Here is a 72,089-nt window from a genome sequence, read left to right as displayed (position 1 = left end):
GAAGTAAAGAACCTGATTCCAATTAGATCACTTCAGGGTTTTAGGAATGAGTTACACTGTTGCCAAATTCCCGTTAATCTGGCTCGAATCATCTTGGAGCTAAGGCTTAGCTGTTGTTTATACAGTGGACGGTTCCTGTTCTGAAACACGGAGTCTCAAATCTCCAAACGACTTTCATTTATAAAATGAACACGGAAAAATTGGGAAATTAGGATTTCGAACCCAAAACCAGAACAGTCGTCAACAAAGGCAAATCATGCAACCCAATTTGTAAAGAAATTCTGCAATTCTCATCTCTAGATACAAAGCTCTAACTAATCCTTACATTTATGGGACATCAAATGGAAAGGATACATAAAATACATCTTGAAACTTTACCTAAGATTTTCTAAACGCGGCTTATTAGAAGCTTGGCGATAAATTAATCGCTATCGCCATTATCTGCAAAAGAAGGAAACAACACATCAGTATAACAGCTGACCAGGGCACATGTAGTGATGGTAAATTAATAAAGAATTACTACTTGTGTAGCTATTTCATCCATCAAAGAAGTAAAAGTAAGACTATGGCAACATGACATCGACATGAGATTATTGGAGTATTGTACAATAATATTAGTTCTATCCTGCATGTTAGGAGTTAGGAGAACAAATACCTAATAAATCTCAAGATATCACAAATATGACAAGAATCTAGTGTCGATTCAGTAAAACATTAGCTATCCATATACCGGGACATATTCAAGTGACGACTGAGAACAATGTTAAAGTACAGCCTATGCAGGATTACAGGGACATATTCAAGTGATGACTCTGCATGGCTGAATTTTCAGATACAAGGACTCTGTCCATAAATCAGGACACGGTATTCAAGGACAGACTTCCAGAAATCAAAGAGAAAAATGCAATGAAGTTGAAATATTTTGTGTTTTGAAAGTGAGATATATAAATGTTAGAGAAATAAGCCTTAAAATCAATTAAGTTACGACGGAGAATAAATTACCTTGATCTGATTCCTCACTTGCACTACCATCGTCGCCATTCTCTTGATCTTCACCCACCGCCTCTTCATCCTCTGCACCCTCATCCTCTCCATCCTCGTCTGCTACATCCTCATCCTCATCGTCGTCGTCGTCCTCATCATCGTTGTCACTGTCTTCAGATTCACTTTCACTTAATTCTGGTATTTTTGGCTTAGGTGGTGGCACATAACTGGCAGCAGATCGCCGTCGAGAACTCACTACAATATTACTCAGGTCTATGCCTTCAAGTTCTTTTGCTTTCTCCTTCCTCTTCTTTACTTCCTTGATGTCTGCTTAAAACGAAATTAGTATCACATCGTCAAGCAACCACAAAATATATATGGTTAGGCTGCAACTTTTTCAATAGCTATACAGTATACAGCATAGAAAGAAACATTAATTGCAGAAATCAGCAAGTGATTAACTATACAGCAACTAATACGAGACCATAAAAAATGCACATCTTAAGAAAGAAGATATAATTGAAAATTTGAAATGGGTATAACGACTTGAAATTATAAATGAAAGATGAACACATCGTGCTCAGTTGTCAGTCCTCAGACATAAGATTAATTGTCCAACATAACTACAATATCAGTTCCTGCCTAGGCGAACAAAAGGCTAGGATGCAAGCTCCTTAGCACTGTTATCATATAGAGATTGCACCAAGGACACTACAATAAACAATATGATAAGAGTGATCTACTACTTCACATTCCAGTAATAAGTTGACACTTCATGAATATATGATTTAGTCACCGCTGACTCAGCAGTGAACAAAAGCCAAAGATTAAAAAAATTTCCCACTTTCTCTGATAAAAAGTACGGAAACAGTATGTAACTGGTACCACAGAAGCAGCAATATCGCTGAGCTAATGAGATCACTTATTATAAGCAGATCCCATCAAACACAAGTAAGCAGAATTCTAGCACAGAATCATCGCAATTCCCAAGAACAACTAACAGTGCAAATATACCTACCTTAATAGCAGTTTACATTGTCACTATGTCTAAGTTATGGGCTTAGAAGTCATTCAATTATCTTTTTTGATGAGCTCATGGATGTTTAATAATGAGTATTTAAGATGATAAGACAGCAGGAGTGGCACCACTAGAAAATCATAATAACTAGGTAGTTCTTGGTATGTTTTGCAGGCAAAGATAATAGTCATTCATGGTCACGGATTTTAGCAATGAATGCTTAATACTTTCATTCATGAATGCAATTTGCTAAAAAATTGCAATGTAGAACTCTATATAAACTCCAATTAGCACACATCGATCTATATCCACATCCACTAAACAGAAACAAATACAGCAAGTATATGACTAAATAAACTCCATACGCACCTTTCTCGGATGGATCGGTTGATAAACCCTCATTTGATAGTATTTTTTCTAGCTCCTTTATCAAACAGGCTTCACGCTTGTTTTCTGGTACCTCTTTGACTTTCTTATAAATTACTGGAGGGATACTGTGTTAAAACAAAGGCCGGTCAGCAACCTTGAACATTGCCTACAAAAACAGGTATATGATAACGAATGTTTCAAAATATGAAATCTGAACCTCAATCCACAAGATTTGATTACTGATTTCAAACGCTCCACTTGTTTCCCATAGGAAGGTTTGGGAACCTCTTTCTTCTGCATGATAAATTGAAGATGGATTATTAGGTATAAAATTCAAAAAAAAATCATCAACATACGAGAATGGTGTAAAGAGACATCTCACTCTTACCTTCACAGGCTTCTCGGCAGATGATTCAGAGTTATCATCTCCAGAAACACCGCCGTCATTTTCTTCGTCACTTGCCTCTGAAATGGGTTTTGAAGCCTTAGGTTTCTTTCCTTTTGGGCCTCTTGTGTCCTCTTCAGCTCTCTTACGTTTTGTAACTGGTGCTGATTTTTTTAACTTCGAGCTCGGAGCAGTTTTCTTCCTAACGTTTACTTCCTCTTCTGAACCATCGTCAGTTTCTTCACCAGAAGTTGTAGGCGCTTCCTCTTTCTTAGATTTAGACGAGGCTTTTACATGAGAATCTTTCTTAACAACTTTTTTCTTGTCAATCGCCTTCTTTGGAGGGCTTTCGGGTGAATTTATCACCTGAACAACGATGATAAAAGCTCCTCAATAAGTAGACAGCTGATCATATCAACCTTTTGGTCATATCGAATTTACATATACTCACCTCATCCACTTGCTGGCTAATAAATTTCTTGAAAGAATCCAAGGTATGCTTCTCAAGTACAAGATCTTCTTCCAAAAGTCGACGTAGCCCAACCAAAGTCATAGTTCTGCAGCACAACATATGAGATTGTAAGAGTATGAGCCACACTTTGGAAATAAGATGGGAAGAAGATTAAACTGGCAAAAGAGAAGGATGATCCATAGAAGTCGGATAGTGAAGGCATACTGAGAATTCTCTCTGATATACGACGCTCTTTCCCAGAGGGCCTTTTTAATTCTAGCTTCACTTGGAGCAGCATCACTTTTTGACTCTTTGACTCCATTGGAAGTCTCTTTTCCCGTTTTGTGCCCTGTCAAAAGACCCATAACAGGAGAGTCTTCCTCTTCGATCGTCTCTCCACCGTCAGAGACAGAGCCTTCTTTCTTTGCATCAGCCTTATTCACTGATTCTCTTTCAGCTGCTGAAACAGCACTATCCCCAGTGGTACCTTCACTCTTGGGCAATTTTTCAGGGGAGGGAGATTCTATGCACTAACGTTCAATAAGAAATAAAAAAAATCCATCAGCAATAACGACTATGGAAGATACGAGCTTAAAAATAGGTCAATCCTCAAGACAACTTCATAAATAACTAACATGAGAACCTATAAATACATGCAATTGCAAGATAATGTTATTCTGTCTTTTCCTTCACTTTCCCTTTCGAGGAATGCAGGCCGCGGGGGAAAAAAACCAGGAGCAAAATTAACCATAAAGTTTTAAGAATGATTATTGAGACAAACACTATCATGTACTCCCTCCATCCCAATTTTATTGTCCCCTTTTCTCTTAAGATTTATCCCAAAATAATTGTCCCCTTTCAACATTTAGTAAGGAAAAACTTTGAATTTCGAATATTGTCCCTAGATTATTAGCCATTCCCTCCTTGCTGCAATATTATTGTCTCAACTCTCAATAATTCCTGGGGTAGAGTAGTTAGTTCACCCATTTTCCCTAAATCCTTCCAAATAGAATGGAGCACAATAAGTATGGGATGGAGGAGTTTGTGAATATCAATGCTCACTCTGTTAAATTTTACTATTCCAGGACTTGAACGAAGAATAAATAGACTACGTTGATAATAATTATAGCACATTGAAATACAACAGTAAGAGTTTCCTCCACCATCTTACAAACTCAATAGAAGATTATAACATTACTTGAAAGTTATAGGCAGCAGTAGAAGATTAGAACAATACGAGAACAACAATGAGATTGATGACAGGATGAGAACTACTTCTCACTCGCTTTAGTTGTAGCAAAATAACTGTATCGAATAAGCAGTAGATTATTTCCTTCTAACATGAGAAACACGCAATTTGAAAATGTTATGGATCATATTTTAACTGAAAGTTTAAACTTCAAATTTGGGTTTTGCCACAGGTGGTGGTACAAAAATACATCCCGTTAACTATACAAATGATCTGGTGAGGTAAGCATAGCAACAAACCATTGAGTAAAAATCTCAAGCTTTTGTTTTCAAGACCTTTACCCTTGTGGCCTTATGTTTGGATACAAAGGATTTTGCTACCTAAACAAACAGAATTGTCTCCCACTCTCCCCCAAATCTCTCCCCTCCCTTTCCATCCAAATTCCCGTATCCAAACAAAGCCTACATGTGAACCAATGGCAACACTGAAATTCCGTAAACAAACTCGAGTTTAGAGTAGGCCAATCTCAAAGGTACTTAACAAATTGTCAATTCAAAGTACCTCCTGAGACATCTATCAGGGTTACCGTATACCATCTCACATGATAAGCATCAAAAACACTTCAAGTACATCTGATGACACAAAACTCACACCATCAAATCTTATGTAACATACACTCGAGTGCTAAGCTTAGTTCAAAATATGATTACAAGTTAAAAAAAAAAAAGTAAAACTTAATTTGTCATGTGCTAAGCAGTAAAGAACAAAATTAAACTACCTTTAACTAGACAAATCGGGCATCGTCTCCGAATCAAATGTATTAAATATTGAAGCTCTAGATGAATATACCTTAATCTTATCATAAACATTACATCAAACAACAACAACAACATGACTAGAATCATCCTTTGAAACCGTTCATAATTGATTGCATCGAAAACAACAATTCAATGTCAATTCTTCACTAAGAATAATGAAAAACGCGAAAGAGAGAACGAAATCGTTACGTTTTGAAGCCACTGCTTGACGAACCGTTTATGCGAATCCAAAGCGTGAACTTCTAACCCTAAATCCTTCTCTAACAACCTCCTCACACCTTCAAACGTCAACGAACTGCACAAAAAACACACAAATCACCATAAATCACATACAGAACTCAAATTAAATCCAAAAACAAGCGTAAAACCCTAGAAAAAACGATAATCAATTCAAATTAGCACAAAACGAATAGTAAGAGTATGAGAAAGTACTCGGCTTGGTCTTTGAAGTAGGTAGTTCGCGTAACAATGGCGGATTTGATTAACGACTCGATATCTTGCGCGGCTTTTTCGCTATCGTGCGCGTTTTCTTCCGCCATTTTTGCGGGAGTGTTTGTGTTTGTGTTTGTGGTTTCTCTCTCTTACCTCGGTGGTGCACTAGTGCGGGTGAGTGTGTAGTGTTTCGCAATTTTGTCGCCAAGTATGATTGATTTTATTTAGTACGAGTCAATGTGATCGATTGCGGTGTTTGTCGGGTTTAATTAGGGTTCTATTTTGATTGAAATTCTAGGAAGGTTTTTTTTGAACTTAAAACCATTTAATTTCGTTGAGACTATAAAATCTCCCCTACTACTAAGAGAATAAAATTCTCTTAGTATTTTCCCGCCAAAGTCTTTCCTACTTTAATGAAACAACTTTATGGATGAAAACACCATAATCACATTCTATGTTGAGCCCACTATTTAAAAATAATCTTTGACTTTTCTAATTAACAATCCTATATGAAAACAAATTGATTTTCCATTGACTTTTCTAACGTATAACCAAAAAAATTCTGACGTTGATAATTAACAATCCTATATGGAAACAAATGGATTTCCCTTTGATTTGGCAGATCTTATTACTAACAATTCTAACGTTAGAAACAAATTGATTTCCCTTTGAATTTTAAATCGTCTCTTTAAACGTCTTTTTATAATGATAATAGATCTTTTTAATTATAATTTACATCTAACTTAATTTCATAAATTAGTTCCCCTTAATGATTTAACATTATCGTATTATTATTAATAGTTTGAACAAGACTAACTTAGTTTCAACTATACTTTTACAGTAATAAACTTTATTTTTTTCCTCCTTGCTAATATTATATCTACTATATTATAACATTAACTTAAAAGTATCATATATTTTTTCCTCAAAAAAGTATCATATATTTTATGCCAAAAACAATTTTATTGAATTCTCCTCTTTATAAACCTAATCTTAAAAATGCCGTGCTGTAGCACGGGTCCTATACTAGTTTCTATTCAGTTCAGTTCAGTTCAGTTCAGTTTAAATTTATAAATTCAGTTCAGATCTTATAAATTCAAAGTCAGATTCAGTTCAAATCATATAGGTTCAGTTCAGTTAAGTTCAGATCCTATAAGTTCAGTTCAGATTAGATCAGTTTCAGTCCAAAAGAACATGGCCTTATCATATCAAATTACTCTCGATTTTTTTGTCCTGCCTTCATATTTCATCTGTGTCAACTAGATTTGGTCGGGTCGCCCTTATCATACATTCATACCTGGCCTATGACTTATCCATGGAGAAAGATGGGCCAGGTTGGATTGCGCCGGTCCTAGCTGTCGTGAGCTAGGTAGGCTGCGTGGTGGGAAAATGGGACCCGTAAATGGCTTGAGTGTGGGTTTGGGCCAAGTTAGGGACGGGTCATAGGGCCTAGAATAATTAGCCCATAGAGCTGGGTTGAGCTAGCCCGCCCAAATGGAATAAAAAAAAAAGAAGTTTCATTATTCTACTATGTGCTTCATTTGTGTCAACTAGACCTTGGCCATCGGTCGTGCTAAGCTCATCTGACTTACGATCGACTCCTGGGAGGACGTGGGCAAGGCCCAGTTGCTCCTTGCACGCAAGCTGAACCAAAACCTACGCTTAGCTAGGCCGGCCTGGGCCAAAATTACTTTATACTGTATTTCTTTTTTTGCTCTTTGGCTAACCGGGAAGTTGAAAAACTTTTATAGAAAGTGACGATGTTAATAAAATGCCGATGGTGCATATCACGCCTCGAAAACAATTACCATTTACCGTACAAAACAGAGTTAAAAAATTTAGCAGTACAGGATGAGTTTACAGGACAAAATAGTGATACAAAGTTCGATTAACCAATCGTCCAAAAACTAGCAAATTGCTAAAACTAAGTCACATAAATACATCAAATAAGTAAAAAGGTCGATTGAGCATCAGACACCATGGCCGGTGATAATGCAGATAACAAGAGCTCCAAATACAACGGCGAGGTGATAAGCAGTACATGGGTTCAGTGCCGAGGAACCAGAAGAGGCAATCCCGGAAGAGAGAGTAGCGGGACCACCAGCAGGGAACGATCCCAAAGGAGGAAGTGCACCTGTTGATCCAGGCACTACAGCTCCTCTTGAACCTCCAGCTTGGGAAGGTGCTGGCGCAGGTGCGTAAATTGACTCCCTGCTGGCGGTGGTTGGTGGTGGAGTGACTGTCGGAAATTGTGGAGCACCTGCAACATATTCAGATTCAAATAAACCCGTCATTAAAATAAAGATGTCATATCATAGTGAAAAATCATCTGAAAATTTAGCAGTCACTGATAACCTGACGAGAATTGGAACAGAAGCTCACATTTAACACTGGTATCAGAATTCACATGCATGATTACCAGGACCGCATTCAATATGCACTACCTATACTATTACAATCCGTCTCGTTATAAACGGCCACTATCCGTCTATAGCTATAGACGGATAGTGGCCCTCTCACAAAATTAAAGTGGGAGGGCAAGTGGGGGTATCCATTTCCCACCCACTTGCACTACCGACTTTCATTTGTGAGAGGGACACTATCCGTATATCCGTTTATAGCTATAGACGGATAGTGTCCGTCTATAATGAGAATTTGTGAAACTATTACGTTATTCGACATTGTAGCACTAGTACTATATTTACCTGGGCAACGAGGCTGGAGAGATGCAGACAACCTGAAACAAAAGAGAAATACATTTCGTCAACAAAAATGATCTAGCACAGTAAAGCCCTTGAAGACAGTAAAACATTGAGACGTGATGGAGAAACTTACGTAGTGATAATTGTGCCATTAGCGTAACCATCATAACTACAAGAGGTAACATTACAACCAGCACTACTCTGCTGTACAGTTACATTACCCAGCATAAGGTTACTTCCACGACATTGCATGCTCGAACAAGATACTGCCAGTGTCGCTGGCGTGCAGTACAAACTGCAAAGTACTTGGTTAGATGTTGAAACAAGTCGATACACAAGCGACAAAGAAAAACGTCTTTAACGCTTTGTTTTGATTAAATTATTTGAAGGGGAAAGGAGGGGTTAAAGGCTCTGATGTTGTTGTTGTTGTTGGGAAAGAAGGGGAGCGTTTTCCCGTTTGGATAATAAGTAATGTTGAAGAGAAACGTACAAGAGAAATACAGGGATGCATTTTACTTCTCAGAAGGCAAATGAAAACCTTTACAAATTCAGACACGCGAACGTTTTGAAGTAAAAGTAAAAACAGTGCTCCATTTTCCCTCCCTTCCTACTTTCGACAAAAACAAACCCTCAAGTGGAGGATTCACGAAAGTGCTAAGTACAAGGGATAAAAAATACTAACCTGCGACCAGCTGCGGCACAACTGCATTGGACACAGTGACTAGCTGAGATAGCATAACTTCCATTTGGCACAATTAAGCCATAATCAGAAGCGTATTGTGGAAAATTTGAGGCACAGGCTGCAAATCAAAGCAATAAACTCAGACAATATGCACACTAACCATAAATTGACTTTTTACTATCCATTACATTGAGATAGGCGTGTTGAAAGGATCTTAATTCTTAAAAGGATACTATAATCAGCATTTCCATTCTAGGCAATTCATATTTAATATTCCACACAACATTATTTAATGTGTATCAATCAAACTCTAACTTGCCTCTTATATATAGACTTAAGTTGACTTAGGCATTATTAGAATAGGGCATTATGAGGTGGGGGGGAGGGAAGGCAGGGGAGTGGAGGAAGGACGCTTTCCTTCCAAATCTTACCTATATTGTTAGGATTTTAGGAATTTGATTCGCACTATAAAAGGGAAAATGATCCCCTCCGACCCTACATTCCTTCAAATCCCTCCATCCAAATAAGGTATTACCCTTGACTTAAAGGCATTAACGTAAACTAAACCCCGAAACTATACTCCTCGAGTCTCATGTCTTAACAATCATTATGCAAAGCTACTAATCCACATAACAACACACTAACACATTATCAGTAAATAGGCTCTACTCCACTCACAATACACATTCAAACATTTCATTAACCAACTACATTGTACTCTTAACTACAAAGCAATACAACAACATTACCAGAGTGCCTCGTACTCTTAACTACACAATACAACCAACATTGCCCTAGTGCCAACTACTCTTAAGGGTGTGTTTGGATTGACTGATTTGGAGGGAAAAGAAATGGAGGGGGACTAGGGGATTTAAACTCCCTTGTTTGGATAGGAAATGAGGGTGGAGGGATATGGAGGGGGAGAGATTTGGAGGGATCCATTTTCCCTCCTCGAAGCCTAATCAAAATCTCTCCACAATAGGCAAGATTTGGAGGGAAATTATATCCAAACACCCACACCCCATTCCCCCTCCCCTTCCCTTCTTTCCCTTTCCCTTCCCTCCTTCCCCCTCCCCTCCTTTTCCATCCACTTTTGCTATAGGGTGTGTTTGGATAGCAAAAGTAAAGGAAAAGGAAGGGGAGGGGGAAGGAGGGAAGAGAAAGGGAGGTAAGGGAAGGGGAGGGCAAATGAAATATGGGTGTTTGGATACAATTTTTTTCCAAATCTTGCCTATTGTGGAGAGATTATGATTTGCCTTGGAGGAGGGAAAATGGAACCCTCTAAATCTCTCCCCCTCCATTTCCCTCCACCCTTATTTGCTATCCAAACAAAGGATTTTCAATCCCCTACTCTCCCTCCCTTTCTTTTCCCTCCAAATCACTCAATCCAAACACACCCTTAAGTCTTAGCTACACAGTAATACTATAACAACATTACCCTAGTGCCTCGTACTCTTAACTACACAGCAATACAACAACATCAACAACAGTACCCGAGTGCCTCAAAGGCACCCCAAAATTACATAAACAAGACATAATAAGTGACTTACAAAACTTGCTAACTTACCAGAGAGTGGCACAGAAAGAATATCCCCAGGTGAAATAGCAGTACTACCCATAACATTAACATTCATCAAATCAGTAAGAGTAGTCTGATACCGCGTCGCGATACCAGGCAATGTATCAACATTCTGAACAACATAAGACAAATAAATAGCAGGCAAATTATTATCAGAATTATTAAAACAAGTACAAGGCAATGGCACAACCAAATTCATCCCAACATCTAGAACATTAGGATCATTAATCGAATTCGCTTCTTGAAGCTGATCAGCAGACACTAAACCCCCATAAATCGATTCAGAAATTGTTGAAAGTGTATCAGAAGGTCTAGACTTATAATGTGTAGACACAGATTTCCTAATTCCATCAACACATGAACAACTTATTGGCACTTTAAGGAATAATTGGGATGGTAATATATGATTTTCGACATCTGGGTACGAAATGTCTATTGAATTTGCTGTAAGGAGAGCAATTGGATCAATTCCAAAGAGGGATGCAACTTCTGAAACCTTCAGTTCTGTGTATAATGTGTAACCCACCATTGCATTGCAGGAATTTGAGTTTGCACATGGTTCAATGGTGGATTTGGAGCTTACATTTGATGAAATTAAGAAGATTATTAGTGAAAATAGAGAAATTTTGATAAATGGCATCATTTTTGAAGTGGGTTTTAGGTTTTGCATCTTGGGTTTGCTTTATTTTCACTAAAAACACACTAAAAAGTTGAAAAAATGTGGAAAAGATTGAATTTTTTTTTGTTTTTCTTGGTTGTTTTTGCATTCAAGTGGGTTTTAGGTTTTGCATCTTTTTTTCACTTCAAACACAAGTAAAACACACTAAAATAGTGAAAAAGATTGAATCTTTTTGGGTTTTTATGGTTGTTTTTGCATTCAAGTGGGTGAATAAGATTAAAAGTTCAAATCTTTGAGTGATTTTTTTAATTGGGTTTCCTTTTTTTCACTTCAAACACACTAAAATAGTGGAAAAAATGGAAAAGATTGAATCTTTTTGGGGTTTTTTGGTTGTTTTTGCATTCAAGAGGGTAAATGAGGTGAAAAGTTTGAATCTTTGGGTGATTTTGGGTTTATGGTGAATGATTAACGGCTATAAACTTGAAATAAGAACAAAGATTGAAACTTTTGAAGGTTTTAATGGAAATGGTAAAATGGGGGAAGCTTGAAAAGTTGAGAAGTGTGAGTGTGGGAGAGAAAAAGGGGAAGAGAGAAGACAAGAAAACAGAAATGGTGGGAGACAGTGATTTGGAAGACAGAGGTGTGTTGGAATTCGAGACAAGCTCATAGAGACAGGACAAGTATTATTTCTATTTTACTAAATTGCCCTTGGAATAATGGGTGGTTTATTGAATCAGCTACGAGGGCAGATTTGTCTTTTTAAAAGTAAATTTGATTTTTGAATGTATGTTGGATCAAATTCTCATACGGAATGACTTTTTCACATACGGATTTTGTCATTAACTTTTCATTTAATACCGGTCTAACCTTAAACCTAATTAAATTAATTCTTATCTCTACCTTTTACCTAAAACCTAATTTAATTACTCTAGAGATTTAGGGGGCGTTTGGTACGGGAAAAGGAAAGAGAATGGAAATAAGAAAGAGAAATGGGGGGAAAGGTATGGGTTACCCTTAGATTACATTAGTTGTTTGGAAACAACAAAGGGAAATTGAGCTTCCACCGTATCCACCACCTCCACTACCACCACCACCACAAACCACCTTATCCTACGCCACCACCACCACCAGACAATTCGTCGCCGCCACCCAGTAGCCGCCTCACCGTCGTATTGCCGACCCCAGCGTCCCACACCGTCATACACCCCTTAATCCAAACCCGAAACCAACCTAAAAACAACCTCCACCACGCATGAAACTCCCTCCCTCATCGTAGTAAACACCAGACTAGTGTTTTAGAAGGTGGGGAAGGAGGTTTCGTGGGTGGGGGAGGGATTTTATTAGGTGTAAGTGGAGGTCTTGGCATGATGGAAATGGCGTTCAAAGGTGGTCGAGATAGAGAAGGATAGTCGTTCCGACGCCGACGATGGAGAGAGGGAACGCCGGCAACGATGCCGGTGGTGGTATCGACGTAATGGGTTGCAGTGGGTGTCGACGGTAGTAGTTGGTTGGTGGTATAGGTTGTAACACCCCACGGTAATTGAAGAGATCCAGTGATAGGCTTAAATGACTAGTGCTTAAAGGGATTGGAAGTACTACTCATATCAACAAAGTGCACTTTCTTTTATGGTCATCCATGTGAAAGAACTCCAAAAGTTAAGCGTGCTTGGCTGGAAGTAGTCTTAGGATGGCTGACCTCCTGGGAAGGTTTCCAGGATGCGCATGAGTGAGGACAAAATGCGCTGTAAAAGACCCGTGTTGATCTGTGGGCCATGTACACAGCCTGGTGAGCTATTACAAGTAACCGCTCCCGACCCGGTTTGGGCCGGGGTGTTACATAGGTGGTGAAGTGGTTGTGTATGGAGAGAGAAAGGAAATGGTATGGGTTACCGGATGAGGGGTGAGGTTTGGATGTGGATGGCTTTTGGGGTAAGGGAGGGTTATGGTTACCCTTTGATTGACAAAAAAAAAAAAAGGAATCACCCATTTTTATTCCCTTACCCTTTCTTATAACCCCAAACCAAACGCCCTGTTAATCTTAACTCATTAATCAAGAAAAATAAGAGAGAAGGCTAGAGAGAGACCGACTTTTTTTTTCCCTTTCCTAACCCCTAAGTTTCCTTCCCTACAACCGCCTCTGTCCCCTCCACCCACACCTGCTCCCCTCCGGCCCCGCTAGAGATGTGACCGCTCTTAGGCTGATCTACGGCGGTTTCGTCTGCTTAATCATGGGATAGTTATCCGCCCTCCGTCCTGTTTCTGTCTTGGTGTGCTGACCAAAGTTGTGGCACTTACGTCTCGTCGCTCCTCCTTTATTGATATTTGAGGTTTTTATCCATAATCTCTTTGTGTCCTTTCTTTATTATCTTTTTTTGGACGATTTCAGATCTTTAATTGTTTAAAGTTGGTTCAATTTGTTTATTTCCATATAAACCTATGATTTCAGATCTTCAATTATTTAAGGTTGCTTCAATTTGTTTTTTTTTTTTTTTTTCATATGCACCTTTTGTTTTTTAGGTATAAATCAGGTATGCTGCTCTTTAAAATTGAAGCTTCTGACTTCTCAAATTCATAAGTGTTGCTGGTCTTTCCTTTTCATGATGAATTTATAAGTTGTTCTGTTCCACTCGTCTAATTAAGGATTTGTGACCTTGATTTTATGCTGTTTTTTTATCGATGGTCGGAGGTGTTGTTGTCAGTTCTTGTTTTTTATGGTTTCTTCTCCCATGATTAAGTTCCTTTACCGGTGGCTTGCTTGTGTCGGTGGTACGGGGATGGGTTGGTTGTAGTTTTTTCTCTTCTCTTCATGAATTACCAATTTATCCTTTTTAGTCTTTGTGATATAGTTGTTGTGAATGGTAATGACGTTGCTGATGATGTTCTTGCTAAGTGTATTTTGGAAATAGGGGAGCCATCTATCTCGGCTGTTAATTTTTTGAAGGATAGGGGTAATGTTCTTTTCAAGGATGGTAATCTATCTTTAGCTCGCCTTCACTACATGGCAGCTCTAAAGTTTCTATGTCTTTTCTGAACAACATATTGCTTTCTCCCTTATCTTTTCCCTCATTCTAAATTTAGCCTTTTGTAAATTAAAGCGCTCTAATTATTCTAAGGTTGTGTTATACTGCAATTTTGTCTTGAACTTTGAACCTCGTAACGCTAAAACTCTATCGTCGGGGCTTAGCTTTCAAGAATTTGAATTTTCTACCTGAAGCTCTTGAAGACTTCGAGTCTGCTTTGCCAATTGACCCGAGCAATAAGGGTGTCAACCATGAGCTCCACTCTTTAGTTGATCATTTAGCCCTCACTCTACATTTCGGCCCTTTGGCCATTAACAAGAAAGGTAAGAGTCGTGTATCTAGTCCTCTTTATTGTCCTGAAGTTCCTGAAAACCGTGTTCCTTCTTGTGAGGTGGGGGATTATTTTGGCACCGTGGGTGAGTCAGTTACTACAGATCTAGATGGCGATCAGGTTGGTGTTGGCTGCCACGTGACGGACAACATGTATATGTAGACTACCCGTCATTTACAGTTGCGGCTGAATATGTGTCTATGGAATCTGAGAAAAGTCGGGCGCGCGACGAAACCTTGAATGATACAATTCACTGTCATTCGTTCTCCTCAACCAACACAAAATATCCTCAATTCAATTTCACCAACAAGAAACGACCTCAAAATAAACTAAATCTATCATCCGAGGACTATGAGAATTTGCTCCGCGTCAAAAATTTGGGATTCTACCACCCATGGTTTATCTCTTTCTTGAGGGTCCCCACCCTCACCTCTAAAGCTATCCAGACGGGAACTCCCCATGAAGAAAATTCAAGAACAGCAGAAGTTCCCACATTTTCTCCTATACCGGAGAATTTTTTAAAAGCCATTGATGTCGAACAAATTGAAATTGTTCAGTTTGTTCAAGGGGAGGTTGTCTTCCAAGTTGATTAGAAGGTTCGTCACACTTTAGATTTTTCCTCTGTTAGCAAGGCCTTACTAGTCCAGTTTAACTTTGCTGCGGTTAGGGAACATAGAGAACATTTGCACAGTAATTGGGAACGCAATGTCCGTAGTTCCAACGGTAAAAGTCGAATGGGTCGATCCACTGTTAGTTCAAAAAAACGGTCTTCCGTTCCTATCACTCAGTCTATCTCCATGGCTACGAGGACAAAGAGAAACGAGGTTTAGTCAATCGAATTTGATGCTCTCTACCACCCTCCTTTTAAGAAATATCATATTTTCTCTTCAACTTTGCCTACCTTTTCTTACTTCTTTCAAGTATCCAGTAGTTCAGAGGATGTTAATGCCCCTATGTAAGCTATGTTTGTAATGTAATGAACTTTGTGTAGTTTATTTTCTTTATCTATATCAGTTTATTGTTGTAAAAAAAACTCATTAATCAATAAAACAATTTAACTATTTATTGAATACTATAATACTAATATCATTCGTTCTATTTTCAATCATTTAGTATTAAAAACTGTTTAATGTAATTTAATTCTCTAATGATGTTGAAAATCACCAAATCACCAATTTGGGGTTGTTCCCCTGGATCCCACTAGTAAGCCTTGCATTTTATCTGGGAACATAATCTCGCAAATTGCAATAGATGATTCAAGTAAGAAATCATGGGCATATAAGATGCAACGACTACTCCATTTCTTACTTAAATGGTCCGCCTTTTGTTAGTCTCCTATGAAGCTATATATCTTGCGTCTTTTTTTAGGCTTAACTACAGGATCGATCGGGAAGACGGGGCCGGGGGACGGAGGTATCGGGTGAGGGCGGGGGTGGAGGGGCGATGGGTAATAGGAGTTGTAATTGTATTAGGTTGAGGGAGAAAGACGAGAAAAAAGGACAACGATAAATTTGTAAATATTGTATGTGAAATAGTGAAGTTCGTAAGTGAAAAAACATAACCCAAAAGTTAATCCCTCCTATAGTCATATTCATAATACCTTCTGCATTTCTTAAAGCGGAAAATTCACAAAGATCGTTCATTTTCCATATTTGTCTATTATTTGTGGTTAATATAACATGTAGCCTCACATTCTCTATTCTACCTTCATTTTCCTCCGCATATTACCACTCCAATAAATATTAGTTCAAAATAATTGTGGAAGATCATCTAGAATATGGGGGAGTAACGTTCATTTATCACTTAATTTAAGTTCAGTTCAGATCCTATAAGTTCAGTTCAAATCCTATAAGTTCAATTCAGTTCAGACCCTATAAATTCAGTTCAGATCTTATAAGTTCAGTCCAGTTCAAATCCTATAATTCACTTAATTTAAGTTCATTTTTGATCATATAAGTTCAATTTAGTTCAGTTAAGATCCTATAAGTTCAGTTCAGATCCTATAATTTCAGTTCAGTTCAGCTCAGATCCTATAAGTTCTGTTCCGGGTGTAATTTCGGAGCAGTTATTGTGACCACGTGAGCTTGTAGAATGATGTCTTTACTCGTCTCTTCCTTTGATTCTCTCCTGTAAAGATGAACAAACTGAGGGCTCGGCTTGGGGCCGAACGTACTCACTCCGACGCTCAAGTCAGTAAACTTAGATAAGTTGTATGTTAACTTGGCAAAGTATATTGTAGAGAGATAAGGGAGTTTATACCAGATTATTGGATTATGAGATTATTAGATGATATTCGGATCATTTTCTCAATGAGAGAAGTGGAGTATTTATAGACTTTCACCTTTTGTCACGTAGTGGCCAAGTGGCATAGCAGGTGGAAAGACTGTCTTACCCTCGGCCGAGGGACCCATGACAGACCGGCAGGCCTGGTTGACTCCATGCCGAGGGGACTGGATGTGAGTACGCGGATATGTCTCTCGGCCGGCTAGTTACCGAGCCGAGACCCAAGTGACAGGCCGACAGGCTCTGTCGGTTAGCCCGTTCTTCTGTTGACTTGTTGTCTTTTAATTAGCTTTGACCTTGGTCAAGATGTTGACTCGGTCAGCGGGTGCAGAATATGCCCCATCAAGTTCATTTCAGATCAGATCAGTTTCATTTCTAAAGAAGAGGGCCTTATTGTTTAAAAACGACAAGAAATGTCTCTTAAAAAAATGGTTTCTCAATAAAGTTATTGAGAGACCGATTATAAATGGATGAAAAAATGGTATAAAAGGTAATAAAATACATGACAAAATAAATACAACTGTTATGAAAACATGTACCAAATAAAATCGACATTTTGAGTAATAAAAAGTACGAAAATTACTTAAAGGGGTACGATAAATGATGTAAAACCGGGTACCAATTGGGTGTGAATTTTAGACACAAAGGGGCCTGATTTGGTGAAGTGTTTTGAGTGATATTTTTGTGTTTTTAGAGTTTAGTTTGCAGCGGAAAATGTTAAGTAAAATGGATATGGATTAGCTAAGAAATCTCGCAAGATAACTCAACTAAAACTGAAATCTCCAACCAAGACCACATAGGAACAAGGAGGGAAACAAAGGATATTTCAACCAAGAACACACAGTAAACAAGGATGAAATAAGGCGCCAACCTCGCAAGGAAGACAAGAACACTCGCGAGCGTTCAAAGTTTAAGAAAAGTTCTCAACACTTGGGTTTATATTTCTGAAATTGGATGATTTACAAATGGGGTATTTCGGCCCTTATATAGCAAAAGATGTGCTTAGGCTCCAAGGCAACATTAAATGCTAGGGGCAATTTCCTAAGTGTGCTTGGCCTCCAAGACAATATTTAAGACTTTGTAGAAAAAGATGCTAGATTTTGTAAAAACTGAGTGAGGAAAACTAGGTGAGGAAGACTAGATTTATCCTCTCCTTGAGCGGCACTCTTTTTGGACGGCACTTATTGGACGACACTTCTCGGACCAGCTAGAGCTCGACGTCCAACTTATCATTGTGACATAGCTTGCATTTCTTTTAGCGCCAAAATAAGGATTCGGACCAGCGTTAAGTAAGAGTGCGCTAGAGCTCGACATTGCTCCTGCATCAATAAAATGATTTCTCATTAGCTTAGTAAGAGACTCATTTGTGACGGCATATCCGTCGCTAGGGCTGAGCAAAAAATCCGATTATCCAAACCGATCCGATATCCAATCTAAATCCGATTCGATTTTTTGGATATCTGATCCGAAAGTCAAGTTTGGTTTGAATATCCGATCTGAAATCTTTGGTTTTCGTTTGGATATGGATATTAGAATTAAAACATTTGTATATCCGATCCGTTCCGAAACTATAGTTTTCTATTGTAATTTCGAGAAAATACAATTTTATTTGATACAACTACTTAATTAATATTTAAAATATTAGAGAAATATGTAAGTGATACTTAAATTTTATGTCGAGAACATTGGAGTAAGAATACTAAAGAAAAACACGTAAGACGATGAATAAAATCGTGTTTCAAACTTAATTTTAAAGTAAATTCAAAAGTATGGATATCCGCATCCGATCCGGTTATTTTGGATACCCGAACATTGGATTTCCGAAGCATTTGGTTTGGATATTGGATATCTAACTTTAGGATTTCTAATATGGATATCCGATTCGAACTAGCACTTTTAAACGGATATCCGATCCGTGCTCTGCCCTATCCGTCGCAGCTGTTCAAGTACTACCCATATGTAGGGGTGTTCATTGGTCCGGGACCGGACCGGACCGGACCAAACTCTCTGGACCGAAGACCAAATAAGGGTTAAGAGGTGGACCGAGGACCGGACCATATTAATATTGGTTCGGTCCGGTCTGGACCATAAAAACACGTGGACCGGAGCGGACCAAATATTATTATCATTGACATGTTTTACCATATAAAACTAGAACTCGAGAAGTTCGTAATGGTCAAAATAAACAACATTATATTCTTACGAGATTTAACTACATAATTACACATCTTATAATACGTGTAAACAAAGTAGGAAATAAAATCAATAATATTACACATTTAAAAATTCTTTTATTACATAACTTCGGTCCATGGTCCGGTCCGCGGTCCATTCGGGTTGGTCTAGGACCGGACCGAAGACCAAAGTAGAGTAAATAGGTGGACTGTGGACCGGACCAAACAAAATTCGGTCCGGTCTGGTCCGGACCAAATGGTCCGGTCCGGTCCGGTCTGGTCTTTGGTCCGGACCACTGAGTGAACACCCCTACCCATATGAGTAGATAGAACAAAAAAAATAGAGTGTCTAGAAAGTAGGAATTTATCTTACTTCATCTAACTACATAAATACTAGTTAACCTGTTACAAGTTTGTGATGAAAATGTCCGTCACAAGGAAGTCTTGCCAGATGAAGCTAAAAACTTGGAAAGGAGCATTAAAATCCATCAAATATCGAACATCGATCCGGCAAAAAGGAATTAGGTTGGACCTTCTTTCAAATGAGTTGGGCCTTATTTAGCATTGGAATTGAGGGACAGTTTAGTTAAGTTGGGCCTCGTTAACGATAATTGTTGGCCCATATCAATTGGCATTCTTACCATAGAGCCATAAGCCTATAACACAATGCATATACATAACATCAACATTGTATATGTACATTTAAGATGGTCCAAAACGGATACGGACACGGCATCTTATGAAATTTAGTACACGGGAGACGTTATATATATTTAATAAAATATATATTTTATCGTTATATATATATATATGTGTGATATTTTATTTTTGAAAAATTATTTGATGTTAAATTCAAATAAGTGAAGATAAAATTTGACGTTGATTATATAATTCATTCTCATTTCTAAAACCAAAACCCAACTTATAAGCAATCTATTTCGACATCTCATTACTCGTGTAGAAAACATCAACCATAAAGCAATCAACACCGTTTACCTTAAATTCAACTTAATTTTGTTTGAAGGTGTGTCCAAAATATGTCTCAATGCCATGGACACGTGGCCAAATCAAAGAGGAAAGTTAGACACGGCTTTATAGGTGTCCCATGTCCGACACGAAAAGGCCGATTAGGAGGAGTGTCCGTGCTACCTAGGTGAGTTCACTGGGTTGTGTATATGTGACCGTGTTATGCTATTTTATCAACACGTTTTGCTTAATCACGAGTCCGTATATATTTTTCCTAATTACCACACCGGTGTGCCACCTTTCGAGGTATCCCATTGAACCACCCTCTATAAACTGAGTATTGTGTGTTAAATCGCACACGGGCTAGGGCCGCCTTGTCGAGAAGGAGAGAATAATACTTTACTTTCAACATACTAAAACCAATTAATAATGGGTAAAGTAGATTACATAGATCTTTTTATCCAACACTAAAACTTGGGAGAGACTGTCTCTCATTAAGTTATTAAAAGACCAATTTTTCGTACCCTTTTATTTGTATTTCGTACCTCTTTTATTGTTAATCGTAACATAGTAATTTCGTACCTATTTACATAATAAATGTATCCATTTTATCATTAATCATGATTTATACCCATTTTATTACCTTTAGTACCATTTTTTTTTTAAAATTGTACTCTTTATCCAATACACCTAACATGTGTTTTTTTACCGTGTTATTTATTTACCTGATTTCTTTTCCCGTTACTAGTTTTTTTGATTTTCACCCTCATTTTGATTCATCTGAAATTCTTAATGGCATTCGAGTAGAATGTTAAAAAAAAAATAAAAAAAATAAAAAAAAATCAAAAGCATATGCAGAAGATAATGAGCCAAACCCTTGGATCCATCCTTCCTTTTCACTTTTTAATTCCCACAATTATAAAATCTGGGTAATCATGATTACCTGATTTTGATGATTTAAACAGGCAATTTAGAAAATCAATTGGGTTTGAAGGAAACAGAAGACGAGCAATTCAATTTCGGGTAATGATGATCGACGAGGTTGATCTAAACGACGCCGTTGAATCCAGGGAAAATTATGAGTAAGGAAGATCGTCGAGGTTGATCGAAACGAGGTTAGACGGTATGGTTCATTGTCTCTCTCTCTTTTTTTTTTTTTTTGGAAGTTGATTCGTTTAACGAGGATTAGTTTAAATTGTCTAGATCATGATGAATTTAGTTTAAGAAAACTGTCTAAAAATTTCTTCCAAGCAATTTCTTTTTTACTATTAACATTGATGTGAGAACACACTTAATGACAAATTGACAGTTCAAATTTTTGAGCTAAAGACTAGGACCCAACAAAGACAACTTTCCAGCTATAGACTAAGACCCATGACTACTGCAACTCTCACTTTTGAGGGTCATATCGGTTATAAGCTTGAGACGAGTCAAGTACTATCCATATTACCGCCATATTACATGTCAGAAATGAGAATGTGTGCTTAATCTAAAAATGAAGAAAGAAATTCCACAGATTCTTATTTGTGACGAGCATATCCGTCACAACTTATAACGAGTGAAATATTACCGACGGGCGAGACAACGATAACTCATTTGTCAGTCACTAGACACTCTTTTTTGTGAAGCAAATTTCCAGCTATAGACTAGGACCCATGACTACTGCAAGTCTCACTTTTGAGGGCCATATCGGTTATAAGCTTGAGACGAGTCAAGTACTACTCATATTACTGTCGCAAGCTTGTGACAGATATATACATGTCACAAATGAGAATGTGTGCTTAAACTAAACACAAAATCTCATTGAAGACGGCATATCCGTCACAAGCCATTTCCTCTTACAAAATACCCATGAGAGGTGAGTGGGGAAGCACATGGGGGTGCCCCACCTTGTCCCCTCTCCCTTTTTGTGAGAGGTTTTCAGCTTGTGACGGGATTAGCCCGTCACAAACAAGACGCTTTGTAAACTAAAAATGAAGAAAGAAATTCCACAAATTCTTATTTGTGACGAGCATATCCGTCACAACTTATGACGAGTGAAAATTTACCGACGGGCGAGACAACGATAACTCATTTGTCACTCACTAGACACTCTTTTTTGTGAAGCAAATTGAATGTCAGACTTTTATTCATTGATCTTTTACATTTAACATGGTTTTTAAAGAATTGTCAAGATTCCTAAATTTGGTCTCATTCCAAACTTTAGTGTGTTTAGAGGCTTACAGTAGACAATTGCAAGCTCATTGATGTTGAAGTTGATACCAACTTGTTACCGGCTTGCTCGTACAAATTTTATGTCGGCACACAGCAAAGATTTTAGGAGTCATATTTCTAAATTTTGTCTTAGACCACCTATATACACCTTTTATCGTCACAAGCTTATGACAGATCAAATATTATAAGGAGCAACCGAGGAGTATTAAACTAATTATGTTGGTTTTTTTATGACATTTTGTACCGTACTATCATTATTTAGTCAGACTACAAATATCTCTTTATGTGTAGATCTAATTGTTTATGTTCACAAGTGTATATTTATACTTTTGGAGTATTTATTTATAAATTATCGGCTTTGGAAGTGTAATTTTTCTTTATTGATTGCAACTCATTATTTGAGGTGTTTTTCCTATAAGAAATGCCTCAAAATGTAATTTTTTTTAATTAAAAAAAACCTATTAACATCGGTTTTAATTAATAAATGATGTAAGAAATACTTATTAACATCGGTTTTAGTTAATAAGTGATGTAAATAAGGTGATGTAAATGAGATGCTATTAACATCGTTAAGGTTAAAAATACTATATATCGCCACAAAACCGATGTAAATGGAGCAAAATAACCGATGTCAATGAGACTTTTTCTACTAGTGAATGTGCCGCCCGAGTAATGAGGAAGCTCGCATTTCTACGGTTGCCATCCGCGGAATAGGAGTGAGAGGGTTAATTAAGGCAGTTCATTCAATTTGTTGATGATTGGAAGTAATGTGTCTACGATAAGAACTTTTCTCTTTTCTGTCCATATAGCCATCACCTTTTTTTTTTTTTTTTTTTTTTTTTTTTTTTTTTTTGTCGTTGTTGATGAGGGAATCATAGCCGCTATCTTTGGTGCGCACTGGATAAACCCTCGGACATACGTGATAGCGTGATAGTCTACAAAACACGTATATGAGGTAAGCCACCAGAGGGTGAAAGACTCGAAGTCTAAAATGTATGAACTCAGGTCGAGAATGCTCCATAAGGTCGCTCTTGGGGAGGCTTCAAACAGGACAGGGGGGTCTTTTCTTTTTTACTACTTTATTTACTATTCTTTTTTTATTCTATTCCAAATCCATCCCACAAAGCACAAACACCAAAACTTTAGTAATCCGTAATTTCAAGTTTGGTATCAAATCCCACTTTTTCTGTCCATATAACCATCTCTTTTTATTCTATTTTCCCACAAACCATCCAAATTGAAAATCTTGTGTTCACCAAAAACTCTATTATCCATAATTTCAAGTTGGGTTGCTAAATATCACCTTGCCTATACACTTTGATGGCTGAAGCGGCGGCGATCAGCTTGGCCACTGATGCTGCTAAGGCCATGGGTCAGCTGTTAATGGATCGAACCATAGACGAGATGAAGCTGATGTGGGGTCTCAAAGATGAGCTTGAAAAGCTTAAGAGCAAATTCTCGAACCTGCAGCTGTTTCTCAAGGACATAGGGAGTGCAAAGCATGCTGACAAGAGAGGTCAGGTCAACGATTGGGTTCTGAAAGTCAAGGATGCGGTTTATGTTGCAGATGATATCATGGATGATTACGACTATGAAATCATCCGAAGGGAACGCGAGCAGAAAAAGCAATTCCGAGGCTTTTTCAGTCGTAACAACAATCCCATCGTATTTCGCATTAGGATGTCTCATAGGGTTAGGGATGCCCTAGCCATGTTTGATGAACTCGACAAGAATGCCCAAAACATGGGTCTCAAACAGGTGGAAATCACAAAAGATGGGATTACAGGGATGTCTTCAAACAATGAGGAAGGTAGCGACAGATTGAGTCAAGCTCGACAACATGCAGCTGCTAATCCTAATGAATTTGTGGGAAGGAAGGATGAGATGAAGAAATTGCTAGAGATTATGTGCAGCCCAAGTAATGAGGAAGCTCACATTTCTACGGTTGCCATCCTCGGACTTGGAGGTAATTCCTAATCTTACTTTCTGATTTTAGATTTCAATTATTTATTTGTACTGTCTTCCATTTTTGTATGCTAAATCATGCCTGTATTAATGTGGGTGGGCTTGGACCGGGCCTGGTAGCTGAACCCGGACTGTTGGAATTATGATCCGAAATAATGTTCAGACTATTATATTATTTTACCGTTGCTTAATTAGTAGATGTGAAACGTTTCCATTAATCCTCTATCTACTAAAATAATTTTTAGTATAGGTGAGTATACAAATTTTTCCTCCAAAAAGTAACTTTTTAAATAAGGAAGTTACTAGTGTTCAAGCCCGGGCAACGCCCGGGTCATACCATTATAGGATAATAAGGACATACCTTATGCAAAAACGCTAAATGCTCATTACCATGTTGTTGCATCTCCGGCTGCTACTAAAATCCCGGAATATGTCCATGCCCCGAATCTCAAGTCTCATAATGATGCCAAATTAGAACCTAGAGAATATGTCGTCTTTTTGTGTAATGTATGATGTGCGTATCACTACACATGCCTTTTCTCTTGCTAGTAATATATCCACATAGGGAGTTACAAAGTGTGATTTATGAGCATGTTAATAGAGCTATTAAATTCTATTATAAGACTCTCGTACATGCGATGAGGAAAAAGTGACAATTGATGTTTTGTATTTGGCTTTTTCACGATACATAAGTATCATTGAAGATTTCCGTGTTTAAGTTTGAGAATAATGTAATTTAGCGGTATTTATTAGATTACGCATCTACAACCATGGCACCCTTACAATTTAGGGTATTGTGCTTGTTTCCAAACACACACAAATTGACACCATTGTTTATCTCAGTGTGTAATCAACATCACATGATCACATCTGTAATACTTGTTTGAGAGTTGGTATATATCACTCTGTAATCGACAAAACATATCAAAGTACAAATATGTCTCCATATAATGAAAAAATCACAAATTCTAATTTAAGACGTATTGAGAGTTAATTTTGGGGAGTTGGTATATATCCGAGTGTAATCGACAAAACGTATCAAAATACAAATATGTATCAATATAATGAAAAGATAAAAGATAATTTTTTAGAGTTACTCGTAGTATTTATTTTGGTACTTTGTTTGACTAACTATTTTGTTTGATCCTATACGTGGTAATAGGTCTTGGCAAGACAACCTTTGCAAGATGCATATATGACAGTAGGGATATTGATGCTCATTTTGAGAAAAAGCTTTGGATAAGTGTGTCTGATAATTTCAACATCCCGAGAATCCTGAATGAGATGCTTGAATATGTTACATCAAAGAAAGGAGACTTGTCCAACATAGATGCAATCATAAACAAACTTCAAGAAAAATTGAAGAATAAAAAGTATTTGCTTGTCCTTGATGATGTATGGTGCAAAGATCAAGAGTTGTGGAGTTCCCTGAAAAATGCATTGCAGAGGATCGGGGGACTTCCAGGATGTCTGATTTTAATCACCACTCGTCTCATAGAAGTCACAACGAGATCTCGAGCTGTATACACACACTTGTTGAGAGAACTATCAGAAGAGGAAGGTTGGGCTCTTTTAAAGCAGAGAGTGTCGGTAGGTGGGACTTCTCCAAATTTTTCAATTTTAGAGGAAATTGGGAAAAAGATTGTTGAGAAGTGTAAAGGTGTCCCTTTAGCCATAAAAGCAATCGGAGGTATACTTCAATCGAAGCAGCTTCCACATGAATGGGAATTAATAGAAAAAAGTGAGATATGGGATTTGCCACAAAATGATGAAAACCAGATCCTCCCATCACTAAGGTTAACCTTCGACCATTTGCCTTCTCCCTCTCTAAAGCAATGCTTTGCTTACTGTGCTGCTTTCTGTCCTAGAGGTTACACGATGGAAAAGGATGAGTTGGTGGCTATCTGGTTGGCTCAGGGTTTCCTTCATGGATCTGAAATAAAAAACTTGACAATGGAGGAAATTGGCGAGAAGTATCTAATGGTTTTGCTGAATTATTCATTGCTAGATGAAGTAAAGGGTAAAGAACCGGGATATAAGATGCACGATTTAGTTTACGATCTTGCTGTGGATGTTTCCGGGAAAGATTTGTTGTTGTGGAAACCAAAAGATAATCAGAAAATTGACAGGTGTCGCCATTTAGTTATGAGTAATAAGAAAGATGTTGAAGCTCTATCCAACATTCCTATAACAAAGACACTAATAAAGCTGAGAACAATTTCTTATGGACTGCCACACAATGTGTTAATCCATGCAAAGTACCTGCGTACTCTATCAGTCGATGCATGTGACATAAAAGAGCTACCTTCTTCTATTGGTTTGCTTAAACATCTTAGATTCCTCAGTGTTTCATATAATCCAATTCAAACATTGCCAGACTCAATCGGGAAACTCTACCTGCTAGAAACCCTCAGACTTCTTGGCTGTTATGATATGGAGGTCCTCCCAGCAATATTGTATAGGTTGACCAACTTAATTCACATCCCAACAACTACTCTCATGCTCGCATCTCGAGGATTAGTAGAGTTAACTAACCTCCACACCTTACCTTGTCTTGCTTTGGGTGATGATGAAGATGGATGGTCTATTGACGAACTCGGGGGTCTGCATAAGCTTATGGGCGAGATCCATATCTCTGGTCTAGAACGTGTGAAAACTAAGGAGAATGCAAGGAAAGCTGACCTTGCTGGAAAAGCTAAGGTTTCAAATATAACCCTAGCTTGGGCCTCGCGAAGAGATGAAATTAGCGGTGGGAGCAATGATGAAGATGTTCTGGATGGCCTTCAACCTCACCCAAACATAACATCTCTGGAATTAAAAAACTTCTTTGGTCTGACGTTACCTTCTTGGATGCTGAGGATGGCAGTTGTGTCCGAGGGTGGAAGTTCCCCCTCGCTGCTTAAAAATCTCACATCTTTGAAGCTAGTGAATTGCAGAAGATGTCGGGTGCTCCCTACACTAGGACATCTACCTTGTCTGAAATATCTGTTTTTGAGTGAACTCAAAGTGGAAATCATAGGTAGCGATTTCTACGTTGTTCCTCTGAGCGAGAACAGTAACAAGGTTAATCGTGTGTCATTCCCATCACTGACAGAGCTTGAGATATCCGAATTCGATTCACTGAAGACATGGGTCTTGCCCTCCACAGGAGAAGAGACGATTGTATTTCCTCTTCTTGATGTTATTAAACTTACAAATTGTCCTGAGCTAGAAAATTTTCCCGCCTTGGATTATTTCCAATCCCTTAAAACACTACAACTTTATAAAGTTGGCGTCCAATCGTTGGAGATTACGAAACAAAATCCCTCGTCTATGTTGTCACCTGAAGTGAACTTGAAGCTTGAGACACTGAAGATAGATAACTGTGAGAAGCTTGTGTCTATACCCAGGGAGCTGCAGTTCGATGCACCTCTCAAGACAATGATTGTGAAAAGTTGCCCTGCCCTTACTTCCGTGAGCAACCTCTTTACTGGTAGAGGTGAAAAACGCGCGTCTTTAGCAACGTTCACGATAGAGGGTCGAACACCAGATTTCAGCAATAGCAGTGTCAATCATGTATCATTTCCATCTCTGATAGAGCTTCAGATTACTGGTTGCAAAGCGTTGAAGACATGTGTCCTGCCACCCTCAGCAGATGCAACAAATGTTTTTCCTCGTCTTGAGGTTCTTCAAGTTGTAAATTGTCCTGAGCTGGAAACATTGCCTACATTGAATTCCCAATCCCTCAAGAAAGTAGAGATAAAGAATCTTGGCATCCGATCCTTTTCAATAGCGTCACCAACTGCGAACATGAAACTTGAGATTCTTGAGATAAGTGACTGTGAGAAGCTTGTGTCTTTACCCAGTGAGCTGCAGTTCGCTGCATCTCTCAAGACAATGAAAGTGACTGGTTGTCCTGCTCTTACTTCTTTTCCAAATGATCTTTTCCAGGGACTCGTTTCTCTGAGCGAGCTCTCTATTTACAGATGTGAAAAGCTTGTGTCTTTGCCCAGTTCGCTGCAGTTCGCTGCATCTCTCAAGACAATGAAAGTGACTGATTGTCCTGCTCTTACTTCTTTTCCAAATGATCTTTTCCAGGGACTCGTTTCTCTGAGCGAGCTCTCTATTTACAGATGTCAACAGCTTGTGTCTTTACCCAGTGAGCTGCAGTTCGTTGCATCTCTCAAGACAGTAGAAGTCACTAACTGTCCTGCTCTTACGTCTCTTCCAAATGATCTTTTCAACGGACTCACTTCCCTAAGCCAGCTCACCATTGAGAGATGTGAAGCACTAAGTAATATCCCTACCAGCTTGGAAAAATGCGTGTCTTTGGCGAAGCTCACAATACTTGACTGTCATGCTCTTACTTCTCTTCCAAATGAACTTTTCAACGGACTCGCTTCCCTAAGCGACCTCCGTATTGATAGTTGTAAAGCACTAAGTAATATCCCTACCAGCTTGGAAGAATGCGTGTCTTTGGCGACGCTCGCGATAGAGGACTGTCCATCTATAAATGGTCCAACGCCAGATTTCAGCAAGTTGAAGGGTCTACAACAGCTACATAAAAGGGGAAATCCCATAGAGTTGATGATTTCCATGTTGAAGGCGATTGAACATCTTCCTGAACTAACGACTTTGAGAACCGGTGGATTCAGTGATGAAGAGGAACAAGAATTATACTTCTCTGATGTGTCTCCCATTCTACAAAATCAATCTCTCCGTGAATTATATTTGTATGGAAGCCCAAATATCAAGTCTCTACCTGAACAACTTCAACTTCTCACTCAGATTAAATCTTTGTGGATATGGGACTTTGATGACGTGGAAGAACTACCAGAATGGGTGGGTCGTCTTTCATCTCTTGAGGAATTAGAGTTGGCACTTTGCGAGAAATTGAAAGAGATACCATCAAAGGAGGTTTTCTTACAGATGACACGATTAAGGAAACTGCGTATTCTGTGTTGTCCAATCCTTGGTGAAAGTTGTGTCAAAGATGTTGGCTCTGATTGGACCAAGATCTCGCATATCCCCTCTATTTATATGGATGGTAGGGAAATTCAAAACATGGAGTGAACCGTAACTTGGCAAGGGGTGAGGATTTACTATGGGTTTGTGTTGTAATTGAGTTGCTGCATTTTGTCGAGTTTGACTTAATATAACCTTATCCGACCACTTTTTTTTTTTTTTTTTTTTTTTTTTTTTTTTTTTTTTTTTTTTTTTTTTTTTTTGTGAAGGATTGTGAAGTTTTATTGAGTCAGTTTTGAAAATATCAATGACGTGTTTTGTGAAGGAAACACGCCATTAGCAGTCACGTGTGTTTACAACAATTTTTTTTTCAACTAACAGAAATTTAAAAAAATAAAAATACATAACCCCGCCATAGGGAATGGCGTGTTTCCGCTGCGAAACCCGCCATTCTCAATGGCGTGTTTTAGGTCCAGAAATCCCGAGCCTACGTGGACACCATTTTGACAAATATTTTCAAAACCGACCCAAAACGACAAATATTTTATTTTTGAGCATTATTTCAAAAATGGATCAGTTTTATTTAGAGTAAGTTAAAATATAAAACGGTTTTACAATAAACAATGTAAAAACCATTTATATGAGACTTTTATACCCCTATTAAGGAAAAAGGTGGCTGATATAAGTTATTTGAAGAGGGTTCATGAAATAAATTAAATTATTACCATCAAAAAGAATAATCAATAATATGAGATTCGCTTCAAGAAATTGAGAGAGAAAAACTGATCTTACCATTCCTAATATCATCAAAACCAAACGATTTATTAAAATTAATTTATATCCCGGTAAGTCAAATTAAAAACTCTCTATCTTCCCTCGCTCTAAAAAACCCTAACCTTCATCAATCAAATTAGGGACTTCCATCGACTATCAATTGATGCTAAGTCCCCAAAAAGCTTTATTTATCAATTTTTAGTATGAAACTTTATGAATTAATTAATAAAAGTCTCCCTTTTGGTGAGATCCGTTTGTCTGTCTCTATTTTCGGAGTTTTTTCAGTCCTTGTTTTTCTAGGTTCTAGTTCAATTGGAAATATAGAGAAGAGCGCTTTGGTCGTTCTTCATATAGTGAATATGCGGAAGATCAGTTTCGTAATAGATCGTTATATGGTATTACATATGTTGTCAATTTGTTGGTTGAACTCAATTTGGTCAGATGAAATAGTCTCTCGTCAAGGCTCAAGATCCTATGATCCTCTTGTGAAAAGCTAGCTATTTGCGGCGATATGATAAAGGACATATGTTTTGCAGCAATTCAAGTTTACAAATCTTTCTTTGAACAAGATTTTATTTTATTTGGGTCTAATCGAGTTGTATCCGTTTAAATTTGTCACATGTTGTAGATGTCGTATGACTATTTATTAATGAATTAATCATTTCTTTCAAAAAAAAAATAAACCAAATGATTTATCTAGAATTAGACTTCCGAGAGCTATAATAGCACAATTAAATTACTACTTCTAAAGACGAAGATGATAATGATTGATGAATAAAGAGAGAATTAGTAAAAGCAGTGATTCAAGGTACGGTGAACGATGCCGGAGATGGTGACTGGTGACCTACAGGTGTGACGACGGCAAAAAAGGTGTTTCGGCGGTGGTGAACTTGGTGCGCATTGGTCGAGTTCCGTTTCTTGTTCTCTGTTTTTTTTTAAGCGACAATTACTTTCTAGACTTGTCTACTTGTGTGTAGAGGTGTGCAAGAACCGGAACCTGTTGGATCGGGATCGGAATTAAAAATTTAAAACTAACTCTGGTTCAACATTTTTTAAGATTATGGTTTTTGGTCCGCGACTGGTTTTCCCGGTCCGAATCTGTTTGGACAGTAATTATTGTAATTGGATTTCTTTTCTTAAAATTATATTTTAATTCGGTTCAATGGATCATAATCGAAAAAAGTGGACATATAATGACAAATTCTGTTCCAACCGGTCTGGTATGGTCTCCGGTCCTGGTCCGAAATTTTTGTTGATTCCGGTCCGGTGCGCAGCCCTAGTTGTGTGAGACAGCCATAATGTTGAATCCGTGTAACACCCCGTAAATTTAAAGACCTTTATTATATTTTAAAAGTAATATTTTAATCTATTTTAATTTAATATTAATTTATTTGAAATAAAATTTATTTGATAAAATATAATCTTATTTTATTTTGAAAAAATGTAATTATTTTTGATAGTTTAGAAATGTTTAAAAAGTGATTTAAACTATATTTAAACCTTTTCCTTTGATAAAATAGATTTCGGATAAAAGTCGTAAAACTGGGATTTTCCCATTTCTTACGGTCGTTGGGTAAACGAGTTTGGATATTGGGCATATGAGTACTTAATCTTTTAGTAAAATCGTGTTTAAGAACTTTAATATTCTCGGAAATCGCGTTCGACGAATATTTCTAATTATCGTCGAAACAAACCCAAAACGTAAACAATTGACCCAACCTCCCCTCCATTTGACCGGCCACCTACCCTCCATTGTCCCCTCTTTCAATTCTTTTTTCCTCCATAATTCACTCTCTCTCTCTCTCTTCCTTTCACCAAACACCAAATTCATCTCAAAAATCCTCCTTACAATCCTTAAATCCACCATAAATTCTTCATTTCTCCACCAAATCTCATAAAAATTATATATTTGGAATCCTCTCTTCAATCCTCATCTCCTAGTAAGCTTTATTTTCATTTCCCCCAATTTTGTTTTAAGACTCATCTTTTTAGGGTTTCGAATTTAGGACTAATTTATGTGTTTTTGTTGTTCTTATAGAAAAAGAATATGAAGATGAGTTAGGAGACTCATATATTGTAGAATATGATGAGTGATTTCGGTTTCTAGGGCTCTTTCTCAAGTGTTATTGTTCTCTTTTTCTAGCTTAAGGTAACTATTCTGAGCCACTCGACGAATTAATGTCACATTAGTAGTTGTATTTGTTGTTTGTTGTTGTTTGTTGTCGTTTGTTGTTGTTTGTTGTTGTTTGTTGTTGTTTGAGACGATCTCGTTGATAAATGAATGAATGGAGTAAGATGAGTATGCTTATGTTTAATTTATGTTACCCATTTGTATATTATTGTTTGGAACAAATTTGGATGGGGAATTATGTGTTGTGACAAGTCCGTGTTTTGTTTGAACGCGTCGACAAGACGGACCGAGACGGTTTCCAATGTTTCCAAAAATATGACAGATTGAACGCATCGAAAAATTAGGTTGTTTAGCCACTTGAATCACTCAATTCGGAGTCCGTATGAGTAAATGGCGTCGTTTTATCGATTAAAATTTATAGAAAAGTTTACCCTTGTGTGAGACGGTTATTTATGCTATTTTATTATGCGAGAATTTTGTGGAATTAGTTATTTTGTAAGTTGGAATGTTTTCTTTATATTGATAGTGTTCACATGATAGAAATTGGAATATTGCATGAGAATGATATTGTAATGAATGTTGTGATTTGGGCCAAAGTAGGCCAAGACTCTGAGCTGGGCCAGATTGACCGAACGAGTTTGGTCAAACTAGGTTTAAACCGGTCAGCCTCGATTTGACCGATGACCCGTCGCGGGACTCGGGTCGAGGGTTTGTCTTTAAGGTGAGATTGGTTGTTATTGGATGTTTTATGTTGATGCCTTGATATTTGTGATTATCATTTCACATGTTGGTTGTTGGATGATTTGGATGCCTTATGCTTGAGTCTTGTTGCCTCTTTGCCATTTTAACTTGTTCTCATGGATTATAGTACTGTTGGTTAGCTGAAATTTGGATTATTATTGATATTGGAGATATTGTTGGATTGTCAGCTGAATATGCTCTTGTGTAGCCTTTCATATGCTAGGGTGTGTATGATCATTTGTGTGTGCAAGTTTGGACTATTTGCCCCTCTTATGGTTAATTGGGTGTCCTAATTGTCTTGTGTGGCGTGGGCTAAAGTATTCAAGTTGGGACTAGGTCCTAGGTGAGTATTTCGGCCTTCGTCATAGATAGGCCATTATAGTCTTTGACGAGTGTATGTTTGCGGCTTAATAGCCTTTGTGTCTTAGCTTGGTGGGTTTATATCCAAGTTAGGGCATGACCTCCTGACGTACTCTTAGAAGTATGTGGTCAGCTTAAGTACTAGCCAACCCTTTGGTGGACTCCTTAGGGGTACTCATGTGTTGTTATCATGGGTCTTGGATGCGGTAGTTTTTCGCATGTCACTAGGTCTGCGCAGGTTTAGGACTAGGGTGTTTACCTTACCTCGTGGTATAGACTTGAGTTACAGAGTGACTATTGACCGTCCTAAGAACTTATGCCTGTCTCTATATATATTGTCCTTTCTTGTTTGATGATTCTATGAATCATAGAAGGTGAGATGCAAGCCGGCTATGGTTGATAGAGTTTGGATTCCTGGATGTTATGTGATTCACATGATAGTGTAGTATGAGCCAGTCTAGTATTCACATGCTAGGACTATGTGTTGTTTATATTCTTGTTCGCATGATAAGCATGATTGTCTTGCATTTGTATGCTAAGGCTATGGGTTATTCATATTCATATTCTTATGTTTACATGTTATATTAATTATGACATCTCGTGGCTGCGAGAACTCGGAGTTACTCTCCACTGGCTGTGGCTTTCGTATTTGTATAAAATGCGATTGACAGGTAGGTGATGCATATATGGGGTACATGGACGAGCTAGCGAGCAAAGTAACCTTGGGACCTAGAATTATGTGTTTACTTTTCCGCAATGAATGAGGGTGTCACAATCCGCGCCTGATGTTTTTTTTTTTTGTCTCATGGAGCGGGTATTTAGTCACATTATCGGTTTGTATAGCCATTTTTTTTGCTACCTTATGGTATAGTTAAATGTTTATAATATATTTACCTCACTATTGTTAATGTTAATTCCTTAATAAAATAACGTGCGAATTATAGTATTGTTATGAGACAATACTCTCTTTATTGTGTCATTAGTTATCAATTTATCAATTGTTTGATATCTCACATGTTTCAAACAATATAATGATAAATACTACTCCCTCCTATTCCGAATAAGTGTCCCATTTGGACAATGGCACGAAAATTAAGGAATATAGTTAAAATAATGAAAATTATTGTATAGGGGTAAGAATATACGAGTTAAATAGTGAAAAGTATTGAATATGATGGGTTAGGGGTGGTTGGGGTGGTAAATAAAGAAAAGAGTCAAGGGTAGGAAAGTAAAAAAAACCATGTCCAAATATGGCAAATGGGACAGTTATTCAGAATAGGAGGGAGTATATGTGTATAGGTTCAAGCTAAGTTGCCAACTCTGGTCCGGTCCAAGTGACCCGACCCAATGACGAATCGTAATCTGACATAATTTGATGATCTGACCCAAACCCTATAATCCGATCCGTTACTAATTGATTAAATTGATGACCCAACAATTATTAAGCTTAATAAGAATAAAAATGAAAGCGATTTAATGTCTAACTAGTTTTGTACACGCGAAAACACGGGCTTGTTCTATTTGTCTCATTTATTTGCTTTTGTTGACGTCCATCTTTAACTAAAATATAAAATATTTTTTTTTATCACGAATAACTATAAACCAATTATTTGTAAATATTTACTTCTTTTATATTATTTTTCATGATCATAGTAATATAGATAGAAGTTTTAATTTGAATTTTATTTCCATATATTTTAATACATGTTAATATTATTCATGAATATTTTGTAGTCAACAATTTAATGTAGCTAATTTTATAACTATAAATGTTGGTTTAAATTTGATAAGTGCATTTTCTATACATTTTAACCTCTTATATTAGTTTGATTTTACATATCATTTTAGCAGTTATCAAAGTGTTTTTAAGCTAATATTGTGTTTCTAGTGCAATTGTGTGTTCAAGTGTGTTTTGTAGGAAAATGAGCTAAATGAGCTAAAGTACTATAAAATGTGCTAACACTAGAAGTAAGGCTAAGTATGAGAGCAAGATTGGACTAAGTGTTGGAAGTGCATGGATTTTGCATGAAGAAAGTGTTGGATCAAAATGAAAATGCAAGCAAAGTCAATGTGCAAGTCAAAGCCCAAGAATTCAAGTCCAAAATGTGGTGGAAAATTTGGATGCTAAAGAAGAGTTTAGGATGCCGAAATACTTAAGATGCCCTCCTTAATGCTCTTAACCACACTCATAAACAAGGCATTAAAGCACCAACTTTGGATACCTTGAGTATTAAACCAAGAATTGAAGAGAAAATTAAGAGTGTGCTTAAGATGCCATTTTGGATTCTTCTACAAACTTTGCTCTTTTATTTCCTATATAAGGGGTGCTAATAACACACCTTTAGACACCACCATTCACATACACAATTTCTCATAATTCTCTCTAAATTTAGTAGTTAGTTTAGATTAGCTCTTAGTTTAGTTTAGTTTAGATTTTATTTATGTTATTTACATTTCCCATTTACATTTCAAGTTATAAAACAATTCACATTTATAAGTTTATATTACAATTGTTGATCTTCCATTTCCATTTCCAATTCCAATTCCATATTGCAAGGTAATTTCTATTTACATTTCCATTATGTTTTTCATTTTATTTGTCATTAGTTTAGTTTGCATTTACATTATGTTAGAGTAGGTTACTTTGTCTAGGGAATGAAGGGAGTCATGCATAAAAAGTATTTGTAACATGATAAACTAGGGTGATATAGTTTTGTCTAATTGTTTCTATCACATGTTTGCACCATAATGTTTAATCTTTGTTTAAGGCCTTATTAATCGATTAAGTTTGTTCATTCGTTCTAAAAGTCGAGAGAAATGGAATTGAATTAAACTAAGCATGTGTAGTAGGACGACCTAGTCATGGACGAGAGTTTCTCTAGAACCCGGTCTATGGTTGACACTAATATCGTAAGGTGGGTGTCTCTAAGCCTAAACAATTAACGTTTTATCAACTCCTATGTTTAATTTAAGCATTTACATAATTTGCATGTGTGACCCGACTTCCCTAGACTCCTTTTATCATTTAGTTTATTATTTTCTAATCATTAAACCAATCAACAAACCAATTCAAACGATAACCGACCTTAAGGTAAAATTCACTCCATAACAACTACTGTAATTAACAACTCCCGTCTCTCTGTGGTTCGACCCTTACGTACTACATTAATTTGTTATCTAGGGTATAAATATTATTTTTTGCATAGGTGTGCGATAGCCTATCAAAATTTTTTACAAATTTGTTATTTTTATGTATTTATGATATACGTCATAAATTAAGCTAAAAACGATTGCGTCGTTAGGTCGATAAACAAAGCACTTCAAGATCGCAGTTACATATCTGATAGGTTTTTTTTTAGAAAGTTAAGTAGATACTATTAATTTAACTTTTCCTCAAAATCTATACTTTTTATCAAAAGTATACATGTAAAATAGAGAATCTCGCCGATGATAAATGGTGATGCTTTGTAAGCCAACTAAAAGAGTAAAAAATATGTTTTCGTTTTTCACATTTAGATCCAAACATGTAATCTCCACTTTTTAATAGCCTCCTCACAATCAATAATCTGCAAATTGAGATAGTTAAAATTAAAATTAAATAAGCATCATCTTAATTACAAAACTAACTATACAACTTATTAAACGTTTAAAATTTTAAAATCTTAAAAGATAGAAATATGGAGTACTTTTAAGAAGACTATGAACGTTTGAATCACATGCACATATACACCTTATTTTTCACTTTTTCGCAAGTGTGCTAATTACAATATTTAAAATGGTTTTAAAATAAATCAAAAGTAACAATATAAGAAATTGTGAAGCTTTATAATCCAAGTTATTGGATTTTTCATTTACCACATATAAGACCTTTTAACTACTATCTTTATTACTAATGAGGAATTATATGAATAAATTTTACGATTTAAATTTTAAACTAGTTTTGTGACCCGTGAGAATCACGGGTTTGATTGTTTTTGTTCTTTTATTTTTGCGGTATCGTTCATGAATGCGTTATTCGACTTGTTTGACTTCTTGCTTATTATTTTGGAGATATGTTGGTAGGATACCTAAGCAAGACAATAAAGAGGGTCTTGTCTCAGTTCATGAGGGTGAGATATATTATAGCACCAAAACCCATGAATCTCTCATTTTGAAGAACATATGAATGTCCATTATCTGATTTCGAAAACTGGTATTGCATATAAATTAAATGGGAAATTGTATTGCCTTGTGTTTCATTAGATCACTTTAAACAACTTATCTCAAAGCCTATAAGCACAGTCAACACAAATCATGGGAAACGTAAAATTGCATTCAAACAATGGAATATTAACTTTGAAAACTACTCTTATTTTGCTACGGTCCTCACTGTCTTTGTCCTTTTACTGAATGTTGTCTTGTTGTGTTAATTATTGTTAGTCCCTTTCTGTTTTTGTTCAGTGCTTTTCTTTTTACGGTGTTTAGATTGTCTCTGGATTTCGAGGGCGCTTGGCTTTGTCATGGTGGTTATTCGGTTCACTCAACATTGACGGCTTTTGGCATTCTAGTACTTGATAAATTGTTTTTAGTGTTGTTTTGGTGCGTTCGGAGAACCTTGGTCCTATTTTTATCCGACAAAGAAACAAAATGTTGGACACTTGGACACCTAATTCTATTCCTTATTACCTAAGGTATTCTAATGAAAAAATAAATGTAAAATAAAGTAAATATGTAAAATAAATAAATGAATGGATGGTAATGATATTTTATAACTGAATTTTACATATTGCCTTTAGTCAATTAGAGACGATATGAATAATGCGCAGAAAGCGCTATGTTAAAATACAACTTATGTTTATCTTACTAATTAGGCTAAAATTACAAGTTTATTTTCTTAAATGCAATGGGGTTTGTTAAACTTTTAAAAAATAATACATTTATAATTCTTGTCAGCTCGTCGGTCTTGCAACATTTGACTTGATAACGAAGTAACTAAACTAAATAATGGTCGAAAACTAAACTTAATGGTAACTCATTTGACCCGAATGACCCTTCCCGATACCATTAAATAATCAAACCCAATATAACTTGACTTAACCCGATCCAAATTAGACCCGCCTTGCCCAATTGTCACTTCTAGATGCAAGGTTTTGTGAGGTGGGGGTTGTATTTGAGGGGGGTCCCAACCTTATTTAACTCAAATTTAACTCTCGAACCAAACTCAAAACCAAATGACCCAAATCACAATAAGGCCCTGTTCTTTTGGACTTAAAGTCACTTAATTTAAGTTAACTTCAGATCCTATAAGTTCAGTTCAGTTCAGTTCAGTTCAAATCCTATAAGTTCAGTTCAGATCATATAAGTTCGATTCGATTCGAGATCCTATAATTTCGATTCGATTCGAGATCCTATAAGTTGATTCGAGATCCTATAAGTTCAGTTCAGATCCTATACTCACTTAATTTAAGTTCAGTTCAGATCCTATAAGTTCAGTTCAGATCCTATAAGTTTAGTTAAGTTCAGATCCTATAAGTTTAGTTAAGTTCAAATCCTATAAGTTCAGTTCAGTTCAGTTCTGTTTAGATCTTATAAGTTCAGTTCAGTTCAGATCCTATAAGTTTCAGTCCAAAAGAACAGGGCCTAAGCCAATTTATTACAATTTTACCTTCCAATAGTTCAACTTCAATTATTCATTCAAAAATATATTATATCAACTATTTAAGCATTTAAAATTTATTCCGTTAGTCTTATTTATATCAGTCTTAATATTAAAACAGGGACAAATCTTTTAGTTTTGCAATGCATTTTGTTGTTGTCTTATTTATCCCACGTGAGTTTATGTGACTCGTTTTGTGAAATGTAAATATTATTTGAACTTTTTGTAGAATTTAATTTATTTTATCAGAAATAGTTAATCAATCATACCTGCAAATTGAGGTGTATTAATGCAATGTACATATAGTAATAATAATACTGAAGTTGGACTTGTAAAGGACAATATTTGTATGTACATTGATGAGGTGGGGATTCAATTACTTAATTACTTAACAAATCGTTGTATAAGAATGTCTTGCATACATAAGCAAAACAATTTTTATTACTAATTGTTTTAAATCTATATTTCTTGTAAGTATTGAATGTCAGTTGAGGTTAATCTCTGTCTTTGGAGAAAAAATTTAAACCAAAATCACTCGATAGAAATGACCGATAAATTAATTACTTCGTTTGTACTCTGTGTTTTACATCTTCCATGTTATGATTTATATATTATTAAGTACTCTTATTATCTTATTACCGACACCAATAAGTCAATTGCAATTTCTATAACGATTTATGTATTATTAAGTACTCTTATTATCGACCACAATAAGTCAATTCCAATTTCAGTAACAAGGAATTACTTAAGGAGAGCTCCATTTCATCTCTCAAAGCTATTTTAATTATATTTTTGTTAACCATTTTAAGTAAGCTTTGTTTTTTCATAACAATATAAAATCATACAATCATTCTATAATAAAATCCGAGTCGTTGATAAGAAACGGACATACATACTTTCCAAGAAGCCAAGAAAATGAGAAATAAATGGAGAGAATGAATAGTAGTTGCACACTACATGCACGGTGCAACCATGGTTAATTTACCTTTCAGCATTCATGATGATAAGGGAAATGGATCCTCTCCATTTCCTTTCTCTCCATTTCCTCTCACAATCTTCTTAAACAATAATTTCCTCTTTTAATCTCATTTTTCTTTATTTTTATGCGTAAATTTAGAACCGTTAGATGTTGTCAATAAGCGATCCGGACCATTAATAAGTACTTGCCTCTCCATTTCTTTTGAGGAAATGGAGAGAAAATGGCCTCGATGATAAGATGCTAGAAAAATGAACAAAAAGGGATAAGAATAACCAGCAAGTTTGCCTTGTGCCGAGTATTTCAGAAGCTTGCGACGAGTCAAGTATTATTCATGTGAATAGATAAGACAAAACAAATTGTTGCTACCTAAGTATTCTGTTTTTATCTTATATACTCACATGAGTAGTACTTAGGCCATGTTCTTTTGGACTGAAACTTATAGGATCTGAACTGAACTGAACTTATAAGATCTGAACTAAACTAAACTAAACTTATAAGATCTGAACTGAACTTATAGGATCTGAACTTAACTGAACTTATAGGATCTGAACTTAACTAAACTTATAGGATCTGAACTGAACTTAAATTAAGTGAGTATAGGATCTGAACTGAACTTAGGCCCTGTTCTTTTGGACTTCAAGTCACTTAATTTAAGTTAACTTCAGATCCTATAAGTTGATTCATTCGATTCAGATCCTATAAGTTCGATTCGAGATCATATAAGTTCGATTCGATTCGAGATCCTATAATTTCGATTCGATTCGAGATCCTATAAGTTGATCGGGGAGATCCTATAAGTTGATTCGATTCGATTCGAGATCATATATACTCACTTAATTTAAGTTCGATTCGAGATCCTATAAGTTCGATTCGATTGAGATCCTATAAGTTTAGTTCGATCCTATAAGTTCGATTAAGTTCGAGATCCTATAAGTTCGATTAAGTTCGAGATCCTATAAGTTCGATTCGAGATCTTATAAGTTCGATTCGATTGATTCGAGATCTTATAAGTTCGATTCAATTCGAGATCCTATAAGTTTCGGTCCAAAAGAACAGGGCCTTATAGGATCGAATCGAATCGAATCGAACTTATAGGATCGAATCGAATCGAAATTATAAGATCTCGAATCGAACTTATATGATCTCGAATCGAACTTATAGGATCGAATCGAATCGAATCGAACTTATAGGATCTCGAAGTTAACTTAAATTAAGTGACTTGAAGTCCAAAAGAACAGGGCCTTAGGTCCTGTTCTTTTGACCGAAACTTATAGGATCTCGAATCGAATCGAACTTATAAGATCGAATCGAATCGAATTGAACTTATAGGATCTCGAATCGAACTTATAGGATCTCGAACTTAATCGAACTTATAGGATCTCGAACTTAATCGAACTTATAGGATCGAACTAAACTTATAAGATCGAATCGAATCGAACTTATAGGATCTCGAATCGAATTTAAATTAAGTGAGTATATGATCGAATCGAACTTAGAGGATCTCGAATCGAATCGAATCGAACTTATAGGATCTCGAATCGAATCGAATCGAACTTATAGGATCTCGAATCGAATCGAAATTATAGGATCTCGAATCGAATCGAACTTATATGATCTGAACTGAACTTATAGGATCTGAACTGAACTAAACTGAACTTATAGGATCTGAAGTTAACTTAAATTAAGTGACTTTAAGTCCAAAAGAACATGAACTTAATCCCTCATAAGTTTGCGACAAATATAGCTTAAGAACAAGTTGCATAAGCCAAGTAATGATATCATTTCATCTTATATTGTGATATTTGAAGCCTACTAGACAAAAGCAACATACATGCCTACAACTTTAATTTACATGTCTACATGTACATGCATGCTTTGCAATTGCAGTAGAGCGAATCAATGATTTCATCACCAATTGGTCTCCCTTGTGACGGGTTACCATTTGTGAGTTGTGACGGATATTTTGTGAGTTAAAATGGTAACAAAATAAGTTAGTGGAGAAAGGGGACCACATGAATAGTATTACAGAGAGAGAAAAAGTGGGTACTTTGTGAGGTAAAATGGTATCCGTCACTCAAGAGTGACGGATATGTGCCGTCACAAACCAGAATTAGTGTTTCATCACAACCTCACGGACTACAATTACATACATACTTACATTGCAATTTTATTTGTTGCGTCCGTTTTTTTTTTTTTTTTTTTTTTTTTTTGATTAGGTAAGAAAACTAGGTTGATTCTCTAGGGTAGGACCAACCTATCTCATCCTTTCGAATGAGGGAGGTAAGTTGAAGCCACCGACTATCAAACCACCTCGAAAGAGTTGGACATGAATGTCCAACAGAAGCCATGAAGTCAGCAACCTTGTTGGCTTCACGAAAGCTATTTTTAATTATCACTTCATCGAAAAAATGAAGGTCTAATTTCACATCCTTGATAATACTAGAAATTTCCCACGGGATTTGCCAAGTACCTCGAATCGAGTTAATAACACATAAGTTATCACCCTCCACAATTAACTTTGAGATTCCTAAGTATTTAGCTGCTAAAATACCTTTTTTTAAAGCAAGTGCTTCCGCAACGAGGATACTATTGGATCCGCACTTTTTTTGCTCCCAACAAAACGACTTTACCATTGAGATCTCTTATAGAATATCCTAAAGCAGCTTTATTACCTTCTATTCTCGTATTTGTTGCGTCCGTTGATGACAACTTTGACACAGTAACGTACCAACGTCTGCCAATTTAATTTAAAGAAAGGAAATTGGGTGATTGATAGTTACTTAGCATGCATCTTGTTCGTACAATTTTTATGTCAGCTCATACGGCAATGATATCATATATTCCAAGATTTGATTTCTCAACTATGGGCTACGAGTTGTATTTCGTTATTCAGAAAATTGAACCAATATGATAACTTTGACCCGAAATCTGAAATCGACGCATTTTGAATATTAACTTGTTTGAGAGATCTAGGAATAGCATTAAGCATTTGCATTTTAAGTACCAGCCTCGGGAGCTTTAAACTAATGGTTGAAGTTCCATAATTGATTTTTATGTTTGTGAGACTTTGGATGTTTTCTTAGCTAATTGAATCATGTTTGTGTTTTATTATGTTAATTTTCGATTTCATTAACTAGTGCACTCGGAATAATATAAGCACTTTCAAGTTTCAAGATGAGTCTGGAATCTGGATCATCTCCAGTAATTGGAGTCTAGAGGGTCCAATACTCCTTTAACAAAGGAGGAAAAGGATAAATGGATGGTGTAAATACCACCTTACCCTCTCCTCTTGGGTTAAAAGAGGTACCGACTCCCCAGTTACTGTAAATGATCCAAATACCTTTCGAAATTGCCTCTCTATTGACACTATGGTTACGAAAAAAAAAATCTCATTTGAGACCTCCAACTTTCCAAGCTTAAGATAACCTCTTTTTATACGGAGTAGTTCATTTAATATTAGCTAAAATGATGATATCCTAAATTAACACGATCTTAAACCTGAGTAACGCTTACCTAAATTAACTTGTTGAAAAACACTGCGAAAATATGAATTGTCAATCAATCACCTAAAACACCATCATAAATAATCCTAATAATGGATTTGAAAGGACATGAAGAAACTGAAGCAAACCAGACTAATAAACCAGCAATGCTAAAGAAACAAGCAAAGTAACCAAAAAACCTGACCAGAGTATAGTACAGTATCAGTATCACACATTATTATTTTACTTTCAAGTATAAATATAATCATTACCATAAAACAAGAACAGTAATTGTTTCACAAGAAGAAGATGAAAGGGTAAATTAATACTACTACAGTAAATTAATTAAAAGGCACATAAGTACATAACAATATAACATTGCATCTTTTGGCAGGGATTCTCGTGAACTTTATACATACAGTTAATATGCTTGCTGCTTGATGCCCTCTGAAAAGTTACATTATTGTTATCATTCGTTTCATGTCCGTCCTTATTTCCACCACCATCATCATTCACTTCTACCTCCTCTTTTATGATTGAGTTTACTGGTCAAGATTAACTTTTAGACTACAAGAACAACCACCTCATTTCGATATCTCAGTGGCTCTCGTAAATTCCGAGGTAGGAAGGTTCGTATATTAAGTACACAGCCTTATCCTTGTGTTAGGCACACAAATAGACTGTTTCTGAATGACCTAAGGTAGTGTTTGGAAAAACGGAATTGATTTCATTTTCAGGATTTCAATTGTAGAAATTGAAATGTTGGAATTCAATTCCAAATCCAATTCCAAAATTGCGTTTGGGAAACCCGTGGAATTGGAATTGGAATTGAATTTGGGCGAGACGGATATGGGTCGAGACCATTGGATGTTTTATATTTGAAAAAATTAAATATTGCCTCGAAAAATATTTGCGATCGGAAAAAATATCATAAATAAAAATATTATGACAAAATTTGCGTCACGAAATAAAACGTAAGAAGTCATGGAATTGAAATGACTAGTATATGGTAGGTATTTGAAAACCCCAAATTTTAACTAGCTTGGAATTGATAAGGAATTGAGTCAATTCCAATTCCAAATTCTATGAGTTGCCAAACACTTGAAATGTCTCAATTACGGAATTCAATTCCAATTCAAAGTTCCCAAACACACCATAAGATGAAAATGCTTCGAGCCTAATGTCGCAAAGATGCTTGATATGAAATATCATGATAAGTTTTTATTTATCGATCCAATATCTATAACTATAAAACCATTGTACAATGTACATAACTTTATAGTAACTTCGCTTTCACTTCTTATTTAACAATAAATAGAGTGCATAAACTATTAAAAGGCCGTAGTGCACAATAATCTAATTTTAAAAGTGTATTAACTACTAATCTAACTCGTCAAGTAAAAGCATTCCAAATGCATCGAGTTTGTACAAGCTAGCCTTAACCAAAACCCAACCTAAATTACTTCAATAGATCGTAACAACTTAACGAAATCTGCTTATTTTTCAAGTGAGTCAGCTTTGCCGAGTTTATGATATAATCACCAATCTCATTCTCAATTTCACCCATCATCGAACTTGTCTTTCTCTAGACCTCTCATGTCCTACCAACATTATAATACGGCATAACCCGGAATAGATCGTAACAATTTAACAAAATCCGCTAATTTATCAGGTCGAGTCAACTTTGCCGAGCTCACCAATCTCATTCTCAATTTCTCACCCATCATCAAACTTGTCTTTCTCTATTCATTTTGCTGTCCTAGTCCTACACCTCCTAGTGTCCTACCAAACATTATAATATGACATAAACCTGCAACACAATACACATTTACACACTCCATTTAAGTACACTTACTTAACCTATCTGCAAGTGCACCTTCCCCAACCATTCACATTACCTACTACCTTCCCCAAGTTCCTCTCAAAAACCCCACTTCATAACACCTTCCAAATCTTCAAAACTCAACTTTTCTTCATTGAGGCATTTCATCAAACACCTTCTGTGCATTCAAAACCCACCATTTCCACACATTATTTCCAAAATCTAAAAGATACCCATTTCAAGATATACCTTAAAATAGCTAAGTATGAAACAAGGGTGGAAATCAAGCTCAAAAAGATGGGGAAATGGAGGTTTAGGGTTTAACAATGGAAGGTACTCTAATGGTGGTGGAGCTTGTTGGAAACAAATGGATGGTATGAACATGTATGGTTATGGTCATGGCTATGGTGGTCATAGTCATGGTGATGGTAATGGTGATTATGGTAGTATGAAGAAGAGAGTTATGGTGGTTGTTGATGATAGTTCAAGATCTAAGCATGCTATGATGTGGGCATTAACTCATGTTACTAATAAGGGTGATTGGTTGACTTTACTTCACATTATCAATGATTTTGACTCTCCATCTATTTCTCCTAATCTTGCTACCTCTCTTGGGTCTCTTTGCAAGGCTTGTAAGCCTGAGGTATATTCATTTTCCGGCACCTCGTCTCAATTATTTATTTACCTTTTCTAGTGAGCGATAACATAAACAAATGGTTAACATGGAGTGTTTACATATATGTCCTTGGTTGCTTAGTTGAAAACTTGCATTGATTATTTCCAAGGCTTGTAAGCCTGAGGTATACGATTTTTCAACGATAGAGTTGGTAGAGTTTACTATGGATGATATGGAGGACGATTATTATTTAGCACAAAAAATTGCTTGACTGGGAACATGTATGACGACATTCTGAAAATGTTGTCCTATTAATGTAATAATTTTTAGCAATTGAAATTTTCTTTGAGCTAAGCTGGCGTAGATAACGTGAGTGTCATTACTGTCATTATGCCGTTTGACATACTTAAAAAACAAAACATTTTTAGTTTTTAATTCGAATTGAGAGGATCTTAGTAAATTGTTTTTTTTTTATAACTCGGTTTTTGTATAAAAAATAAATACAATATAGTTAAAATGCTACTTAAAACATCTAATTTTAATTCACATGTCATTTTTATATTGGTTAATATTAAGGCTACATGTCTGCATCAGACTTATTTATTAAAATTCTTCATAAGATTTACTAATATTTTTTTATGGAAATCATAATACCGATCATGATTTAAATTATAAAAATTAATTAACAATTTACTCTCATCATTTAAATAGTACAATTTGTCTATCTAACTCTTCATTAACCATAGAGAATTAAAGATAGTAGTTAAATGGTCTTATATAGTTATATGTAGTAAATAAAAAGTCTAATAATTTGGATTATAAAGCTACTAATAATATTTTTTAGTGAAAACCATAAGATCATGGACTAAAAAAAAAAGGGACTTGCTAAATCCCGCGCATTAGTTTACTGAATCCCGCGCATTTTACCTCTGACATTCCGTAATTGCCCTTTTTCTTAAAAGAAAATTTAAAAACTTCACTCCCTTCTCTTTTCTCAAAACGTAACCATTCGTTAATATATCGACAATAATGGATCGTAATTCGCGCATATTATATGTAATTTTTCCGTTTTATCAACAACTCCTCTAATACAGTGTTTTAATCGATTTAATTAATATATTTTTTCAATTAAAAAAAGTTTATTTTAAAATTAGGGTTTAGATTAAGATCGATTACAATAAGTCGGGTTGTTGAAGGGTGGTTGTGGGGTTGTCGAACAGGCCGGAGTAGGGTGGTCGAAGGCGCGTTATGGATGGTCGGAGGGTGCGGTTGTTGCGGTGGTCGGAGAGTGCAGTTGTCAGTTTCTGCAATTTTCGTGAGCAAGGAGGAGTTTGGGTGGTCGGCGCTGCGGTGGGATGTCGACGCCGGTATGGGGCGGGTAAGGGTGGCTGCCGGTAGGATGGGGGTGGGGGAGGGGGTTGGTGGTGTTGGGTGTTTAGGGAAATCGTTGTATACAGAAGCTTGTTTCCTTTTTTTTTTCTTTTTTTTTTCTCTCTCTTCTTTTCTCTTGGTGGGTGGAAATGAGAGGGGCATACTCGGAATAAAGGGTAAAAATGCGCGGGATTGAGTAAATTGATGCGCGGGATTTAGCAATTACGAAAAAAAAAAATTAAGAATTTACTCTCAAGTGTATTCCCTCACATTTACATTAATTAATGTTACACACTATGACTCGATTTCTTGGGCAACAATACTTCAAACACTTCTTGATTAATTCTTATTAAGAAGATCATAATTTTCCGGAATTTATAAACTAAAAAACACATACTCCTATTAAATGGGTATTATTATCATCATCAATATACAATCCCAGCAATCCAGATTTGAGACCGACAATGAAGGTCAGTGTGACAATCACAGCCTGAAATTTAGGTGATTATTAATGCGTAGATCAGTTCTTGTAGCCAATCTGGTACTAATAACGTGCGTGTCATCGCTCATTACGGGAATTGTTTGACCGCGAACATGTATGACAGACATTAGTCCTATTAATATAATACTGTCTTCCGTCTCGGTCAATTGTTGTCCTTTGGTTTTGACACAAAGATCAGGAAAGAGAAAGGAATCAATTACTAAATGATAAGTGGAACAAATTGAGTGTGAATGATCAAATTACGCATCAAATTAAATTCATTCCTGAAATAGAAAGGACAACAATTGACTGAGACAAAAAAAGAACAGGACAAAAGAGTAATTTTTAGCAATTGAAATTTTCTTTGAGCTAAGCTGGCGTAGATAACGTAAGTGTCAGTACTGTCATTATGCTTCTTTACATATTTAAAAAATTGCCAAATTTAGAAGACTTTATTTAAAAATTGCTGCAGGCCATAAAAAAAAAATGGAGACGTCAGACATCCAAATGCTGAGGTCAGCTAGCATGCTACGAGGGTTCTATAAAAATCTCCATCTGATATTCATTCACTTGTCAAAAGTCAAAACACAGACAATATCCCTTCTTTTAGCCCAAAAAACACACAAACCACTTTCTTCTTATCCCCTTGCCTATACATTGTGATGGCTGAAGCAGCGGCCCTCAGCTTGGCCACTGATGCCGCTATGGCAATGGGGCAGCTGTTAATGGGTCGAACCATTGACGAGTTGAAGCTGGTGTGGGGTCTCAAGGATGATCTTGAAAAGCTTCAGAGCAAATTCTCGATCATCCAGTTCTTTCTTAAAGACATAGGAAGAGCAAAGCATGCCGACAAAAGAGATCAGGTCAACGATTGGGTTCTGAAAGTCAAGGATGCGGCTTATGTTGCTGATGATATCATTGATGATTACGACTATGAAATCATCCGCAGGGAACACGAGCAGAAAGAGCGAATTGTGAAACAGTTCAAAGACTTTTTCACTCGTAACAACTCCATCGTATTTCGCATTAGGATGTCTCGCAGGGTTCGTGATGCCCTAGCCATGTTTGATGAACTCGACAAGAACGCCCAAAGCATGGGTCTCAAACAGGTGGAAATCACAAAAGATGGGATTGCAGGGACGTCTTCACACTATGATGAAGGTAGCGACAGATTGAGTGAAGCTCGACAACATGCATCTGCTAATGCTGCTCAATTTGTGGGGAGAGAGGATGATATGAAGAAATTGCTAGAAATAATGTGCCGCCCAAGTAATCAAGAAGGTGACATTTCTACGGTCGCCATCCGCGGAATAGGAGGTAAACTTACTTCAATTATTTGTACTGTCTTCCATTGTATGCCAAATCATGTCGTATTAGTCATCTGTCATTACATGACCAGTCAAGTTATCAAAAGAGTTCTTGGAACCAGAGCCCATATAACATAAAAGGATCTCAAAATGCACCATCTCTATTATTAATATCTTACCGTATAAAAGAATGAAATTAATACATTGTTATATGCTTAATAAATAAAGTTCATTGCATTGTTTCATTTAACTGTAATCATTGCTAGAATTTAGAAGTGCATACGTTTGTTCGTTTAATTTGATGGAAAATCGAGGTTTACGTACAGTTAGTTTTTGGTCTTTGGTCTTGACGTTGAGGTTGAGCCTACCACTAATGCAATGGCCTATCAAGAAATTGTAGACGGGTATGCAAAAATTCAACAAAAATGAAGGATTCCTTTTGTTGCCCTTTGTTTAACACAATCAAAGGGAATCGGATCCCCTCCTTTACCCCCAACCTCCCCTAACTTGATACCCCCACCCCCCTCTAGGGTAACCCCATACCCTTTCCTTCTTACTCCCTATTTCCACTACTACATCCGTACACACACTGGCCACCAACACCAGTCACCAACCACACCCTCCCACACCGACACAACCACCACCAGCGACGCAAACAGTCCCTCATTCCGGCCCACTCACCGGCGTATTGGTTGGCTGGCGCCAGCCCACGCCACGCCGCCCTTGCTTTCCATTCGGACCCCAAAGCCCCAACCACTAAACACCATACCAAAACCTTCAATAACTCTCCCCCCAGCGAAACTCCCTCCCTCGCCGGTAACCTCTCTTCCCGACAGCCCCACCAGTGTCGAAGCATCCCCAACCACAATAACCAGAAGATCTAGTGTTTACTACGGTGAGGGAGGGAGTTTCGTGGTTGTTTTTAGGTTGGTTTCGGGTTTGGGTTAAGGGGTGTATAGCGGTGTGGGATGCTGGGGTCGGCACTACGACGATGAGGCGGCTACTGGGCGGCGACGACGAATTGCCTGGTGGTGGTGGTGGCGTAGGATAAGGTGGTTTGTAGTGTTGGTGGTGGTGGAGGTGGTGGATATGGTGAAAGTTGGCGTAGGATAAAATATGAACCAAACAACTAATATAATCTAAGGCGTAAGGGTAACCCATACGTTTCCCCTCATTTCCCTTTCTTATTTCCATTCACTTTCCTTTTTCCGTACCAAACGTCCCCTAAATGTACTTAACTCCACACATTTATGACCATAGTAGATTAACGGCCAAAAATGAAAAAATAATTAATCCATATTGACTACAATTAACGGTATTACTCTTTCACATACGCATTTTACTCTTTCACATACACAAATTACCTTTTTACCCCTTACATTTTCCAACTTTCACTCATCACACATCTCTCATACTACATGTTAATACGGAGTTATAATTAATAAAGCCAACCACCCCATTACCACCACCTCTATTTCCGCACCTAACCACCATTAACAACCCACCAGCGAGTTGGCGACCACAGTCGCTTTCCCTAATCGACGACTGGCCAGAGACACCGGTCGTTTCCCCAATTGCTCCAGTCGCATCGCACATCGCCCATCTTTTAATTGGAAAAAAAATGAGAAGACAATCAAGTATTAAAGGAATGATAATTTGATTGAGATATCAAAATATCAAATTGATAACAATGTCATTTCCTATGCAATGAATTGCAAGATGAAAAAATTGTGTACTATAAAACAAAACAATCAAGTACTATGGGCAATAATTTGTCGCACGAAGCTGTGGGAGAAAATTTTGTTTTTGATTTAATAAATGAATATACAAGACAATAATCAAGTTGCACAATGTAATTTTGTGTAAAATAAAGCAAATTAATGTAATTTGTACTTGTTTGGTATGAGAATTAAGATCCATTATTGAAGTATTTCAGTGAAATGTAATTAGGTTTTAGGAAGAAGAGTAAGAATAAAATTAAGGTTTTCTAGTAGAAGAAAGGGTAGTGTTTGGAAATATTATGATAAAATGTATGTGAAGGAGTAAAAGTCGTATGTGAAAGAGCAACACTCATAATTAATGCATTTATAATTGCATGATTGAACCCTAACCTTTGGAAGAAAAAAAATTAAGTTGCCAACCACTAAGATGCAATTTTCAACAACCTGAATGATATATAACAATTGGTCTCCCTTGTGACGGGTTACCATTTGTGGCGGATATTTTGTGAGTTAAAATGGTAACAAAATGGGTTAGTGGAGAAAGGGGACCACATGAATAGTGTTGTAGAGAGAGAAAAAGTGGGTACTTTGTGAGGTAAAATGGTATCCGTCACTCAAGAGTGACGGATAGGTGCCGTCACAAACAAGAATTTGTGGATATATAAAGGGAGTAATATGTATATGTTCCTAATATAATGGGGATGTAGGCGCGCCCATTACATCTCCGTAGATACGCCCCTACCACTAAGCACTAAAGTGTATATGTATATATATATGTATATGTATATGTATATGTATATGTATATGTTCCTAATATAATGGGGTATGCAGGCCGTAGATACGCCTCTGCCACTAAGCACTAAAGTGTGTACAATCATAGGAGGTTTAGCATCACACTAAAGCTTATAATCAGCTACTCCACCATATCATTAAATTTGGACCACATAAATACACTATCCATCATATAATTAAGGGTGTGTTTGGCCTAATTTTCAAAATGTTTTTGGGCTTAAAAATACTTTTTGGTCCTACACATCATATATCTAAAAGTTAATAATAAATTCTCAAAAGCTAAAATGCCTTCTTTTTACCCATAGAAATTGAAGCATCAATTTGCTTCTTGAAAACTACTTTTAAAAAATTAAACGGAAAAAACAGAAACTCATTGTTTTCAAACTAGGCCAAACATGCTCTAAATTTGGACCACTCAAACACTTCCCAAAAACAGAAATAGGGAAGATATTGTGAATAGACGGAAAAGAATATATGAAGGGTTATTTAGAAGGGAGTATATAAGATTATGTTAAGTGTTTTATGCATTTATTCTTGAAGTTTTTTTCTATTTGATGTTATTTACGAAACTATTTAAAAAAAATAGTGTTCGTTTTAAATTAATTGCACTCAATGTGTCCACATCAACGTTTTTGTAATTGTTCGGTCCGGACCGGAAATCGGAATCTTAAAAAATGTTGGACCGCGGACTGTACCTCAATATTTAACTTCGGTTCTGATCTAGTAGATTCCAGTCCGGACCGAATTTTGCACACCCTACCTACCGATTGTAAATGTCTTTTTAGTTAACTTTTGGAAACTAGATACACTTTTATTTTTGACATGTCTAACATGAGACATTGTGCAAAACTACGGTTCAAAGAACAATTAACACCCCACTCTTTTATACTCCCTCATATTCTATGAGGGGCGTTTGGTTAGAGAAAGAGAAAGTGAAAAAAAATCAGAAAGGATAAGAGAGGGAACGGTAAGGGATTACCTAAAACTTAATTAGTTGTTTGGTTACATCAAGAAAGGAAAATAATGGTCCACCCACTCTCATTCCTACCACTAACACACACCACAACAAACAACCACTTATCTACTAAAAAATGGCTGTAGTCACCGTCTCCCTACCCTATGCTGAGACCCCACCTCGTCGCCCCACCTCGTCGACCCACCTGAGACTGTCGCCCACTTGCCGTCGTCGCCCCACCCCACCCTAACACCATAGCCATCATTCTTCACCCTAAAAAAACCCCACCCTCGAAATCCGCTTCCCCAACCCCAAAAACACTAGGATCCTGTGGTGTTATGGCAGTTTGGAGCAGTGGGGTGGACATTGGGCTGCCGATGATCTGGGGGTACTTAGGGAGAAGATTGGTGGTTTAGGTGAGGTTGTTGTGGTGGTGGTGGTGGCGGCGGCGGCTAGTGTGGTGGTAGTCGCAAGTGTGATGGTAGGTGAATAAGGTGGTTGAAGGGTAACCAGGGTAATAAAATTTCATACCTTGGGGGTGAGGTGTAAGGAATTAGATGGATTGGGGGGTAAGAAAGAGAATTTCATTCTCTTTGTTTGTGTCAAACAAACACCAACAAAGGAAATCAAAAACTTTGTTTCCCTTTCCCTTTCTTATAGACACCCAACCAAACGCCCCCTAAATTCTTTCCCAACAATTAAAATTTTTACTAACACCCAAGAACAATTAAATTTTTTTCCCTTTCCTTTTTACACTGGAAATAAGAAAGTGAATTTGTACCGCACAAAAACACTACCCCACATGCTGTTGAATCTTGGCCACACAAATCATCCCAAAAACGAAAATAGGGAAGAAAATATAAAATAGGAAGGAGTATTACACAATTTTTTAATTAAGATGGGTATATCCGTCTTAAGCTTAAGACGGGTCAAGTAGTTAGAATAAAACAAAAGTAGAATGATAGGGAAAATGAACAGATTTGTACGAGTATTATATGCACAACTGAGATGATATTTGACCCATTTCAATGTTAAAACGGATACATCCGTCTTAAAAGAGACTAATGGTTTATATTTAGCATACAAAGTGACCTGGGCTTGAAATCTAGTACTCCGTAGCATATATTTTGGTACTTTGTTTGACTGCCTATTTTGGTACTTTGTTTGACTGACTATTTGGTTTGATCCTATACGCGCTAATAGGTCTTGGCAAGACAACCTTTGCAAAATGCCTATGTAACAACAAGGATATTGATGCTCATTTTGAGAAAAAGCTTTGGATAACCGTGTCCGACAATTTTACCATCCTGAGAATCCTGAATGAGATGCTTGAATACGTTACATCAAATAAAGGAAATTTGTCCAACATAGATGCAATCATAAACAAACTTCAAGAAAATTTGAAGAATAAAAAGTATTTGCTTGTCCTTGATGACGTATGGTGCGACAATCAAGAGCTATGGAATTCCCTGAAAAATGCATTGCAGAGGATCGGAGGACTTCCAGGATGTCTGATTTTAGTCACCACTCGTCTCATTGAAGTCACAACGAGATCTCAAGCTGTATACACACACTCGTTAAGAGAACTATCGGAAGAGGAAGGTTGGGCTCTTTTAAAGCAGAGAGTGTCAGTGGGTGGGACTGAACCAAATTTTTCAAGTTTAGAGGAAATTGGGAAAAAGATTGTTGAGAAGTGTAAAGGTGTCCCTTTAGCCATAAAAGCAATCAGAGGTATACTTCAATCGAAGCAGCTTCCAAGTGAATGGGAATTAATAGAAAAAAGTGAGATATGGGATTTGCCACAAAATGATGAAAACCAGATCCTCCCATCACTAAGGTTGACCTTCGACCATTTGCCATCTCCTGCCATAAAGCAATGTTTTGCTTACTGTCCTGCTTTTTGTCGTAAAGGCAGCTCGATGCAAAAAGATGAGTTGGTGGCTATCTGGTTGGCTCAGGGTTTTCTTCATGGATCTGAAATAATAAACTTAACAATGGAGGAAATTGGCGAGAGGTATCTAATGGTTTTGCTGAATTATTCATTGCTAGATGAAGTAAAGGGTGAAGAACAGGTATATAAGATGCACGATTTAGTTTACGATCTTGCCGTCGATGTTTCTGGGAAAGACTTGTTGTTCTGGAAACCAGAAGATCGTCAGAAAATTGACAGTTGTCGCCATTTAGTTATCGATACGGAAAATGTTGAAGCTCTATCCAACCTTCCTATAACAAAGACACTAATGAAGCTGAGAACAATTTCTATTGGAGGATGTGGCATAGAGGATGTGTTCTCTCTGCTTATGTCTAATGGACTGCCACACAATGTGTTGGCCCATGCAAAGTACCTGCGTACACTTACAGTCGACGGATGTGAGATAAAAGAATTGCCTCCGTCCATTGGTTTGCTTAAACATCTCAGATATCTCAGTCTTTCAGGTAATCCAATCGAAACATTGCCAGATTCAATCGGGAAACTTTACCTTCTACAAACACTCAGACTTCTTAACTGTTCTCATATGAGGGTCCTCCCAGCAATATTGTATAGGTTGACTAACTTAATTCACGTCCCAACAACTACTCTTATGCTCGCATCAAGGGGATTACTAGAGTTAAGTAACCTCCGCACCTTACCTCGTCTTGCTTTGCGTGATGATGAAGATGGATGGTCTATTGACGAACTCGGGGGTCTGCATAAGCTTATGGGTGAGATCCATATCTCTGGTCTAGAACGTGTGAAAACTAAGGAGAATGCAAGGAAAGCTAACCTTGCTGGAAAAGCTAAGGTTTCAAATATAACCTTAGCTTGGGCCGAGGAAATTAGCTGTGGGAGCTATGATGAAGATGTTCTGGAAAAGCTAAGGTTTCAAATATAACATCTCTGGAACTTCAAAACTTCTTTGGTCTGAAGTTTCCTTCCTGGATGGTGAGGATGGCAGTTGTGTCCGAGGGTGGAAGTTCCCCGTCGCTGCTTAAAAATCTCACATCTTTGAAGCTACTGAATTGCAGTAGATGCGAGATGCTCCCTACACTAGGACATCTACCTTGTCTGAAATATCTGCATTTAAGTGGACTCAAGGTGGAAAGCATAACAAACAATTTCTATGGTGTTCCTCAGAATGAGAGCAATAAAAAGGTTAATCGTGTGACATTTCCATCTCTGACACAGCTTGAGATATCCGATTTCGAATCACTGAAGACATGGGTCTTGCCCTCCACAGGAGAAGAGACAATTGTATTTCCTCTTCTTGATGTTATTAAACTTACAAATTGTCCTGAGCTAGAAAAATTTCCCGCCTTGGATGATTTCCAATCCCTTAAAACACTAAAACTTTATAAAGTTGGCATCCGATCGTTGGAGATTACGAAACAAAATCCCTCGTCTATGTTGTCACCTGAAGTGAACTTGAAGCTGGAGACACTGGAGATAATTAAATGTGAAAAGCTTGTGTCTTTACCCAGTGAGCTGCAGTTCGTTGCATCTCTCAAGACAATGATTGTGAAAAGTTGCCCTGCCCTTACTTCCCTGAGCAACCTCTTTACTGGTAGATGTGAAAAACGCGCTTCTTTAGCAACGTTCATGATAGAGGGTCGAACACCAGATTTCAGCAATAGCAGTGTCAATCATGTATCATTTCCATCTCTGATAGAGCTTCAGATTGCTAATTGCGGAGCGTTGAAGACATGTGTCCTGCCACCCTCAGCTGATGCAACATATGTTTGTCCTCGTCTTGAGGTTTTTCAAGTTAGATATTGTCCTGAGCTGGAAACATTGCCTACATTGAATTCCCAATCCCTCAAGAAAGTAGAGCTTGAAAATCTTGGCATCCGATCCTTTTCAATAGCGTCGCCAAAAGTGAACATGATATCTTTACCCAGTGAGCTGCAATACATTACATCTCTCAAGACAATGAGAGTGAATGATTGTCCTGCTCTTACTACTCTTCCAAATGATCTTTTCAACGGACTCACTTACCTTAACTTGGTCTCCATTTGTAGATGTGAAGCACTAAGTAATATCCCTACCAGCTTGGAAAAATGCGTGTCTTTGGCGACGCTCGGAATAGAGGACTGTCCATCTATAAAGGGCCCAACGCCAGATTTCAGCAAGTTGAAGGGTTTAAAATGGCTATCTAAAAGTGGAAATCCCATAGAGTTTATGATTTCCATGTTGAAGGCGATTGAACATCTTCCTAATCTAACTTTTTTAAGAACCGGCGGGTTCAGTGATGAAGAGGAACAAGAATTATACTTCTCTGATGTGTCTCCCATTCTACAAAATCAATCTCTCCGTGAATTACTATTGTATGGAAGCCCAAATATAAAGTCTCTACCTGAACAACTTCAACTTCTCACTCAGATTAAATCTTTGGGCATATGGGACTTTGATGACTTGGAAGAAGTTCCAGAATGGGTGGGTCGTCTTTCATCTCTTGAGAAATTATGGTTGGAAAGATGCAAGAAATTGAAAGATATACCATCAAAGGAGGTTTTCTTACAGATGACACGATTAAGGAGACTGTATATTGGGGGTTGTCCAATCCTAGCTGGAAGTTGTGTCAAAGATGTTGGCTCTGATTGGAGCAAGATCTTGCATATCCCATTTATTGATATGGATGGTAGGGTAATTCAAAACATGGAGTGAATCGTAACTAGGTAAGTATATCATCGTGGAATTTTTATATGAAATGCTGGATGTGGGGGTGAGTGGTGAGTGTTGAAAGGGGCGAGGATTTACTATGGGTTTGTAATTGAGTTGCTGCATTTTGTCGAGTTTCACTTAATATAACCTTATCCCACCATCTTTTTTTCTGAATTTTTTTTTTTTTGAAGGATTGTGAAGTTTTATTTAGAGTAAGTTAAAATATAAAACGGTTTTACAATAAACAATGTAAAAACCATTTATAAGAGACTTTAATGCCCCTATTAAGGAAAAAGGTGGTTGATAGAAGTTATTTGAAGAGGGTTAATAAAGTAAATTAAATTATTACCATAAAAAAGAATAATCAATAATACTAGCTTGAGATATCCAATTTCGAATTACTGAAGACATGGGTCTTGCCATCCACAGGAGAAGAAACAATCGTATTTACTTTGTTGCGCGCGATTTATGTGTTCAGTGTGCTTCCCTTGCTGATAAGTTCCATATTGTTGCAGGATATGATGGAAAGAAGTTTGCTTTTGTTCGATTGACGCTTTTAGTGTTGTTTCTGAGTTGGGAATGTCAATGAAGGATGCGTTGGCGTACTGGTGTGTATTTGGCGTCCTTGTAAGTTGTAATGCTTCATGCAATTTTACAGTAGCTAAAAGAGTCGTGAAACTTTGGAAAGATGCGTTGGCGTACTGGTGGACTTGCTTCCTTCTTGAAAGGGGAAAGACTGAAGAAAAGATGAATAATGGCGATAGCAGAAAATGAAATCGTTCATAGTGTGCTCTTTTGTGTTCGGAATTCTTGTAGTGTGGTTTGCGAGATGATTTTATTGGTGATTTGTATTTCTTAAAATGTGTGTATAAATATTAAGGATTGATTTGTATTTCTTAAAATGTGTGTATAAATTTCATATGGTATATATTTTGTTTATTCTGATTGATTGAGGAGAGAATTTGGGGACGAGTTACAAAGACGGAGTGGCTTTGATTGAGGAGAGAAATTGGATAGTTCTCTGTAGAATTCGAACTACGAAGGCTTTGATTATTCTCCTTGTACTAAAATTTTGTGTGTGTATAAGAATTGCTCTTATTTTGTGTATTTATTTAGGTTATTTGTCCTTCACATTTCCTCTTATTTGGTATTTGTTGTTTACTTGCTCTTAAATTCTAGAATGACGCCAGCGGGATTATTCTCTCACCAAAAAAACTAAGTAGGCAAAAAAAATTGATAAATACAACCCTAGGGCTATATTTAACATTACCCAAAAAGAAAATATACAATACTAATTTTATTTAGTGCAAAATGAATATGTTAGTTGAGAAAGGACATGTTTTAAAAAATATAAAAGTAAAAGCAACTTATACATCGAAATGATTGTTAACATACCAACAACAAAACGTACAAATTTGACTATGATTCACTAGTAAAAAAACGTTACGAATTAGTAAAATTACCATTACATATCTGGGTACAGAGTACAGACTACGGAGCTACATATTTCCCTCCTCAAATCCATAGCCGAGAGGTTTAGAGAAAATTGGAAAATGATTCTAACAAATTCCGAAAAAGGATTAACATTACAATTTAAGTTTAGAGTTACTAAGATGCATTCAAGAACTACATTTTCGTACTAACTACTTATCCAAAAACAATCCTACACTTGAATCATTTTCAACATCGTCTTTATTGACTACTACATATGTTACTGGAAGTACTCGTCGACATCTCAGTAGAACCAGTAAGATTCCACAATTAAAGTGTCAATCCTTATTCGGAATTGGTGTGGTATGGAGGAAGTATCATAAAAATGTTTTTCTTGCAAAAAATAATACTTCTAAAAAACGTGATTAAAGTGTCACCTAAAAAACCACAAAAACTCAAACATGAACATTACGTAATTACGAAGGGAGTACTACCTTAAAGGGACTAGAATTTAAATATTCAGTGGCGTTTATAGAACATTTAAGTCCTTACGACCCGATATAACCCGAACCCTATTCGAGTTGATCCAAACCTAACCCGCTATTTGTACTCTGTAGTCATCCCCATCTTTTCTCTTTCTCTTTTAGAAAATTGAAAAGCATCAGTTTACCTAAACTTTATTAGTCCATAATTTCAAAGTTTGGTATCAATTAATCCCACTTTTCTGTTCAAATAACCATCTCTTTTCTCTTACTCTTTTCCCACAAACCATCCAAAAACTCTATTATCCATAACTTCATGTTTGGTTGCTAAATCCACAAACCATCCCCAAACTCTATTATCCATAAGTCAACCTTGTTGTAGGTTTTTCTGTGGTTGGAGCAGGCTTTATTTGGAGTTGATGTGTATTGTGTGCTTTCTTGCTGCTACTTATAATGGAACCTTGTTATAAGTCAGGCATCTTGACGAAGGATTTAAGTAGGAATGAAGTTTACTTTGGTGCGATTGATATGTGCAGTAGTGTGCTTCCTTTCGAGTCCATATCATTGGAGTGTTGTTTCTAACTTGGGAATGTGTTGGCGTTGTGAATTACTCCGTATCATGTAGCCGAGTATGGGTGCCCTCATAGCTGGATAGCTTCAAAGGCTTTGATTATTCTCCGTGTACTAAAATTATTCATGAATTATGCATTCATAATCAATAATATGAGATTCAATACAAGAAATTGAAAGAGAAAAACTAATCTTAGCATTCTTAATATCATTAAAACCAAACGATTTATCTAGAATTAAACTTCCGAGAGGCGTAATAGCACAAATTAAATTAATAATTTCAAAGACAGAGATGAAGATTGATGAATAATAAGAGAATTACCTGTGAAAGTAGTAATTCAAGGAGCGGTGAACGACGCCGGAGGTGGTGACTGGTGATCTGCAGGAGTGACAACGGCAACAAAGGTGTTTCGGCCGGTGGTGAACTTGGTGCGATGGTGGGTGGGGTGGTGCCGTGGTGGAACTGACATTTTCCGTTGTCGTTCTCTGTTTGTTCTTGTTATCGAGGTTTTGGGTATTTAACTATTTACTTTCTACACTCCTCTAGTTGTGCGTAGAGGTGTGCAAAATTCGATCCGGACCGAATTAAATAGGGTACCCAATTAAATATTCCGCACTAACCTTCGGTCCAACATTTTTTACGATTTTGGTTTTTGGTTCGGGACTGGATTTTTCTGGTTCACACCGATTTGGATCGGAATTATTGTAATATAATTTTTTATTATTAGATATTAATCCGAAATTATTAAAATGGGCATAATGAAAATTCCGGTTCAACCGGCCTGGTTCAGTCTTGGACTGGATTTTTTCGTTCCTAGTTCAAATTTTTGTCGATTTTAGTTCCAGAGATGATTTTTTTTGTCTCACAAAACGCGTATTTACTCGCATTATAATAGAGGAGAAAAGGGATTTGAATATTGAACCTATTATTATCAGAATCCCGAATCGATCATGCGATTTTACGATCCAAAAATGTTTGACTGATTCCAAATCTTACGATTCTATTATGGTTGTAAACTCCTACGATCATATTCGTTTGAAAATTTCTAAAGGTATGATCATAATCTGATCCTACGATTTTACGATTCTACGATCCAATTTTATGAAAAAGGAATAAATATGTATTTAGTTACCTTGTAATTTATGGATAAATATTAATAAATGAATATGTTTTTTTATCTTCAATTTTACATTTTTACCAAATAAAAAACTACTCTATAGATCCAAAGTATATTTAGTTACCTTGTAAAATCTTACGATCCTGCAATCTGATTCTACGTACACTATCTATCCAAAGTAGAATCTCAATCCTGACAACATTGCTTCAGCCTATTGTCCATAAAACATTTGTCTTAACCACTAGACTAAGACATCTCCAACGCATGATGATGAGAGGGAATAGTTATACGTTTGTACAATCATTTCTTTTCTTTTTGCTACATTACGATATAGTTAAATGTTTGTAATATATTTTTCTCACTCTTATCTCAAAGTGTTGTATCACTATCATCGATGTTAATTCTTTATCTTATTGTAATTATAAGAAATAGTGATAATAGAAATAGAGAAATTCTATCAAACAAACCTTAACAAAATAACGTGCGCGAATAATAATATTGCTATGAAATTATACTATCTTCATTGTGTCATTAGTTATTTTTGTTGGATATCTCACTGTTTCAAACAATATAATGAAAAATATTGTATGTGCATAGAGATAGAAGTGGACACGAGGGCTGTTGGAATGGCACGACCCATAACCCATTCTAGCACGACACATGATTCGCACGACCCAATACACACACGACACGACGTAGGCCGTCCTTGGGCTGCAAATTGAGAAAATAAGTCGTGCCTAGACCACGGTTCCTGACCCTAACTCGACCCAAAATTTGTATAATTCCGAGACCAGTATGAACTCGAAGAGATATGAGACGTAATTTACCGAATCCAAATTAAGCGAACCCATAATATGCTCTATTGACCCGTTGGACATGTGTTAGAACACATTTGGTTGATGATGCCAAGTTTCATTTGTTATTTAATTGTTTGCCTCTTAGTTAAATTGTTTAGCAAAATTGAAGTTATTGATGATCAATCAAAGAGTCCACAAGCTAATCAAAGTAACAAGATGATCAAGATGAAGGCAAGACAAGCATGCCCATAGTCTAGAAGAAATGTTGTAAACGAGGTAGTTCAACATAGTTCTTTTACGCATAAGTTATGGCAAAACCATGCAACAGTTCCTGAGACTGTTGCACCATGGTTTCTGGTACTAACGAATGGAGAAATTTCGGGAAAATTTACAAGTATTTGAAATTCTTTAAAAAAACTTTTCTATATTTAAAACAAACATTATTTCAACTGGAGAACAAAAAGAACAAAAGGAATATGTTTGCACAATAGCCAATCCCATTTGTGCAAGTTGTTTTCTTTATGCTAAAAACAAGACTTATGTTTTTTTACTTTATGGGGAACACTCCTTTTACCTTGAAAGAAATGCAGCCACCTTGAGTCTCTCAAAAATGTTTGTTCTTTATATTTTTAAATGAAAAATACATGCTGCAACTTACGGATGTTAGATTAAAGTAGTATTTAAGGTCTTTATCTTACATACTACCTTTATCTATAAATAGCCACTTCATTTGTTCATTTATGGTAAGACTTTGAAAGAGCATTCATTGTAAACACTTTGCAAATCTTTTCAGCATCTTAAAGCTTTGTTCTTTAATATTTGCAAAACCGTTTTCTGTTTTCAAAAGTCTTCACTTGTTTTTCAAAGCGGTAAAATCTCCAAGTATCAGTTCGCTTAACTGTTGCATAAAGAATATGTTCAATGATTCTCGTGTTTAGGTCTTAATTGTAATCTCCATGTTCTTAAGTGAACCACCGAGATTCGACTCAGTAAACCGTTGAGATAGAACCTTAAGTCTTGAAGCGGAGTAGCTTTGAGCAAAGAAAAAGTCTTGAAGCGGAGTAGCTTTAAGCATTGCAACCGGAGTAGGTTGGCGAGTTATTTTCATTGTAAGGGGTTTAGTTAAGTTTGAGTAAATTTCTAAACAAGCAATAAAATAACGGTTGGACGTAGGCTCCGGAGTAGGAGCTGAACCAATTTTTAAAACATCGTCTTGTTTGTTTATTTATTTTTACATTCGTTTATCCTTTGCATTTTTATCTACCTATCTCGTTGCAGTCTTGTGCAAAGATTCATCGATCATTGCATAGACTGTACTGCACCGTTTGTGAACTTACAATCCATTAAGTTTCTCAAACTCGTACCTAATAGATCTTACTTGTGTTAGTCATTAACCAAGTAAACGATAAAATTTTTAAAAGGTACACCTAATTCACCCCCTCCCCCTCTTAGGTGTTTATCGTTCTTAACTCTTCAACATGTCTAGGTACGAAGTATCAAATACGAAGTACTCTTAGTAACATGAATTACCTACCTTATTTAACTCGAATTATGAGGAGTGTCCGTGTTACTTAGGTGGATTCGCTAAGTTAAGTGTTCGACACGGGGAAGTCGATTATGAGAAGTGTGTGTCCTACCTAGGTAGGGTTATTGGGTTAAGTGTTATGCTCTTTTATTAAAACACTTGCTTAATCATGGATCCGTATATATTTTTCTTAATTACCACACCGGCGTGCCACCATCTGAGTTATCAGAGTGAACCACCCTCTACCAACTGATTGGTGTGTGTTAGATCGCACATGGACCTGGGCCGTTTTGAAGAAAAGAGAGTGTCCACTTTAGTTACAACGAGGTTATATCCTAAAACCAACCAATAATAGATAAAGTAACCCTTTTAACTTAGGAAGTACTTCCTCCATTCAACTTCACTCTACCTATTTCCATTTTCTACACTATCACAAGTGCACATTCAATCTCGATTTTCTCTCAATATATAAGTGGAAATATATTCATGTGGGATCTTGTTTGATTCGTCTTTATGAGTACATTAAAAATATCTAAGTTTTATAATTTTTGCAAATACGTAACTAACGATATTTACCGCGTAAAACACGCGTTGGCGAATGTGAAAAAGCAAAGTGGTAAAGTGGAATTGAGTCATCTTAAACTAGTTTTAAACCCGTGCAAAATTGCACGGGTATGTATTTGGGCCGGTATTAATGTTTTTGGATATTTATTTTTTTTTTTTGGCATTTCTATTGTACTTATCTAGTTGGTCTAAATCAGCGATCTACATAATTAATGTTTAAACTTGTTACAAATACGTGTTCACATGCAATGATTTAAGAAAAAATAACAAAAGATATTTTTTTTTAAAAAAATATATCGTACTATATAGTTTTAAAAATTATGCATGTGATTTATTCGCATTATATGTAATTCAATCCCGTAATTAAATGTATTCCTTCTCGTAATTATGTAATTTTATTATTATTTAATTTTTTTTTTAAAAATTGTAATTCATTTATTTGTAATTAGTTTCATTTATTCCGATTTGTAATTCATTCCGCTTATATGCCATTAATTTCATTTATTCGGAGTGTATAAAATTATTTCATAGTATTATTTCATAGTATTGTTCTAAGACTGAATTTATTGCATATTTGTATAGCCGAAATTCTGAATAAATAAATACATTGCACACTAACGGGTCCCACCATAACATGTATTTCTATAAAAAAAAATAAACTGAATTAATAATGACGTGGCGGTGGTGATTATGGAGAAAGGGGCAGCGGTAGTTTATGGGCATTTTATAATCACCACCGCTACCACCAACACCTTCGCTACCACCAGCAACACCACACTTTCCATACCGCTTTTGTTATCCACGTATTATTGACGGGTCAACATCCCCTATGACCATCGACGTCATTAAATTCGATCAGCTTTCTCTCCCCTTCATTCCACCGATCAACTACGATGATCATTGGCAATCATGATGAACAATAAGTACGATCAGCCGTATCAGGTTCAAATATTTGTTGTTGGACCATAATTGAAAACTGAAATCAACACTTATAAATCTTAACTTATTGATTTAACTTGAATACTCACTTTCTTATGTTGAGAACTTTGACATAATTTGCATAATCACTTTTAAACGATGAAAACTTTAACAGTTTGAATACTCACCTTTTTAAGTTCAGAACTTTGAGCTTTATGTTAAATATTCTATACTTTAAGGCAGCTAATAGCATTTACGCCTATAGCTTGTGTTTTACAAATGAGTACTTTAATTAGAACGTATATATTTAGTTTAACATTTAAGAGATTTAACTTCATAACTCACATATTCAAATCAATTTAAGAGTTGTGAAGATTGGGTTTTAGCTTTATGATTTACAGTTTTAATGTAACGACTTAGTGGTTTATGGTAAAAACTCCTGAAAATTTGTTGGGAGGTGTCAGGCTGCGCGCGGAAATTGATGTCGTTGTTTGAGGTTGGGGTGGAAGTCGTCGTCCATAAATGTAGCTAGAAAGCCGGGTCAAGAGGATGTGGTGACAAAAGTGAAGTGGGGTTAGTTGTTACGTACCTCTCTATGTAAAGCACCATACTAACTCTCCATTATTACTGCAAAACAACATACCTCTCTATGTAAAGCACCTATCTCCCAAAAGCATAACTCACGATCCACACTCGTTACGTACACTCACACTAGATCCTCAAGTTCTTTCCTTCATTACCGCAAAACTCATACATAACTTAACATGACACTAATTTCCCCAACACCCTACACTCACTGTCTCAACAAAGGATTATGAACCACCTGCATCTTTCAGGTCATTACCACACATGTTTTACGAATCACTTGCCATTACCATGTCCACTAAAGACTTATCTAGAACAAGATCAAAATTACTGTAACAACCTCTCACAACCGTGTCCCATCAACAGAATATCACTATACCATGCCAACAGCGAAAACATATACCACTCTATTTCATATCATACTCTACCCTCATTCCCAACTTAACCTGGTAAGAAACATCGAATAAAATAATAAGCGTCTATCCGTACAAACCGAAACTCACAGAACAAAAGAAAAACAAAACAACAATCTATGGATGACTGGTATGTACTTTCGAAATTCGAATTATAATCATCCCGCCTACTCCACCATAACCGGTGACGGTATCGCAACACCGCCACCAACAGCCACATCGCAGTGCGAAAATACCCGCATCACAACACTAAATACCGTGCCCGGATCACATCGATAGTCATCACAACTTACACAATCCCATAAGCACTGACTCAACATAACTTCTCGGACAAGAAAAACTTACTCGAACCCACTTTACTAAATCACAAAGCAACATATTATATGAATTAAACAGATAATAACCTCATGACTATCATCCCCTTACCACATCACGGAATCAACATATATCATGAATACATACAAGTATAACCAGTAATGCCAGATCAATCAAATTATTACCCTTTTGAATATCATTCAATTAAATTACCGTGTCCAACATATATTACAGAACATTCAGATAACAACATTATAACTATCACACCATACCGCTTCTCGTGAGGTCACAACCTCACACCAATATTTATATACATCTTAGACCCATAATCACATCCAACTAGTCAATCCTGATCATGTAAGTTACCACTCAGCAAAGGTTACCTGTCGCCCGAGCTTAACTCGCATGCCCCTCATCCCATTCTTCCATTCGCATAACCAGCACCTTCTGCCATACATAACTATACAGCTAACACTCACTATGAGAAACCGCCTCCTAAGACTATGTCTTATACTTCCTCACAACCATACCTATCAATTCAATCTCTACAAAATCAGCCTCTTTAGAATTGCCATCTTTCCTATTTATCATTAACCTTAACCACTAGCGACAACACCTCCACACAACTACCGTTCGTACATCAAACTTCTTACACTCATCTCTAAACATCACCGTTTCTTCCCTATCTTTGGTTATCATCCCCAATAACGAGCATCAAATCCATCAACAAAATTACCTCAACATTATTCCCAATACTATCCTTAATTGTATCTTCATCTAACTTTCCACCAAAATCTCATATCCTGCAGATATTTTACCAACTTCTTACTTTCCTTAATTCCTCAAAACTCAAGACTAATCTTGTTGTTCCGAAGCTCCTGTATAACCATTAATTCAATTCCCCATGATAGTATCATGCATCTTGACGATTCCTTACTTTTATATCGCATAACTCCGGTGAACATTTTCTTAGTTTTACTCCCCTCATGCTTTTCTTTTTACACTCGACTAAAACAATTAACCATTCAACTCCTTATTACTTCTTCCTAACTCTTTAGTGCTCCGATCACCTTCTCATTACTCCAAAATTCCAATCCCATAATTTCTTATCGATATTATCTCACTCTTCCTTACCATGGGTCCCCTCTCATCACTCCACTCACTCACACTTGTCACTAATTTGTCCATAAAAATCAACGTTTAATGTTCAAACAATTACATCTCCCTTTTTACATCTCTAGAAATCAAAATTCTTTTTATACCGTTAATTGCCCAAGGAAATCACACATTAGTTTCGTTTCTCGATAACACAAGTTTCCAAACTCAGTCACTATCTGCAAATCCACGTCGCGACATGTCTCCATTAAGTTCACTATATACCACTCTTCTCAATTCCTCTAAAACGACCTTTCACTATATTCTTACTCAACACTATTTCTAACCATTTCCCTCCATAATTTGTTATATATCTCAGGTTGCTACTATCCACATCCTTTCTTTCAATCTTTTCATTCTCACGTTCCTTAAACTTACATCATCCCTTGCCCACATTCACTTACATTTTCATTACTCAACATACAATCATGTAACTCATCGAGTACAAGCCACTCGATCGAGTAAGTGACTTACTCGATCGAGTAGGTGAAGATCAGAAGCACGTAAAACAAATTACCAGGGTCACTCGATCGAGTAACTGACGTACTCGATCGAGTTCCCCCATACTCGATCGAGTACCAAGGCTACTCGATCGAGTACCTACGCATTTCTCAAAGACTTTGTCCAGTTTTAAGAAAAACAGCCATAACTCACTCATTTCTTGGTCGTTTTGGGTGTGTGACCTATCGTTAGAATCGTAAAAGAACAAGCTATCACCTCCAATTGGAATCACATTAAAATCATTTATGCATCTAAAGTTATAACAGTTTAAAGACAACCTCTTTATAATCGAAAAACATAACTACTTGATTTTACTTCCAAACAACTTAAACAACAACAAGGTAAACAAAAACAACCCAATACTCATGAAACCAGTAGCCCCAATCACATATTACTATTTTCGAAAGCAAAGCAACAACATTCATCATGCACTACCCACATGCTTTTATTTTATAGCCTTCCTATAATAAAAATGAATTTAAAATAAAATATGATGTATTCCCTATCTTCTTTAAAAATATTTTAGTTGATTTTATAGTTAACTTATGAACAACTATAATAGTAATCCAAATATAAATTTTATAGGAGCTTTTTTGAAAATTATTTTTCAAGTACTTTTTTTTCCAAATTACACGGGTGTAATCATTTCCAAAGCATATACAGGATAAAGTGGGCTGAACTTATCAACTACGACTAATTAGTGAAAAATGGAAATCATTCATTTTGAATGAACATATAAATGTTTTGAAGGTGTTAATAGAAGTATGGCTCAATACATCTATATATAACTAATTTTATCAATCTTGAATATATAATAATATACAGAGACTTAATTTTTGTCATAATTATTTATTATAAATTATTTGATCAAAAATAAAATTAGTGCTATTATATGCAATGATTACTCCGAACGTTCAAATATAATATAATTACTAAAAATTAATCAAATAAGTTAAAATAATGATACATTTACAAAATATCAAATCTTATATCGGTTACAAACATATTTAAACCGGACTTATCTTCATCACAAAGCAATGAATTATGTTTTTTAGTTATTTGTATGTTTTACATAATTACACATAATTGATAATTGTGAATTTTTTTTATAGCAAACCCGTGAATTTTCACGGGTTTAAACCTAGTTATTTAAAAACTTGTAAAAAAATATTTTATTTTAATAACCTAGAATTTAATATTGAAAAATTGTATATTTAGACACGTTGGTTTTCGTCATAAAAAGTCGGGTCGTTAAAATTAAATAAATCTAATTGTTTTCTTTGGGGTTCTCTCATTTGGGGTCGATTCTATGCTACTTCCTCTGTTCCATTAGATAGTTTACGTATTCCATTTAAGTCCGTTCCACTTGATAGTTTACGTTTCCTTTTATACACATAAGTGAGCTAACAAAATTACCATCTTTACCGTGACACCAACCCATTAACTAAAAGCTTAAAAACCCAATCGTTATTCGACGTGGACAAATTCCTAAAAATCATCGACAATATTTAATGAACTTCCCAAATTGTCCCTCCAAACCCAAACATTTCAATCCAACTAATCGACAAATCAAAACTAACAACTAATATCGAATAACAAATAACTGAAGAATTTTAGATATGATCCATGAATCCATAACATTTATAAATCAATGTAAAATGAGTCGTTATTTGTAGAGTAAAAATAACGAACTACTAAGTGAAACAACGTTAAACTAATCGACGTAAAATGAATCGATTTTTTTTAATAAATCAAAATGGCGAGTTGCTAATATTGATAATGTAACTAATTGGCGTAAAACTAATCAATTTTTTTTTTTTTTGAAAAGGCCCGGATGTGGATCGTATACGTCCAAACCTAGGTCTGGATGTGTCCCACATCCAAACTTTTCCTACATCGTCGCGTTTTCGTAAATTTGTCATATCTCCCTCGTTTCTTATTTGTTTGGGGCATGTGACCTACTGTCATAACCGTAAGAAAATAAGCTCTCACTTTCAATTGGAATTTCTTCATCACAACTTGAACTCAATAAATTCTCACCGTTTAAAGTTGACCCTTGTTATAGACGGATTCTAAACTTGTTGTTTTGGGCCTTTGGGGTGGGGTTTATATTCTTTTTGCTTATGTTTCTAAACCTTTGTTCTAATGCTCATTTATCTTGAAGTTTTATCAATGATAGTTGTCAACTTGTCGAAGCGGCGACTAAAAGAGTGAATCGATTAGTTTAATTGCATTATTGGTCGCTTCGATTTGTTTGATTATATTGTCGTCAATTGTCATCTTCAAAACCTTTTTTTTTCAATTTAAATTTATTTAGAAAGAGGTTAAAGAGAAGTTGTAACACCCCCATACTCCGAGTGCCTTACCAGGACCACTCAGGTATAAGGATATTACCATCTCGGTTACCCGAGGCATGATAATCATAAGACAATAACGAAACAACATTAAATAATATAACTTTAGTGAAAGGTTACAACTGAAACCATATACCAAAATACGATACATGTTCTCAAAACCAACTGTCTACTGAGTTAACTGAAATGTTTATAAAACTAGTAAAGCTACAGCGGAAGACTTCTATCGTCAGACGGTGGCACATCCCAGCTATCCCAGTAACACAACTCAAACCTACTCAATTACTGCTCACCATCTCCTAATGGATCACCGCAGGTTTTACAAAACAACAATCGGGGTCAGTACTAATCACACAACTTATATATATCAACAATACGATAAATAAACAGCTCCACACCGTCACACACACAATCACACCAGTCCCATCAATCTCAATCATCAACAATACGATAAACAAACGGCGGGCAATGAAGTTGTTTGAGACTGAGAAGGATGGGTCGCCGAAGGGATGAATGCCCCCGACGCAGATTATTCTTCAAGATGAGCCGCTCTGCCACGTCGGCCTCATACCGGCCCTGGCACAGGGTGAGTGGGGTCGGTGTGAGGCCCATCCCTGCTTTTAATGTTTCTGTTTTTTGAACCTTGATTTATTTCTTTTATTTAACTCTTGCTTCGTTTCTTTTACAGACCGCTTTGGCCCGGATCTGTCTGAGGAAGTCCTTAGGAAGATGGGACTTGACAAAGACAAGAACGTTGTTGAGATGCATCCGAAGGCCGACACGCGTGATCGCAGACCGGCGCCAAACGACCTCATGGACCAGCAGTTGAAGGCCCTAGATACGACGACGGCCCAGGCGAAGGTTGCCGGTAACATACCGCGCCGAAAGCGAAAAACAATGTCTTCGGCGGCGACGGCGTCAACATCAGTTCCACCTCCAATCCCTTCAGTCCAAAAGTAGACGGTGGAGATCGTTGATATTACCGAGGAGGAGGTCACCTTGGCAGTGGAATCTCCTCTCTTCCGCAAGAGAAAAGAGACTACTGCTGCTGCCGCTGCTGCTGCTGCTACTAATGCTGCTACTGCTACCGAGGCCGGCAAAGAAATGGGTCCTCCGGCCAAGAAGGCCAAGCCTGGTACAGATCTATCCTGTGGCTCAGACTTAGCCGGTTCATTAGGCGTTCCTGATGACAGGCTCTCTGGTATGTCCATGAATGTTGACATGGATGCTTTGATTGAATTTTTGTAGATCGCCGCCGCCGTCACCGGTTCTCGCTGAACGGCGTCGAGAAGCGACTGCGCAGGCGGGTGGTAAAGATGCCACCGTCGTCTCCTCCTTCCCGAAGCCTACCCCGCTTGATTAGGTCGGAGGGCCTAAGTTTGTCCAGGATCTTTGTCGAAATGGGCCGAGGTGGCGGTGCTCATATTGTGGAGCAAGAAAAGGCTATGGTGAAGTTGCCCCACGGCTTGAGCGGCTCGGGCTTGAGCTCGGCTGCGAAGAAGGAAGGCGAGAGGGCCAAGGCTAAGGTGAAAAGGCGGTCCTTGCTGAGCGAAAACTTAGGGAGGACGCCGAAAAGGCGGTCCTTGATGAGAGAGCTAAGGTTGAGGTGCGGGGGTGAAGCCGCTAAGGCTCTTTGGAGGAGCGTGACAAGCTTCAGGTGTCGTCAACTTCACTTTCTTTGGGAAGAGGGACGAATGGAAGTCCATGTTTCGGGCCCGGGGAAGGCGCTTCGGAATAAGAAGGCTATCATCGCCCGAGAGGGAGTTGGACATTGAGACGCTCCAAAGCGTCATTTTTCCTAACATGTGCGCCCAATACCGGGACTGGCCGAAGAAGCCGCGGGGAAGTGATCGGGAGCTCTTTCTGAAGGCTCCTTCCGTGGAAGAGATTTGACGAGCTGCTTGATGACAAGCTTGATGCTAAGGAGAAGGCCGCGGAGGCGAAAGCCGCTGAGGAGGCAAAGGTGAAGAAGGAGGAGGAGGAGGCTGCGGAGAAGGCGGCCCGGGATGCCAAGGCGAAGGAGGCCAAAGAAGAGGCCGAGAAGGCAAGGGCACGTGAAGCTGCCGGATCTCCTTCTGGGTCGCCTATCAAAGATGATGCTGCTGCGGCTGACAGTGGTGAGCAGCAACAGGCATATGGAGACGGGCGGCCGTTACCAGACTCACCCGGCATCTCGGATAGCTTTAGTTGTTCGGGGGCCAACTATTGAGCCTTTCCTCCCTGCCATCTTTTGGCACTTCAAAGTTTTATGTCTGTACCCTTTTGCTGTTACTTCTTCTTTTGTAAACTTTGGTAGGTAGTGTTTGGGCTATCCCTATGGGGACGGCCGTCGTCTGCATTCTCTTTACTTGTAATCATTTTCAATAAAGCTTGTTTATTGGCCCTCGGCTTGGCCGGGGCTGTGATCACAATCCTTCACTTGTCTTCTTA

At 36.9% G+C, this 72,089-nt stretch overlaps 4 protein-coding genes and 1 long non-coding RNA gene across 6 annotated transcripts; 2 read left to right on the top strand and 3 right to left on the bottom strand.

Moving 5' to 3' along the window:
- Positions 1–200: 200 nt before the first annotated feature.
- Positions 201–5,885, bottom strand: LOC141604833 (uncharacterized). Of its 2 annotated transcripts, none has more exons than XM_074423350.1 (9): positions 5,647–5,885; positions 5,404–5,509; positions 3,433–3,737; positions 3,208–3,313; positions 2,760–3,122; positions 2,589–2,665; positions 2,372–2,496; positions 1,003–1,311; positions 201–441 (listed from the first exon to the last, which is right to left on the bottom strand). In XM_074423350.1, the coding sequence occupies exons 1-9, from the start codon at positions 5,751–5,753 to the stop codon at positions 422–424; spliced, it is 1,518 nt and encodes a 505-aa protein (XP_074279451.1). In that variant the 5' UTR covers positions 5,754–5,885; the 3' UTR covers positions 201–421. The 2 variants fall into 2 exon arrangements, with proteins under 2 accessions (XP_074279451.1, XP_074279450.1); XM_074423349.1 differs by having other exon boundaries at positions 2,754–3,122; positions 5,647–5,858.
- Positions 5,886–7,409: 1,524 nt separating this feature from the next.
- Positions 7,410–11,870, bottom strand: LOC141604821 (lysM domain-containing GPI-anchored protein 1-like). The gene is made up of 5 exons (XM_074423336.1): positions 10,598–11,870; positions 9,031–9,148; positions 8,482–8,643; positions 8,352–8,383; positions 7,410–7,906 (listed from the first exon to the last, which is right to left on the bottom strand). Exons 1-5 carry the CDS (start codon positions 11,277–11,279, stop codon positions 7,617–7,619), a joined length of 1,284 nt encoding a protein of 427 aa, XP_074279437.1. The 5' UTR covers positions 11,280–11,870; the 3' UTR covers positions 7,410–7,616.
- An 8,873-nt stretch (positions 11,871–20,743) lies between these two features.
- On the top strand, positions 20,744–57,880 carry LOC141604827 (putative disease resistance protein RGA3). Its single transcript, XM_074423342.1, has 3 exons — positions 20,744–24,182; positions 25,344–29,207; positions 57,447–57,880. Exons 1-3 carry the CDS (start codon positions 23,537–23,539, stop codon positions 57,518–57,520), a joined length of 4,584 nt encoding a protein of 1,527 aa, XP_074279443.1. The 5' UTR covers positions 20,744–23,536; the 3' UTR covers positions 57,521–57,880.
- Positions 44,634–55,788, top strand: LOC141604831 (putative disease resistance protein RGA3). Its single transcript, XM_074423347.1, has 3 exons — positions 44,634–45,692; positions 47,990–48,834; positions 53,496–55,788. Exons 2-3 carry the CDS (start codon positions 48,180–48,182, stop codon positions 55,163–55,165), a joined length of 2,325 nt encoding a protein of 774 aa, XP_074279448.1. The 5' UTR covers positions 44,634–45,692; positions 47,990–48,179; the 3' UTR covers positions 55,166–55,788.
- A 501-nt stretch (positions 57,881–58,381) lies between the features above and the next one.
- LOC141604832 (uncharacterized) lies at positions 58,382–60,071 on the bottom strand. Its single transcript, XR_012526230.1, has 2 exons — positions 59,737–60,071; positions 58,382–59,528 (listed from the first exon to the last, which is right to left on the bottom strand). It is a non-coding gene; the product is annotated as an uncharacterized LOC141604832 (long non-coding RNA).
- Positions 60,072–72,089: the final 12,018 nt, after the last annotated feature.

The sequence above is a fragment of the Silene latifolia genome, chromosome 10, assembly GCF_048544455.1.
Source record: "Silene latifolia isolate original U9 population chromosome 10, ASM4854445v1, whole genome shotgun sequence".
Lineage (NCBI taxonomy): Eukaryota > Viridiplantae > Streptophyta > Magnoliopsida > Caryophyllales > Caryophyllaceae > Silene > Silene latifolia.
This window is presented reverse-complemented; position numbering and strand designations above follow the sequence as displayed.

Coding starts and splice junctions, on each gene's coding strand:
- LOC141604821 (XM_074423336.1), bottom strand. CDS start 11,279: ATGCAAAACCTAAAACCCACTTCAAAAATGATGCCATTTATCAAAATT. Junction 8,384..8,481: donor AATGGCACAATTATCACTAC/GTAAGTTTCTCC, acceptor CTTTTGTTTCAG/GTTGTCTGCATCTCTCCAGC. Junction 7,907..8,351: donor TCTCCAGCCTCGTTGCCCAG/GTAAATATAGTA, acceptor AATATGTTGCAG/GTGCTCCACAATTTCCGACA.
- LOC141604827 (XM_074423342.1), top strand. CDS start 23,537: ATGGCTGAAGCGGCGGCGATCAGCTTGGCCACTGATGCTGCTAAGGCC. Junction 24,183..25,343: donor TGCCATCCTCGGACTTGGAG/GTAATTCCTAAT, acceptor ACGTGGTAATAG/GTCTTGGCAAGACAACCTTT. Junction 29,208..57,446: donor CCCCTCTATTTATATGGATG/GTAGGGAAATTC, acceptor ATATTGTTGCAG/GATATGATGGAAAGAAGTTT.
- LOC141604833 (XM_074423349.1), bottom strand. CDS start 5,753: ATGGCGGAAGAAAACGCGCACGATAGCGAAAAAGCCGCGCAAGATATC. Junction 3,738..5,403: donor TCAAGCAGTGGCTTCAAAAC/GTAACGATTTCG, acceptor ATTGAACGTTAG/TGCATAGAATCTCCCTCCCC. Junction 2,666..2,753: donor AGAAGCCTGTGAAGGTAAGA/GTGAGATGTCTC, acceptor TTTATCATGCAG/AAGAAAGAGGTTCCCAAACC.
- LOC141604831 (XM_074423347.1), top strand. CDS start 48,180: ATGGCTGAAGCAGCGGCCCTCAGCTTGGCCACTGATGCCGCTATGGCA. Junction 48,835..53,495: donor CGCCATCCGCGGAATAGGAG/GTAAACTTACTT, acceptor ACGCGCTAATAG/GTCTTGGCAAGACAACCTTT.